This window comes from Cyclopterus lumpus, chromosome 2 (genome assembly GCF_009769545.1).
Source record: "Cyclopterus lumpus isolate fCycLum1 chromosome 2, fCycLum1.pri, whole genome shotgun sequence".
NCBI lineage: Eukaryota > Metazoa > Chordata > Actinopteri > Perciformes > Cyclopteridae > Cyclopterus > Cyclopterus lumpus.
Genome location: NC_046967.1, coordinates 10,819,844 through 10,888,246, shown reverse-complemented (window position 1 = coordinate 10,888,246; position 68,403 = coordinate 10,819,844). Strand labels below are relative to the sequence as shown.

At 44.7% G+C, this 68,403-nt stretch overlaps 6 protein-coding genes and 1 non-coding gene across 13 annotated transcripts in view; 5 read left to right on the top strand and 2 right to left on the bottom strand.

The window, feature by feature from the left end:
- si:ch211-132g1.7 (prostaglandin F2 receptor negative regulator) overlaps window positions 1–16,035 on the top strand; it is a 35,329-nt gene extending 19,294 nt beyond the window's left edge. The window contains exons 9-15 of the mRNA XM_034549843.1: window positions 1–185; window positions 280–467; window positions 3,111–3,230; window positions 12,537–12,723; window positions 12,809–12,927; window positions 13,027–13,077; window positions 13,921–16,035. The exon at window positions 1–185 is cut by the window's left edge and continues 35 nt beyond it. Coding sequence (XP_034405734.1) covers window positions 1–185; window positions 280–467; window positions 3,111–3,230; window positions 12,537–12,723; window positions 12,809–12,927; window positions 13,027–13,077; window positions 13,921–14,033 — 963 coding nt within the window. The 3' untranslated portion in view covers window positions 14,034–16,035. The remainder of the gene's footprint in view (window positions 186–279; window positions 468–3,110; window positions 3,231–12,536; window positions 12,724–12,808; window positions 12,928–13,026; window positions 13,078–13,920) is intronic.
- An 11,054-nt stretch (window positions 16,036–27,089) lies between these two features.
- Window positions 27,090–32,055, top strand: LOC117742500 (sodium/myo-inositol cotransporter-like). 2 transcript variants are annotated; one of them, XR_004611044.1, is made up of 6 exons: window positions 27,090–27,222; window positions 28,884–29,672; window positions 29,764–29,959; window positions 30,076–30,203; window positions 30,285–31,477; window positions 31,644–32,055. XR_004611044.1 is itself a non-coding variant. In XM_034549945.1 (5 exons), exons 2-5 carry the CDS (start codon window positions 29,033–29,035, stop codon window positions 31,409–31,411), a joined length of 2,091 nt encoding a protein of 696 aa, XP_034405836.1. In that variant the 5' UTR covers window positions 27,090–27,222; window positions 28,884–29,032; the 3' UTR covers window positions 31,412–32,055. The 2 variants fall into 2 exon arrangements, 1 of the variants encoding a protein (XP_034405836.1); XM_034549945.1 differs by having other exon boundaries at window positions 30,285–32,055.
- Window positions 32,056–33,137: 1,082 nt separating this feature from the next.
- On the top strand, window positions 33,138–48,426 carry LOC117742470 (ATP-dependent RNA helicase DDX3X-like). Of its 5 annotated transcripts, none has more exons than XM_034549870.1 (20): window positions 33,138–33,482; window positions 34,780–34,831; window positions 35,718–35,777; window positions 36,025–36,228; window positions 36,426–36,528; window positions 36,857–37,015; window positions 37,188–37,287; window positions 37,405–37,540; window positions 37,661–37,758; window positions 38,176–38,274; window positions 38,363–38,523; window positions 38,642–38,786; window positions 38,956–39,100; window positions 39,372–39,422; window positions 40,504–40,685; window positions 40,789–40,906; window positions 40,999–41,152; window positions 41,252–41,376; window positions 41,471–41,537; window positions 47,782–48,426. In XM_034549870.1, the coding sequence occupies exons 1-20, from the start codon at window positions 33,438–33,440 to the stop codon at window positions 47,846–47,848; spliced, it is 2,271 nt and encodes a 756-aa protein (XP_034405761.1). In that variant the 5' UTR covers window positions 33,138–33,437; the 3' UTR covers window positions 47,849–48,426. The 5 variants fall into 5 exon arrangements, with proteins under 5 accessions (XP_034405761.1, XP_034405779.1, XP_034405787.1 ...); XM_034549878.1 differs by having other exon boundaries at window positions 33,142–33,482; window positions 35,721–35,777; window positions 47,782–48,423; XM_034549888.1 differs by lacking the exon at window positions 39,372–39,422.
- On the bottom strand, window positions 48,061–51,941 carry LOC117742731 (dTDP-D-glucose 4,6-dehydratase-like). 2 transcript variants are annotated; one of them, XM_034550341.1, is made up of 12 exons: window positions 51,547–51,934; window positions 51,090–51,156; window positions 50,905–50,973; window positions 50,707–50,797; window positions 50,446–50,594; window positions 50,270–50,368; window positions 50,001–50,060; window positions 49,787–49,830; window positions 49,538–49,703; window positions 49,398–49,453; window positions 49,172–49,269; window positions 48,061–49,083 (listed from the first exon to the last, which is right to left on the bottom strand). In XM_034550341.1, exons 1-12 carry the CDS (start codon window positions 51,627–51,629, stop codon window positions 49,040–49,042), a joined length of 1,026 nt encoding a protein of 341 aa, XP_034406232.1. In that variant the 5' UTR covers window positions 51,630–51,934; the 3' UTR covers window positions 48,061–49,039. The 2 variants fall into 2 exon arrangements, with proteins under 2 accessions (XP_034406232.1, XP_034406221.1); XM_034550330.1 differs by having other exon boundaries at window positions 48,925–49,083; window positions 50,001–50,078; window positions 51,547–51,941.
- Window positions 51,942–52,137: 196 nt separating this feature from the next.
- gpr180 (G protein-coupled receptor 180) lies at window positions 52,138–56,481 on the top strand. Its single transcript, XM_034550121.1, has 10 exons — window positions 52,138–52,420; window positions 52,940–53,083; window positions 53,191–53,285; window positions 53,384–53,489; window positions 53,802–53,982; window positions 54,086–54,135; window positions 54,238–54,395; window positions 54,506–54,703; window positions 54,808–54,885; window positions 55,201–56,481. The coding sequence occupies exons 1-10, from the start codon at window positions 52,282–52,284 to the stop codon at window positions 55,354–55,356; spliced, it is 1,305 nt and encodes a 434-aa protein (XP_034406012.1). The 5' UTR covers window positions 52,138–52,281; the 3' UTR covers window positions 55,357–56,481.
- An 850-nt stretch (window positions 56,482–57,331) lies between these two features.
- trnas-cga lies at window positions 57,332–57,413 on the bottom strand. The gene has a single exon. It is a non-coding gene; the product is annotated as a tRNA-Ser (tRNA).
- Window positions 57,414–58,725: 1,312 nt separating this feature from the next.
- On the top strand, window positions 58,726–62,410 carry LOC117742746 (cyclin-Y-like protein 1). Its single transcript, XM_034550367.1, has 11 exons — window positions 58,726–58,773; window positions 59,327–59,587; window positions 59,691–59,765; window positions 59,866–59,903; window positions 60,010–60,110; window positions 60,294–60,329; window positions 60,785–60,836; window positions 60,944–61,063; window positions 61,151–61,317; window positions 61,400–61,562; window positions 61,648–62,410. Exons 2-11 carry the CDS (start codon window positions 59,428–59,430, stop codon window positions 61,762–61,764), a joined length of 1,029 nt encoding a protein of 342 aa, XP_034406258.1. The 5' UTR covers window positions 58,726–58,773; window positions 59,327–59,427; the 3' UTR covers window positions 61,765–62,410.
- Window positions 62,411–68,403: the final 5,993 nt, after the last annotated feature.

Below are 68,403 nucleotides of genomic sequence, written 5' to 3'. Positions count from 1 at the left end.
GAAGCCTCGGTGGGCGGGGCTACCTTTGAGATGAGCTGCACCGTGGCCACCGGGAACCTCGGGGAGGCGGGCTACTCTGTGCTCGTCCAATCACAGGACAGCCTGGAGGGCGCCGTGAGAACCATCTTGACCCTCAGCCCCGACAACGTCCTGCAGCACGGAGGAGCCACAGACCCCAACAGGAGGTACACGATTATATATTTATACAGCGACGCATTCGGAGCCTTGCAGTGGAGTTTTATTTTGAAAAATGTACTTTTGTCTCTCCGTCCACCCCAGAGACAGTCTGGTTCTGACGAAGTCTGGCCCGGCAGAGTTTCGGTTTCGACTGGCGGGCGTCCAGCTGGCCGACAGAGGTTTCTACTGGTGTGACATCACCGCGTGGACCAAACAGCAGGCGGGGCAAGCGTGGACCAGAGCCACCAGCGCAGAGTCCAACAAAGTCAAGATCGACTTTCAGGAAAATGGTGCGTCAAATGTGTGTGTGTGTAGGTGTGTCCACCTGTCCACACACACGTTATCGAGTTTCAGATCATTTAAGTACTTCTCTTTGACCTTTGCTTGTCCTCCTCCTTCCTCTTTGTGACGCGTAACCCTGCAAGTTTCTTTTCTTCTAAAGACGTTGCACAATAGAAGGCTAAATGTTGGGGAAGTACCTTCTAATACTAGGAAGGTTCGTCAATTATGTGACTTTCATAACAATCTGAGGAAATCCTGAAGTAACTGTCTAAAGAAATATGTTCTGTCCTGCGCATTTGTAGAAGTTATACAGACATCCTCCACCCACACCGTGTTAATGATAACCAACATAAATTATCTAATGTACAAAAATAAAGACACACACACACACCTTAAGCCCTTTGACGCCCACCACAGCCACTGGCCTACTTAACTTTCTTTGATCCGACTGGGAAGTGGGAGACGGGAGGATCGGAAAGGAGAGAAGAGGGAGGCGACAAGGAGGAAGACAAAGTAAAGGAGGTGGTGAAGTGGGCTGAGGAGGAGGAAATGAAGATGTGGCGAGAGGCAACGGGTAGGAAGTGAGGGAAGGAGGAAGAGAGGGAGGAAACGCAAAAGGAGGGTAGGAGCAGAGAGGGATGGGTGAGGAAGAAAAGGAGGAAGAACATAGCGAAAGAGAGGAGGAGGAGAGACACGATGCACAGAGGAGAAAGAAAGAGGGACGATTGAAGGAAGAGCAGGAACTTACCTTTCAAAACAAAAGTTAGTGCTTCACAATAAAAGTCTTTTTTAAAAGCAGAAATCATTAACAAACCCAAATGAACAGTATAAGCTGTACTGGGAGTTCTTACTGGTTCCTCTCTGCTAACACTTTGTTCCGCATGCTTGATTTAAGAGCTGCAGTGTTTTTAACCATCTGAATGAGGTTTGTAGAAGAGAGAAAGAAAGATGGACTATCTTCTATCCTTCTCTGGGGAGGGCAGTAGCCCTTGAGCATTGCTTCCTCTCTCTCTCTCTCTCGCTTGCTGTTTTTTCCTCCCCCGTTCTCTCCGCCATCCTTTCACTCTCTCACCCCCACTGTCTCCCTCTACCTCTCTCGCCCCTCCCTCCCTCTCTCTCTGGGACATCTTCAAAGTGAAGCCCTTTGGCCAATCAGCCATCTGCAGAGAGCTGCACCGCTGCTTTCCTTTTCTTTCTCTCTCTCTGTCTGTGTGTGTGTGTGTGTGTGTGTGTGTGTGTGTGTGTGTGTATAATCTTTAAATTGTTCAAGTGTGTGTGTGTATCCAAGTTGAACGTTTTCAGTTGATCCCACACAGGGCAACAGACACACACACACACACTCTGGCGGCGTTCAAGCTTCAAGCTGAGACGTTTTCAAGAACCCCATATACTTACATCAGGGGGCGGAAGTTGTGTGTGTGTGTGTGTGTGTGTGTGTGTGTGTGTGTCTAACGATCACACACACACACACACACACACACACACACACACACACACACACACAGACTGACTGGCGAGCCTCCCAAGGTTCCAGCTGTATCTTGAATGTCTTTTCTACGACACCATATGTGGAGAAAGTCTCAGCAGCACGTGAACTGTTAAATAATTTAGTGGGATGGATGGCGACATAAATACGGAGTGGCCAGAGGAAAAAAACATGCAAGCTTTTTAACTAGTTATAATTTCATTTTTCAGGGAAATTCTGTATTATTACAAGCTGAATCTGATGTTTATAGTTCATTCCTGTTTATTCTTTAATCTCCAACTTTACCACTGAGAATTGGAGACTCTACAGAAATCACATAACCCGAGGCACTTTACTGTAATTGTTTGGGGCCTTTTTCTCCTTGTTTTTGCTTCGAAATAAGTGGTTTACATAATCCGGTTAAACTTGTTTTTAAAGCAGTCTGTTCGAATCGGCAGCTAAATATTTGAGCCATTGACCAAACATGAAAACCACATGAGTACATTCCTTATTTATCTTCAGAGCGGTTTCTGGAATCGCTTTTCTTACTGATGACTATGCATCAACATTTAGGGTGTTTTTTTTTGTCCTGAAGAAGTGTAGAAAAGGACTTTATGTCTCCATGGATTCAAGACTTTAAGACTCACTTACTCACAGTTGTGACCAAATAACCAGAGCACGCAGCACTGTAACACTTATTAGTAACACCTCATATCTCCTGCGTCAACGTTAAGTCATACGTAATTAAGTCATAGTCTAAGAGGCAATCTATTGGCTAAATTATATTTAAATGTGGCGACTGGGCGATGCAAGTGGAGCGACGACGACAGCCGGCAGTTCTTCCTCGCATCCAAATAAGTCACATGACGTCACTGGACGCAGGAAGTACTGCACACGTGGGTCATTAGAGCGATCAGTTGGGGTCTAAATAGCTTTCTAAATATAATATTTAAGTGTGTTTACAGCTCAAATCTATTTTTATCAATCTCTTTTCATCTTCAACATATCAGACACACTTTAGAGCAGTCTTTACCATCTGGGCACCACCCCCCTCCCCCCCTCCTGGTTCCTCAGGGACCTGAATGCAGAATTACTCTGTGTGTAAATGAGTCCTTTTTTTTTGATCGACGATGAGCTCCTCTGATGTCCGCCGTCTTCATTTGAGCTGATGTGTTTGGTGTTGCAGGCCCGTCCTTCGCCGTCGACCTCCTATCGGACACCTCCATCGTGTATCCGTGGGAGACGGCCAAGATGGACTGTTCGCTCAGCGTCTCTGGATCCTCCCCGAAGACTCGCGCACTCGCAGGTAGACCACACACACACACACACACTCATTTTCTCACGTCTACCCAATGAATCGCTATCAGCTACTGTTTGTTTATTTTTTCCCCCTCCCGAGTATTTTAAGAAACACGCACCCGTACACACTCTTTGTGAGCGTTCTCCACCTGCCAACAGCGCCGCTAATGGGAATGATGGCTCCTGTATTTCAAATGGTTGTGAAGATGAAATAGACACACACACACACACACACACCTCTAAATTCTTTCACTTTCTTTTGTGGGTGTGTCTGGTTACTCGTGCTGCAGATTGTAACAACATGGCTCATGAGCGAAACAACACAATGGTGTTATATCATTTCAGACGGGGCTCCTCTCTATGCACCTGCACATATTATATATGTTATATAAACTATTGTCAACAGGCCTGAAGGTGCAGATGAATGTCGTTTACGCCTCATGTCCCGCACCGCTCTTTCCCTTAAGAAACTAACCATCTGCAGGCCTACCCTCCTTTCCTTTCCTCCCTCACTCTCAACATCCATACATCGCCTGTCCTCCCTCCTCTTCGTCACTCCATACTATTTAACGTATCACATGACGTGATGTGTAATGCCTCCCTCGGCCCATCTGTCACCATCCCTCCCACGCCGCCTCCTCTAGTATGCATCTTTCTTTACGGCCCCATCATGCGTTTTCTATATTGCATCCGTGTGTGTGTTTTGATTGTTTAAAATAATTCTTGCAAAGTAGAAAGCGTCTTCCTCTGGTGCTTCAACATGTGTGTTTGTTTGCACCTGCGTCCTCACAGGAACGTATGTAGAGTAAGCATGTAATGTATGCCCATACATTAACACAAATGTGTATTCGCAGCAGGAATTGGTGGGTTTGTGTTGGCGGAGCGGGCTGTCACAGACAGCTGCACTATGGGAAGAAGTTCCCCCTCGGCATCACAGCTGATGGGGAAGATACGCATGGACGTGTTCGCTATGGGAAGGAGGGAAGGAGGGAGGAGAGGACGGGTGTAGGAAGCATAGAAGTTCTGTGTTTTCTGGAAAAGAAAAACAATGTTTCTTTATGGACAAGTGTCATGCATAGATCTCAGTGTGAACAGGTGTCACTGGGACTACCTTTGAAGAAAGTCTGTTTAAAGTGTCCCCCAGTGAGGTCTGTGCTTTATAACCGGCACACTGTGTTCTTCCCGTTGAATCCTTCAAACTGTTTCTTTTTTTTTATTAAGGTAAATCACTTCCAACTGTAGTGCTGCTCAGGAACACCGACAACAGATGTGCATTTGTCAGGGACTATTTTCAGCTTGTGGATTAATACGCATGGCGAGCGTGGGATCAAAATAAACAACGAATGAACATTGATGTGTTTTTAATAGATGTTGGACTCATTAGACACATTATAAACCTAAAAAAAGAAGACCAGGCTGATGCTCTATAAATGTGCTCCTTTTACATCCTATTCCACATGCCATTGTCTCCCACTAGATATTACTGGCATAGATAGTAGCCTTTGCTCCCAGCACCGACAGTCTCTCCGCCAGGTGACTCTGAGTCAGACGGTAACTGTCACGAGTGTGGGGCGACTCACACGTGTGACGTGACGGGAGCAGTTCGCGGCCGGGTATCGAGTGACGTTTGTCCACAAAGGCGCGGCGCTTAATGTTGGTCATCGGCCAAACTTCCGCTTCCTCGGGTGTTCTCACGCACACTGAAACGATATTTCTGCAAGGCGTGCTTCTGTTTTTGATTCCAGGTCAACAAAGTTGTTCCGTTTGAGTAATATAGCTGTCATAGAGTGTGTGTGTGTGTGTGTGTGTGTGCGTGTGCGTGTGCTTTCTTTTGCAAGCGATTGGTTGATTAGTTACCAGCTCACCTTTTTTGTAACTCATAGTTCTGACTCAAGAAGATGGGAAGGGAACTTCAGGCCTTTACTCAGAAGGTTGAGCAACAACGTGTGTGTGTGTGTGTGTGTGTGTGTGTGTGTGTGTCACACACACATTCCTTAGGGATGGCTGAAAACTGCTCTCCTGTTGTAGCTTGTTTTTCTGATGGGCACGGTGAGACTCACACACGGGAATGTCCCTCATTCTTAATTGGTTCTTTATCGTATTCACGGCGCCATATAAACGCAATCCATTTACCCTTTTATTATTGAAGCTGTTGACTCTCCTTGGGTGGGACCTTACTTGAACCCAGGTGAGAGGAGCTAACCTGTGTGTCACCTACAGTCTTGCCAGGTTGTTCCCCCCCTAGCAGCGAGGCCTGCGGGTTCAACCTCACGGAGCGTAGAGAGAGTTTACAAATACGCTAAATCAAAATTACAATGCCAGAAATCATTAAAAAAATAAAAATAGAAACACAAAAAAAAGATTTTCTTGAAAAGGAAACGTGCGGCTACATCGTCAGAGCATCGTTTGCGTATCGTTGGCCGTGATGAACATTGTAGCTTTTAGAGACTTCTTGTTGTGTATTTAAAGACTTTTAACCTTGTTTTAAGTTGCACTCATCAGCTCCACGCATTGACAACAGCGTGGAGAGAGAGAGAGCTTCGGACACGATCAGTGGCGTCCTATTCACTTCTGTCTGGAGATTTGAATGCGGATAACCGTGTCAAATCCAGGACTGGACCTTCTGTTCTTCCCCCAGTTAGTGATCAGTGCAGTCGTCGTCGTCGTCGTCATTAGAGTCGCAGTTCGTGCCGATTTCCCGATCGGTTTGTCGAATCCTCGACATCGTGTTCGCGTGGCGCTCTCCATCTCGTTGACCCCCGTGTTGTTTTGCCTTGATGTGTTATCTCGTTCCCCGAGGAATGACTGGCATGTCGTCGCAGTTTGCAGAGATGCTGCATACTTCAGTGGTAATGAGATGACATCACCATTAGAGATATTTTTCACTACTTTCTTTTTTTTTTGAAGTTGTGACAGTTCTAGTTGTGCTTTTTTTTGCTCTGAATTCTTTTATTAAAATAACTACTCTGATCCTCCTCGGAGAAAATAAAGCTTTGTACTTCAATAGTTCACACACAGACGCTCCTTTTTAGGCCATGAAAACAAGGCAGCGTCGTCAAGACTCTATCAAGATGATTTAATTTAGATTTAGTGTATACAAAAAAATTGTTTTTAAAGGGATTAATCAAGTAAACTAAACTTTCATGTGTTCAAAAATGACAACGTGTAATCTTAATGTGTTTTTACGCTTTTGAAAACACTATTCTGTGTTGGTATGCTCTTAAATGGTGTGATGTAATGTTTGTTATGTGCTTGGAAAGCATCTCTAAATGGAAGGTGGGTAGGTATAATCTTTGAACACACGTGCACACAGACGGACAAGTGTGCACACGCCGAAAACCTGACATTCAGTTTACTGTCAGAAGTAAAGAAACCGGAAAATATGAACTTCTAGGAAGCTTTTTGTTTTTCTTCTTTAAAGTAAAGAAATTACGCATCCCAAATATTGCGATTAATGTAATAATTGACAACTAACTCCATTAATCATTGCAGCTATATTATTGCAAACCTTGATTAAAGGAATTCAAATGCATGGGAAAAATTACCTTTTCGGCAATAATTAATTTGCTACAAAATCTGAATATTGAAACTTGAAAATATCAGAACATCACAAATATTTAAATGTCTTCCGTGGCTTTAAGTTTCTGACTTTTAATAAACAAAATCAAGCTTTGCCTTTTTTAAAAAGCTGCACCTATCAACTAGTTTTACATGAGCAATGGATCAAATGGCAACGCGTGTCTTCCATTCCCCTTTAGCTTCTTGTAGCTCGCCGTGTCGGCGTTACGGAACATTTAACTCTCTTTTCGTTGCGTCTCGATGTTCTCAAAGTTGTTTCCAGCTGCAGCCGGCAGCTGCGTTCAGTAGAAAGAGCTCTCGCAAGCCGGGTGCACGCTGCCTGCCCAGCTTCAAACCCCACATGGATGACGTTAGCGCCTAGCTGGTGGACACGGTGGAGCATGTAGCAGCTAACGGTTTTGGAGTTGGTTTCATCAGAGATCGTCATTTCTTATGTGGATCTTCTTCAGCGTCGCATCCCAGGAACCTCGCTTAAATGACTTCAAGTGATGGCTGCAATTAACATTCATGCATTTTAATGAGTAGTGCAGGACAAGTTTTAGTAAATGCGGCCACAGGATTTTGGGCACATTTTCCAAACACCTGGCAACCTGAACCATATTTAAAAATAACTCTGTGTAGTAAGTTTAATGACACATCCTTCTCCCCTCTTTTGGCTCCTCTACTCCTCGCATCCTCCTCACCTCCCTTCCTTCCTCTCCACTCGCACCAAATTACCCAGCTGTCTTTGCAGGGCCGACAGGCAGCCGTTAATTAGCCAATCTCACGCTCCGTTAGCCGGCCGGGGAGACAGAACGAGGTAGAGGAAGAAAAGAGAGAGAGAGAGAGAGAGAAAGCCAAACAGATTGTTAAAGTGAGCGAGAGTGGAAAGGAGTGAATAGAGGAGGCAGTAAATGGAGGAAGAGTGGCTCGGGAACAACATGCAAAAGTTTCCTAAAGAGGAGGAGAGCAAGAATGGGAAGTGCTGTTGAACGGAGGATCGGTGAGGGGATGAGAGCAGAAGGACTCAATGATTCTCACTCCATTAACGGTTTCTGGTGAACTAACGCTTTTCTTTTTACATGGTTCCAGTTGGGGCCACCAGTGTCCCCAGTCTATACAGCCGCTTTAATAAAGCTGGTAGTTGAGTGGCAACGTTGTGTGCAGTTAGAAATACAGATGAGGCCTCTCGCTGTAAACTTCCCATTAGCGTTCATGCTATTTATTTATTTATGTTCCATTTTCTCAGTGTTGTCAAAAAAAACTGCTTTCTAGTGTTCAGTGGGCTCCTAGATGATGTCAAGAAATCAAAACTCCCACTTCTTTCAGTCCTTGACTGAAAACATCAAACGGTTTCTCACTCTGGACGTTTTTTTTTTAGAGTATAAAAAGAAAAACTGGAGCAAATGGGTGGCCGATTGAAACATGAAAGAGAGAGGAAAAGGGACGGTAAAACACAAATTGAAAAATGTTGTGAGCTAAAACAGCAGAGCGGCGCCATCATTTTCACTCCATTAGGTTTTCCAGTTAAACAGGAATGGGAGCGAACATGCAGCTTGTAAAAGGAATCCTCCCCAAACGGCAGATTTTACTTTGATTTTTTTACCCGAAGTTTTCACACTCTTCTGTTTTGGGTTTCCCGTAATTAAAAAAAAAAAAAAAAAAAAAAAGAGATGGAAGTTAGCTGTTTTCTAATATGTACATGTTTCACGAAAACCTAGTGCATTATAAATGATGTTGAATGTTTATTTAAAGGCGCTGTAGTTTTTTAATTCGAAATATATCTGTAAAAAGAGACGGAAACGACATTTGAACCAATGCAATCTTTGCTGCACGCCTGCTAATCGCATTTATTCAGAAAGATAAACCTGATATTTAAGGCGTTGACTGAAATGCATCGGCGCAACTCGTGAATTCATTGTCGCGTGTTCAGAGTGTGCACGTTAAACACGGCAAATATCAAATGAAATTTGCACTCGTGTACCGGAGGTCTTATTGAGCATTCAGCGAGTCAGACGGGGACTTTGCCTCCCCAGTTTTTATAGTGTTTAGCATTCCGCTCTCTACCAGGGCTGTCTTGCTTTATGGAGCAGAGAACACACACGGTTTCATTAGTAGTGCTGCTGGTAATTGTCAGTCGTGTGTGTGTGTGTGTGTGTTTCACGCAGTTGTACGTCCTGGACTGTCCTCGGGGGGATTAATCCAGAGAAATCCAATCAGACCATCTTCATTTCCACAGACAGCCATTCTAGTTTTATTAGCCCAGACAGGAGCCAGATATTCTATTCGAGATGTGCTGTAGTTCCTCCGACCACCAGGGTCTTTCCTCCCTCCTGCTTATTGGAGCCGCTTCGAGAACCAGACCAGTAATGAAAGCTCGCGAATTCGTGACGACTCGGCGCATTGCACACAGCTTTTTCCCGTCATTGGACGTCACCAAACGTCTGGCGATGTGATTCTACTCTTCTTCTTCGTTGACAAAACGTACCGGGGAAGAATCCAAAAGACTACCGCGTGTCTAAAAACATCTTTAAAACCCACCTTCACAATGCCGAGGAGGGACGGTCATCAACTGTAAACCCGCATCTCAGTTTCATGGCCAACTTTATCACCTTTTTTTTAATGCAAGCGCTGTAAAGAAGAGGTCAACTGTTGAATGCATTATAAAGAAAGGAAGGTTGGATATCTAAAAAATAAAATGTAACCAACATGACGGAGAGCATGACGCCTGATTTCGGCTGCAGGGCCGACGTGGTCCGGGTTTTTCCGAGACCCCGTCTCTCTCTGCTGGGAGCACTGGGTCCCACAAGGGGGGCTCGTCCCGCACTCACCTGTTAAATACCTCCTTCAGGTGCTTTCTGACAGGAATTGAAGGAACACACATGCACCCTTGTGGCAGTGTACAGTACAGCTTACCGAGGAGTCGGAGAGTTCATAGGGTGGGGGAGTCTCTCTGCCGATACTACGAGCTCTCCGAAGATGTGCTGGCACCGCTGAGGGCCCCTTGCTGTTGATTTATAGCTCCGCGATAAACAAAATAATCCTCCTCAGTCACTAAGTATTTTCAAATTCCCCCCACCCCCCCTTCTCCTCGGTCTCCGTCCTCTCCGCCGTCAAGAACAAAGAAAGTAAAGGATGGAAGCGAGAGGCTTTTTTTAATTATAGCTCCGTTCCTCGAATATGGGCGTCGTCTCTGAAACGAGCAACCAGAGTTCACGCGTCAGTCCTGCAGAATTATGCAAAGCGCGTCTTTTGATCGTTAACGGCGACGCCAGACACTAACCTGGCGTTATCGGAGAGGAGAGGCAGTTTGTAACGATACTGTCACGGTGATCATTACATAAGGGATTAAAAGAGTGTTCATACGTCCTGTCATCTGAAGTAAATATAGTTTAAATGGGTTGCACTCGCAAAAAATGAGTTGCCTGGAAAGCTTCAGAGCCATAGTTTTGTGTGTGTGTGTGTGTAAAAGTCATATCTTCTAGTTATTTCTGACTACGTTTATAATATTGCCTCTGCTTCAAATGGGTCAAATTTAAGAAACTAGTCAACAATGCAGCATTCATAATAAATCCCGCAGCAGACAATACTATCAATAAAAGGGTGTTTTTATTTTCTGAGTCGGCATATTGCGACAGTGTGCATCGGTCGGATTAAGTAAATGTTCTAAAAATGAACATTTCGCTGCTTGTAGAGTGTTTGCATTGAAATGAGTTGAGCAAGAATGTTTATTTTTATATACAGTATATATGTAATAGATTTCAATGTTGACCAGAAACGTCAGGATCTAAATCTTTAATTTTAAAGGTTGGTGAAATCGTCCTCTTGAGGCCTCGAGCCTCTGCAGTAATAAATAATAAAATAAATACACTTCGTAATGAAAGCGTGGCCAGCAGGCAGGAAGATATCCGGCTGCGGAGTCCAAACAAAGTTTTCCATTAATGATCAATATAAAGAGACCACGGGACACTAAAATAAAGCCAAGGCCGGTGTTATTACTGATTTTTAATGATGTAGCACTTGAATATTAAAACCATTAGGGAACAGAGAAATTGAGATGTGATTCATTACTCTGCTGTGGGTGAGTTCACTCCTCTCCCCTCTTCATTATATTCTCCTACCCCCCCCCCCCCTCCATTTTCTCCATCTCTCATTCTTTCCTTATCTCTTTTTTTTTTGCCGTAATTGTTTTTCATCATCGTTTGTCTTTTTTTTTTTTTTCTCCACGTTGTCGTTCTCTTTTATTTTATCTATTTTTTTTTCATCTGTATCCTCTATTTGTCTCGTAAATGTCAGAGGATGACTGCATGGGGTTTTTTAGTGTGTGTGTGTGTGTGTGTGTGTGTGCAGGAGGTACAGTGCTAATAGTCCCTCTCTCCCTGACAGACTAATGACTAGTTTGTGCTTCTCTCTCTCTTTCGCTCTCTCTCTCCGTCTTGCTCTTGAAAATAATTAGCTCGCTCGCCCCCTTTCCAAAGATTACATCTATTATCACAATTTCTCCCTTGTCCCTGTTTTCTTTCTTTTGTCATCACTATCCTCCTCCTATCTGTCACATGTCCATCTTTTCTTTCTTTTTTAAAAAAATCTTCCTCGATGGAGGAGCAGCCGGCGTTGTGTGTGTGTGTGTGTGTGTGTGTGTGTGTGTGTGTTTTAATCGTGGTGATAATGGAGCTGGTTTCTGGTTCCCTTCGTTGTCGTCATGGAGAAATCGTGGCTGCGTTGTACTGAACATCCCACGATAACGCTCTCCTTCAATCGCCGTGTTGTGATAAGTGCAGTAACGCAAGATGTGAAAGCACTGAACAGTCCAACCGATTAAAAAAAATAAATTAAATAAAAAGCGATGTACCAGCGTTACATTAAGGAAGTGATGTCATGCAACATTAAAAGGGGAAATGTGTCTTTTTAATGTTCCCTTTTTTTTCCCCCGTTCTCCTTTCGTGAGGATGTTGAGCTGATTGTGATGTAGTTTTCTAGGTGGTGTTGTTGCCTACTGCTAGAGACACATAGAGACTGGTTCTCTTCTGCCTAATCTCAGGGTCCCTCCCTCCTGCTACCAACAAACGCTGAGCATTATGACAATATGCAAATGTCACTTTAAAGCTTTGGAAATTGGTTTAAAGCAACACGTATGTGGCTGCACATCTTTTGACCGTCTTTTAAACGGCCTTTTATAGAGTGTAACATGTGGATATCAAAGGTCCATCAACTCAGCTGTGATATATATATTTATATATATATTAATTAATATATATATATATATATATATATTTATATATATATTACATTTATATATATTAAATGTATGTATATATATATATATATATATATATATATATATATATATATATATTTAAAAAAAATGTAACATGTGGATATCAAAGGTCCATCAACTCAGCTGTGATATATATATATTTATATATGTATTAATATATATATATATATATATATATATATTACATTTATATATATTAAATGTATGTATATATTAAATTATATATATGTATATTAAATTATATATATATATATATATATATATATTACATTATATATATATTTTAAAAAAATGTATATATATTTTTTTTTAATGTGAACAGACTTGGTGTGAAAGGTGGATGGAGATTTTATTCTCTCTCCCTCCTCTCTCTCTCGCTCTCTCTCTCTCTCTCTCTCCCTCCTCTCTCTCTCTCTCCCTCCTCTCTCTCTCTCTCTCCCTCTCTCTCTCTCTCCCTCCTCTCTCTCTCTCTCTCAGACGACCTGGCGTACGAGGTGCGTTGGTTTTTCACCCGACTGCGCGGCGGATTGACGACGACCCAGGTGGCCAGCGTTGACCGCTTCGGCGTCGTGAGGAAAGACACCCGTAACTCGTCCAGCGACGTCTCGGTGGAGCGCAAAGACACGCACACCTACGTGTTGAACATCCACGGCACTCAGGACAGGTGAGCGGCCTCGTTTTGGTGAACGGCGGCTTGTCGGCGGCGAAACGGGCCGCGGTCTAACTGCGTGTGTCTGTGTGGTCTCCAGCGACAGCGGGGAGTATCACTGCGAAGCCACGCCCTGGTACCTGTCGGCCTCCACGGGAGTCTGGACTCAAGCCGGGGAGCTGACGTCATCTCGAGTCTTCCTTACGGTCCGCTTTGCTGGTGAGACGATGGATTCGCTTTACAGCAGAACTGACATCAGCTGTTCCATAATCTGCTCCTATTAAACAACCCATCTGTCTTCCTCTGTCCCTTCTGCAGTGTGGGAGTCCCTAAAGCTGCCTCTCTTATATGGAGTCGCAGCCTCAATAGGTAACAATCACGTGTTTTTTAATGTTTGTATTTCATGTTGGCACAACTGAATCCGGGTTAGTTTTTTTTTAATGCGGCTTCCAGCCAAGAGCTGCAGCAGAATGTCACAAAAAAATGTGCGTAAGAGAGGCTTCCACTGGCGATGGCTGTCAGCGTGGACTTCTTCCCCGAAAACCGCCGGCTGGTAGATGAGCTGACGGCGCTCGCGCTTATTTGGGACACGTGTCTGACAGCTGGCATTGCCAGTGCACGGTGGAATTAAATAAGACAAGAACCTGAATTTGTCCCGGCTTAAAATAGCCAATGACAATCAATAAAATATGCCTCAACTGGCACGGTGAAAGCGCTTCTTCGTGAGGACGGTCTTGGAGGCGAGTGCAGTTGATGGAGTCGTGCTGGTGCCTGGAAGAGCCTTCGATATCGATATTCTAGCGCTTCTTCCCCCACTTGCAGCTGTAACTATGTCTTGGCCGGCTGGATCGATGAACTGAAATAGTTCTAGCGTGTAACGCTAAATAATGAGATGCCTAATCACACATTTCAGCACGTTTCTCTGTGCTTCTCTTTTGTTGTTTTGATGTTTTATCTCTTAGTAACGTTAAGCCTGGCACACTTCACTTTAATAGTAACTGATAGTTACGAACTCCACGCAGATCAGGGACTTTTTGGAGGCCAGGAACTAAATTTAGACTGCAGTTAAATCGTGGGTAGGGTTCCTGTGGTGGCCTCACGGTAACACCAGTAGAAGTAAAAGCATTGGTTACAGATCAGTATTGGAAGAGGAGCGAGTGGCGTCTCCTGCGTTGCTAACCTTGTCCCGTGTCCCCCCCCCCCCCCCCCTAGGTGTGGGCCTCTTCTCTCTGGTCCTGGGGCTGGTCTGCGCCCATTGCTGCTGCCGCAACACCATTCACACGCCGCGCTCGCGCAACAAGCTGATGGAACTTGAGATGGACTGACAAACACTTTCCCCCGCGCCCGCACACTGCAGCGCTCACAGGAAACACAACAGGCACGCGCCCACAGACCATTTCTGGGACACCCAGTTGTTTCCGTGCGACGGACGTTGGCAGTAAAAAAAAAAATAAGAATTTATAATAAAAAGAAACGCCACATCGCATCGGAAACGGCAGCCTGACTCGTCACTTCATGGTTTCCTCAGCTCTGCAGTGGAGGAGCGGGGGACTTTTACTAGGACTTCAATTTCTATGAAGATTGAAATAATAACAAAGAACATAGAACTACAAGACTCTTTTTTTTTTTTTTTGTTTGGGAGGAACGGGGATGCTTCTTAAGACATCACTGCCACTTTGGAATAAAGGACCACTAAACAGATCTGCTAACATGCGGAGCGCTCCCGCTGGACTACTTTTTGTTTTCTTCCGATGCCGAGGCCCAGGGTGCACCTGTACCTGCACCTCGGCGTGTCCCGGTTAAATCACATTGCGCAAGTCTTTTTGTATTTGCCGAGACTGGCTGAGCCTTATCTCCGTCGTACGGGGCCCCGGAAGTCCGAGGAAAACGAAACTGTATTGCACTTCCACCCCAGAGTATTCCTTCCTTAACTAAATGATTTATTCTCAACTCTAGTTTTCTTTCTTTCTTTTTTTTTAATTGAGAGATTTTAAAATGAGTTTTTAAGCTTTACAATGAGATATGCAGTTTGTGTGTGAGATGTAGTGTACGTGGTGCCAACGTTGTGATCTAACCGAGGTGCGAAGTGACTTTTCTAGATATTCAGAAATGTATCCTGCTGTTGTTTGACCAGTGTCGTGTGTGTCGGTGTGAGTGCCGTGCTACAGTGTGTGAGACCAAGAGTTGCATGAACTAGCCTCACGCTTTTTATGACATTAAAGCCTCCCACATGGACATTACTCCACGTTTTGACAGGAACAAAATCATGCACGTTTTATCAGTTTTAAACGTTTTGGCAAACGGATTTCTCTCCGTCAATCACAGGCCGGTGACGTGGTTAGCCTAGCTTAGCATAAACACTGCAAGTGAGGGGAAACGGCTAGCCCAGCTCTGTCAAAAGTGAATATATTACAGTTTGCATACGGATAAAAACTATTTTAATACATTTTAGCGAGCCTTTTCTCTCTGCTTCCAGTCTTTATGATAAGCTAACCATGTTCTGACCAAACACACGGACATGAGATCGATCTTATTTAACTCTTTTTTTTTTTTGTATATGCCTATTTCCCAAAACCACTCTTTTAAACGTCACATGGCTTCGATGAGTTTAAAGGACGTTTTTTGGTGAATCCTCAAACGTGGCTAACCGGAGCGGGTGTGTTTTTGAGAAGAAGCCGTTCCCGACGTGTTCCAGCTGACATCTTTTTGGGCGTTTTTTCTTTTCCAGCAAACGGACGAATAGTTGTATCACGTTGACGTCTGTGTGAACGCAGCCTCACAAGTTTCAGTCCAAACCCAGCGGGATCCAAACAGACCTGTTTGTGAGCCAGGCTGCGTTTCCTCCTCCTCCTCACTGGGCACCGACGGGCCTTTTTTTTTGTTTTTTTTTAATAGTTTTTAGGTATTTTAAGCAACTATCAGAACTCTATGAGCAATATCAGGCCGTAGTCAGGTCACAGCGCCTGTAGAGCTGCACTCGGGACATCAAACGGGGGTTTTCTGATCCGTGTGTGTGTGTGTGTGCTTTGCCTTGATTGACGGTGCTTCCAACATGTCTCCCTAAAACCCACTCTCCAGGTGTGTGTGTGTGTGTGTGAGGCAGTATTCATCATTAACACACGTTCACAGTACTGGAGCACACAGGTGAATGACAGGGCTCCGTGCCAAACGCTCTCAACAGTAAACGACAACAACAACAACAACGACTGCATCGACGCACGCCGCTGCAAGCGTTCTCTCTCTGAACCTTTTTTTTTTTTGGGGTCATTTTATCGCAACCAGTATGACGAATCATCATGATGATGTTGTTGTTTTTTAATAAATAGATTTGTAAGATGTATGCATTTTGTGTATTTTTTTTATTTTTTAAGTGTTGATGTTGTGGTAGAAAGTGTGTTTCCATCACTGCTGCGTCTTCATCAATGGGTTATTAGCCTATAGTTTATCGTGAGGCAACGTTTCTGTCTCTTTTTTTTGTTTTACACGTTGATTTATTGTCTATAGATATCGAGTCGTGGTCCCGTCTGGCTTCACATGCGGCTGCAGAGATTTTGTATTCCTTCACAGGATCTGATGCGGTCGTGATCAGAGTCCTTTTCTGTGCGACTTGTGACAAATGTGGGCCAATTTGGGTTTTTTCTTCTCCGTCTCTGGGCAAGCCATCAATCAGATTTTTGCCTATGCTTGCAAACATTTGGGGGGGAAAAAACTTCAAAAAACCTCTATCGGAATAAATGTTTTTCTAATTCGACATTGGACCGCAGCTATATCTCTTCCTCTTCTTCCCTCCATGTCTTTAATACTGTGTCACCCATCCCCTTGTTAGTCTTATGGGATTTATTTTCTGTCTGTTTATAGTCATTATCTCTCTGTTTGTCACCTCCTTCTCTCTCGCTCTCTTTCTCTCGCTCCCCGTCGCCACACTCGTCTCTCTTTCACTCTTCATTAGAAATGCAGATGAGTCGAAACCTCAGTCCCTCTCTTGGGTTTTGATTTTTTTTCTTCTTTTTTTCTTCACACCTCTTAAACAACTGTCTCTCTCTCTCTCTCTCTCTCTCTCTCTCTCTCTCTCTCTCTCTCTCTCTCTCTTCCTTCATCCCTCTTTCCCTTCCTCTCATCCCCACATGAGATGGAGATGAGAGAAAGGAAAGATCCAGTGTCTACTGGCTCGGGGTCTGTGGCTTTTCTGACTTGCACTTGTTCTCTCTCTCTCTCTCTCTCTCTCTCTCTCTCCGGGTCCATTTGACCCAGTTTACACACACACACACACACACACCGTGCACGTGTGTGTTCATGCCTGTCATTTGGCCTCGTCAAACCATTGTCTTCCTTAATTGACTCGGTGCTGTGCTTGTGATTAGAAGAAGAAGAAGAAGAAAACGGGATATTTTTCCGCCGTTTTCGGAGATGGCACATTTGGTGACGTTGCCCACCGGCTCCCGACTTGTCTCAGCTCGAGGGTTGCTCCACATAACAATCAATTTCAGACGGAAAAATTTAGCAGCGTGAGGAGGAAAGCAAGCCCCCTCCCATGAGAGTACCAGAGGCGACACGTTTTTCTCGTACTCGGTGTAATCAACGCTCCAAACAGCCAGCACGCCGTCTGTTTCCTGCACGCTGTAGTTCGGTTGCTTTCCTCTCCTGGACTGGATACAAGCAGTTTATTAAACCCATTTGTTCCTGATGTGCCAATGCGCCAAAAAAAAAAAGAAAAGAGGATTTTCATTCCAAAAAAAATAAATAAAAAAACGTTCACTTGTGATTTATTTCATCCAATGTTCATCAATTGTTATATAAATGGTACTCGAGAGATGTACACGGAAGAATTGCACTTCCATAAAGCAGACGGAGTCGTTATTGCAGCAACAAGTGCACGATCCCTCACCGGCTTCCCACAGGGGGAGCATCAAGTCGTCTTTCTACTTTTAAATAATACATATTCATTTGAATTGATTCCAGTATTTCTCGGGAAGATGGTGAACTTCTGAGAAGGAAAAGGCCCGTTTTTCTTCAGGTGTATATTCGCAGCATTTGCCCACCATGATGATGGACTTCTTCAAACCCAGACTCTGCTCCGACGGTTCATCCCCCCCCCACCCCCCCACCCCCTCCACAGGTGCTTCTGCACCTTCCATTCTGGTGCCGACCGGGGGCCTCGGTTTACCCACAATGCACCGCTGTGGCTCCGATAGCATGTGGAGTCTTAGCACGAGATGCTGAAGTGTTTACAGGAGCAGAGTCACCTTTCCCCTAAGCTTCGGATCTGATTGTTGGTTAAAGAATTTGAACCGTGTGTGTCGAGTCTGGCTCTTATCAAACTATTTCCTGAGCAACTAAACGCATAAACAATGGGAGTTCAGCACGCTAGACGGGTCTCATGTTTCTGAGTTCATTTCACCAACACTTCACTTCAGTTCTTGCCGTAGAAGAAAAGAAAGAAGAAGAAAAAAGAAAAGAAAAGGGCCCAAAGCAAACAGTAATCCAAAACCAGGTCCCAAAGTCTTTAGAGCCAGGAAACCGCTCCCTTTACTCGAGTGCTGTAAGCACAACTTTCAGGTACTTTGTGTTTCCATTTTATTCTCATTCCAAATATTGTACTTCTCTGCTTGTTTGGATTAATCCAAAAAGATAAAACCAATGTATTCATTGTGATTTGAGGGGCGAATCGGCAACAGTTTTCAAAGCGATGCACACATTAACGCGTTAACAATTAACAATCATATGATGCTTTTATTGGGAATGTTTTTCTTTAAGTTTCTGAGACGTATCTAAAAAATTCTGGAAGAGACGCCCGAACCCATTAAAGCCAGATTTAGCGTTGAAAAGGGGTCGTGAGGGGGGGGCTACATGCCGGGGAGGGTGAGGTCAAACGAGTCGGACACGATAACAAAAGGTCAGAGCAGGACTTGTACGTGTATCAGAGTTTTTCTACGCTGTGGTTTTAATATTTTCTACTCGGGATGTCTTCCTCCTGAAATCATCGGTCCAATTGTGTGTGTGTGTGTCTGTGTGTGTGTGTGTGGTGTGGGTGAGAGGGGGGGGCATGCAGCGACGACGCGTCAACACCTTCCCCTCGCCATGGAAACTATGTCCACACATGGGTGGGGGATGGAGAGAGAGTGTATATGAGGCCGGGGTGAGGTGGGGGGGCCCCCAGTGTGTGTGATTTATTATTAGGTACAAGATATTTGACCTCACTTCTTCATAAATCTCTCTTGTGCTTTCTCTCTCTCTCTCTCACAGATGCTTCAGAGCAGTTAGATCATTTAGTCTCTTTCATGTCGTGAAGATTTATAAAACATTCACATTAAGAGAGGAACGCCGGGAAGGAAAGAAAAGGTTAGACTGACCTGCACGACCAGATTGTCCTCCGCACGAGAAGGAACGTTTTAGTGCATAAACTAGAAGAGTCTCTGGTCACGTTTGTTGACAGCGATGGAGTTGTAGCCCCCCCCCCCCTCCACCTGGTTTGGACCGTCCCGGAGCGGCGCCGGTGCCACCCGGCAGACGGCCCGGTCCCCTCCTTGTATGGTGCCGTGCTCCAGCTCTTCGGCAGGCACACACACACACACACACACACACACACACGAGTATACACAGATGACTGCTCCCGTCGGTATGACTCCCCATTGCATCGTCATTATGTGTTGAAATGTAAACATTTACCCCCCCCCGACGTACAACTCTCACTGGCAGACTAACACTAATACCACAAGGCCCCATGTTTGATTTAGGCCCCGCAGACTCGATAGTGTCCTTTGAAGACGATGAGGTCGCCACTTCTTACGCTTTCGACACTGACGACGCGTTTGAGTTCGTGTTCTCGGCCATCTCGAGCTTTTTAATGTCCACAACAAACTAGACTTTATTTTTGTGTTCCTCTTCAATGAAGATGAAGTCGTAAGCGTCCTCGTGAAGACTCGACTTTGTACTCGATCACTTTAAAAGACTCGCAGGTCAGACTCCACTTGGATCGTTTTCACGAGAGATTCATCGAGGTCGACCTGCTGCACTCGGGTCAGCCTCATAGCGTGCCATGCTAATGCACGGCTAACCTCCTAAAAGACAACAATGCATCGTTACACATTCTACCAGCAGAGAGCGAGCGCCACCTGCAGCGTGAGAGTGAAGAGACTAAGAAGTATGTGAGAGCGACGCTCTCCGTGGCCCCGCGGCTCACACGCTGCTAACATAAGCGTTCATAATGTGTGTGTCATTATGAACCGTGTGTTACGGCACGTTGCCATGGCTGCAGTTGCAGCAGTGCGAGTGGGTTCTGTGCCGGCTGTGGCACAATGTCTGGGTTCTGTGAGGTTCTGTGAGGTTCTGTGTGACACAATCAGTCAAAAAATATGGCTTGAACAGAGATGTTTTATCTAGAATCTTACAATTGTCTTCTAAATCTGTGGTAAAAAAAAAAAAGGATGCAAGTTTTTTTTTTTTTATATAAATGCGGGCTCTTATTTACCCCCAAACATGAATAAGAGGGCTATTAATTATGTTCTAGCACAAGTCACATCTTTGGCACCGTGAAGGACCGAATGGAGCAAAATCTGAGTTTGGATCATTTGAAAAATCTAATTGAAGCCTGAAAGTTAAAATTCATATCTCGAATGTTAAAAAATTACATTAAAAAAATATATATATAAGTGTATTAAAAAAAAAATCTAATTCTTTTGAATTATTACTTCACTTTTGAATAATTACTTCACAACTTATAGTTGATAGTCTGGAAAACACAAGTTAACACAGACAGATGTTGACATAGATGTACAAAAAGGTTAAAAAAAAAAAAGATCTGAATCTGAAAGAATAATAATCAACATATATATATCAAAGTGCAACATGAAAATATATAATTTATTCAAAAGAATTGGCCAAAATGCATGTTACAATGTACACATTGTTGTAATAACTTCTATACTATCCCGTATATATGTTCCTTTCCTGCAAAGAAAAACAACAAAGCATCACTTTAATACTTCACAACCATTCTTATCCTCCGCTGGATGTTCCTCCGCTCCAGTTGCCCCCCTCGTACATTACACACACGGGGTGTCGGTTCCCATCATTATCATGCTGACCCTTCATTATTCTGTAATGATGCTCTGTGGATGCTCACATCCGGGCGCCTCGAGGCCAACTTACATTAACCTCTCCTCCACGGAGAGTTTGACCCCGCGGTCCTGCGTCTTCTTCTTATTCTCGGCGCCTTTAAATATAACAAGGAAAAAGAGTGGAGGGGGGGGGGGGGGCAATTTAAGGCAACTCCCGAGCTGCAACATTTAGCATTTTGCACGTTTTCAGTGCGTTTATTTACGGGGACCTGATTTTAGTGTTTTTTTTCTTTTGATGTGCTTCACTTGAAGAAAAAAATCTAAATTTAGGATCCACGCACGTGTCTTCAGTTGCCCAATTATCGTTTGCACGTTGCGAAACCCTGTTGTTGTTTTTTGGGTGCAAAATGGAGGCGTGTAGCGGTTTTATCTGCTTAACAAAAAGCTCAAGAACTGTATTTTTTAAAAAGAAATACTGACAAACCACAAATTGGTGAGCATCTCAGAACCTGCATGCTGCTCCTGTCAACCCTTTAAGCACAGACCCAGTATCCTCACAGCATGCGGCGCTCATTTACGATGAAGTTTCAGATCTCTTTTGTGTTTTCTGATCTGATCCTTCAAAGCTCTGAAGCAGTGCAGCTTTTTCTGTCATCCTGCATGCACAAAAATGTGAAATAAGACGCTACCTGACCCGCTAAGGGCATGTCAGGGGAGGACGCAGAGGTTTTAGGATTAATCATCTGGAGATGCTTCATGTTTAAAGGCAAGACATCCAGTTGGAGATATTCTCTCTTTTGGGTCGTCCTCCGCTTCAGAACAAAAGTCAAACTGTGCCGGAGGTTTTGAGACTCCTTCCCCGGCTATACGCTCTCTCCTGGTCCTCCTGGGTCGTCTCCTCCGACTCTGCCCATGGCTACAGCTCGGATGGAGGAGCAGATTCATGGCTTTTATTTTTGGGCTCAATCCAAACAATCTTAAATCCCTGAAACCATGATTTAAAACCATGAAAATTACTTTTAAATGTGTGTGTTTTTTTAAATATGGTTATCATCATCAAGTGTCTGATCCTGTTGATGACTGACCGAGGTGACGCTCACGCCTCCTTCAGAATACCACTCTACATCCAGCTGCCTTCAAGTGCAAAATCGGATCACTCATTCTAACCAGCTGTATTTACAGCAGAAGCCCGGGGGCCATATCTGCTGCGGTCTTTTATTGTCGGCAGATGGAGGTCCGCTACATTTTCACCGAGTGCCTCAATGCCCAGAGGACACGCTCTAAACATTACCGAGATTTCAGAGATGCTCGGAGACCTGGACGCCTCTCCCCGAAACTCCCAGCAGCCGAAAGCGTTTCACTGGATGTGAATCACTCCGACGCCGAACGCTGGTTTTATGTCTCTGTGTAGTGTGAATCACTAAAAGGTATTTCCCCCGGGTGGTGCACTCAAAGGTCTCCCAACCTCCACGTTCCGACACGTTGTGATGGATCTGCACCACATTATCATCAGAAGCCCTCGCGTCCTTCGTTCAGGGCGTGAATTTCACTTTTTTGTCCTCTTTGGCGCCGCCTGTGGCGACACGAGGCAACTGCACATTTAGTTTTTATAGATCTCGGCTAACCAGAGATCGCCGCTTGCGATTGTTGCCACGGGCATCCAGTTTCCACGAGATTGTTACAGAAGCATTACTATTGATACGTTTGGAAAGTGTGAGTCGTCAAACTTTTCACCGGTGGTTTTATTTGTTTAAAGTACTTCACATTCTTGGCTTCCAACTAATGTCTCCGATGCTGATGAATGATGCATCGACATTGAGATGTTCCACATTAGGGCCTCTGTGTTCACAGCGGAGACGATACGTGTATCACGAGGCTGCGGAAGAATCGATGCTGTTCATGAATAATAACTTTAATAGTTTGCAGCAGGGAGCAAGAGTTCATCGTGCTTGATGTTTATATTTAACTTTGCCTCCGGCGTCACGGGCGTCTTATTTCAGCGCGAACACTCATGCGTCTAAAATGGCGATCGCGTTTTCTTCTTCTTCATCATCATCTTCTTCTTCTTCTTCTTTAACGACAAACGGCATCGGGATGCATCGTGACCGCCGACATTTGACCAGCGATTGTCGCACTCCAAAAACAACCGCCTGTATACGTGACATTTGCACGTTTGCTGCAGCTTCCTGGGCCCAACTATTTAAACAAGATGGCGACCGTTCAGTGTGAGAAGTGTTCGATGCGTATGCACTCAAAATATCAAGCGCGTGCACCGGGAATTGAGACACAGCAATAGGCCGTTGATCTATATGGATATAACTGCGGGTGCAGCAGTGAGGTTATATGAGTCCACACACAGTCAGGGACGGGGGGGGCCGAGGTCCGGCGCTCTGCATTCATCAGCTGACTGCCCTTCATCCCTCAGATGTTCTGAATGACTGTCTGAACCAGGACTTACCGGGTAAACCCTCCTTCTTCCTAGCCGTGGGTCTGCCCGTTTCCAGTCTGCCTTCAGCAGCCTTTAAGGGCTCACGGTGAGAACCATGAGCATTTATTTAGAGTCCTGTTGGGGTCAACTTGACGAATAGAATTGCATTACACCGATTTTCATTTAAATAAATGGCCGCAGTTACTGGCTTTGGCCATAGGTGTCACCAGAGAGAGGAATCTGCAGATAATGTAAAAATATTAATTCCATTTTTGCCATTTTATGATTTCTTTGAAACATTCAATTATATCTCTGCCAGAAGAGCGAAAAATATCTCATTAACTGTTTCATGTTAATGTTCCGTTCTCTCTATTAATTTTCCTCCCGGGTGAGATTACCATCCATATATTTGAGCTATTGGTTCATTTTAAAAAAAATAAACTGACTACAACAGAATGTGTTTCCTGTGGAGGATGGAGCCCTGCAGTGTACAAATGTTATTGATTCAGAAATGGAAAGTTTAAAAAAAAAAAGAAAATAATTTGCTCGCACGGTTTTTTTCCAACTAAGAGTTGAGGGAACAATTTTACGGTGGTTCAGATAATCCCAGATCTCTGCACAACGTTGTGATAACTGATGCATGAACAAAAAGTAAAACAAAAGAGTGTCGATGTCCTTGGAGACGGCCGTTAAAGAACCTTCAGTCACAGCTCTGAGATGAGCTAAATATTTACTCTGAATCCGGGTTGTTATGACCATAAACACGATAACCTCTGAGTGTTTCTGTCTTGAGTTCCAGACCGCTGAAGATGAGTGGTTTCCTTGAAAGAACCTCAGTCCTTTGTTGATGGGGCCTGAAACCCGGCGAGCTGGTCCCAGAGCAGTCCTTATTTGGAGGTGTTCGCGTATGTTCTTAAAGAGCAGGGGGCGCCCCTCCCCCGCCCCAAAACAAGAGCACCCGGACATCCAAAAACATCCACGGTGCAACGTGAAAAAAGTTTCTAGGAATGGATTTTGTTTGTCTCTTAATAACTACGAATTTAGAGAAATTCCTCTCTTTAATTCACTCTCCCCCCCCCCCCCCCCCCCACACACACACACACACACACACACACACACACTCACTCTCTCTCACACACACACGTGCAGTCTTCAGACCATGTGCTCCGTCCTGTCAGCGGTGTGTTTGCAGGGGTCACAAAGTCACGTGTGGTTCTCAGGTTTCTCAGCCGCCTTCTCTCTGCGCTTACACACACACACACACACACGTATCGCCATGGCAACAGCTGTGATTTATTGCCCCCTGGCAACATCCGACTGTACATATGGATTACAGTTCCAGTAGTTCTTAACCCACTTTCCTGATCTCGTGCGATCTGCAGATTCACTCGAGCTTTTATTTACGCTCAGACAAAATCAGATGAATAATCAGTACAAAGTAGAGCCTCCGCCTCTCAAAACTCACTCACATCTCTCATTAACCTCGGGGGGAATCATCCCTCCTCTCACACACACACACACACACACACACATGCACGACATACACTTGGTCATCCTCATCCTCATCCTCATCCTCCTCCTCCTCCTTCATCCAAATCTGGCAAAGTGGCACCGGGGCTTCCCCTCACACACTCTGTGCATGTCGGATTAAACGTTTAAAGTGCACCATGTGACCAGAACAAACTGATGAACAAACCAATTCAAACCCGTGCCTTAGGAAGGAGGAACACTTCACTCTGCAACATAAACTCTTCATCCTCTAAATACTGTTTTAAAGCCCACAAGTTCCCTTTGTCTCCATCTGTCAATCAGCCGCATGCCGGCGTGCGTTCGACTGGCGGGCACGCTGAGGGAGGAGATTAAATATAGCCTGTAAAAACTGCCTTTTTATCTGATGTTTGTGGTTCCCCTCAGAAGGGATATATACCCGTTTGTGTGTGTTTTGATTGACAGTGTGGGTTCTTGAAATTTCAAGTATTTCACCACAAAAAACGGTCGATTAATATTTGATGGGTGAAGAAAAGAGCGTCGCGTCTCTCTCGTAGTCTTTGTGAAGAGAGATTTCAAGTATGAAAGGGAAGCAATAAAAAAAAAAGAAGCATTTAAGAGCTACGAGGACCAGAGAGGAAGGATTTACATTCAATCTGGTTGTAGTTTCCATACATACAAATGCTCTGTTGTAACACATGTAACGCGATACGGTCAGTTTAGTGAATGGAAGTTGATAAAAGTGACATTTCACCATGAATGATTAAAACAGGAGCTTTCAGAGAAGTGAGTCAGGTGCTGTTGGTCCAGTGGACGAGTGGCGCCATCCACAGTTTAAGGCTTTAAACAGCACTTATATATTCACAATAATAAGAATATGATATCTGACACCTGAAAGTGTCTTTTGTAAGAATTAGACGTGGATGCTGCAAGTTTTTGAGATCCCATGTCGGATTGTAAACTGTTATCAGAATCAGAATCAGCTTTATTGGCCATGTGTGTGTGTGCACATATACAATTTGACCCCGGTTACACGTACATACATCTTTAAATTACAAATGATAAATATGAAAATACATTAAAGACAACAGGGTAGCAACATGTATGTACCATTTAAAAATACAACAACAGTGACAATGAATTGGGGATGTAGTGCAGAAAGTGGTGATAGTGCACCACTTTCTGCACTACATCCCTAATTCATTGTCACTGTTGTTTTATTCAAGTAATTGGAGACTGAATAAAAAGAGCAAATAAAATAGGTGAATGCAATAATAAATCAAGACAACATGTGTATTCCAATAAATCGCTGTAGTCAAAAGCAAAGCTTAAGTGGTGAGGTTTAAGTTTTAAAATGCAAATAAATGAAAACATTTAGCTTATAAAAATGATGCAGTCCGTCACGAGGAAGTGGGGATTTGTGTTTGACTGAACAAACAAACAAACAAACAAAAACATACACTGACGTAAGAAGAATGAGGCCCCGTAAACATTTGAAATATATCACGAAACGCTGCTTTTCAAAGAGTTTAATGCAAAAACACATCAGACTCGCGGGGAGATTTGGAGAACGTGCTTTGAAGACGACATCGTCAACACGCCTCGACTCATCCTCCAGATCAGAGGACCGAGGCCTCCAGTGTCACCCCATGCTGCTGCAACAGTTCTGTGCAGTGCAGCGAGGACCCACATTGTCTCTGGGTGAAAAGGGATCCGGAGCGAGGTTCGCTGCACGTGTCGTCTGATTAGAAATGCCTTCAGATGAGCTCCTTCGCCGTGTTATAGTTATGAGTGAATATGAGTCGCATTTTTTCCTCTCTGCTTTGTTTTTTTGTCTTCTTTCCAAAGAGCAGCAGGAACAGCGATTACTGCGCATTAGCCCCATCTAGTGGCTGAAAAGAGCAGCAGTGTTCTGTAAATTACAGGACAGTATACATTTTTGTTTTAAAAGGAGCTGTATTTCACATTTTAGAGCATCAAAATTGCAGCAAATAGCAATCGTTTATGTAAAGATATCGTAGTGTGCACGTGTAGCGCCGCCAGCTGTGAGTCACCAGCATGTTGAGAAATGCTCCTCAATCTCAGATCTCACACCTTTAAGTAAATGCTGAAAAAAAAACCAAAGCATGGACAAAAATATGTAATAATCATGTCGCCTGAGCCGAAGAAAGACAGCAACGAGAGACAGAACAAAACATGTCAAAGAAATTGTAATATCGCGTCAAATGTATAAGATCCACAAAGTGAGTTGGTTTTTTTGCGCAATACATAAAAAAAAAACAGCAGATTCCTGAACCTCATCGTCATCTTTATCCTCCTGCACCTAGGTGGGGATGTGGGCGGAGCCTCCCACCAGGTGTTAATAGCATGAGGGCCCTGCAGGTCTTTCTCCAGTCTGGGACTAAAACCAGCCCAAAGTCTCCAGTGCAGAGACCACACTGGGAGACTACACTGGGAGACCACACTGGGAGACTACACTGGGAGACCACACTGGGAGACCACACGGAGGAGACCACACGGAGGAGACCAGCCGCCCGGCAGGTGAGTCTCATGGGACTGTTTTGTGACATGCAGTAATTAATTAATTAACAGTTAGTGTCTCATGCGTTTGTGTAACTCTTGTCACTGTTTTAATAATATAGAAAATAACATTAATATCACTGATAGTACACACATTTAAATAAATATCATAATAAGTTGAACAAATACAGTGGAAAACTATACAGAGCTGACTATATGATTTATAATTCAAAATGAGTGATAACATTGTAAATGCAAACCCATACTTTATATATAAGTATAAGAATATGCATATTATTGGAAATGGTTGATTATATTCTCACTTGCAGTTAAATAACTTCAACATCTTTAACACAGCATCCACATTTGTTTCCATATGTTGTATCATTTTGTATAAAAAACATGGAATATCAAGTTTTGCTTCATACTTTTAGTACCACAAAACAAAAAGTCCCTTTGAAATATAAGAATACTTGATGACTCCATTTAGTCCATTTAGTCAGGACATATTGTGCATTTTCGAGTATAATCTTGTAAAAAGCTGCAGCCTATTACAGAATCTCCCTGCAGGCTTAAAACTTGTTTGACAGCATTGCCCTTATACTACAGCTAGTTATTACCAGGGAGCATCTGTGATGTGATTCTCCACTTCTACAGATGTCAACACACACACACACACACAGACACACACACACACACACACACACACACACACACACACACAACCTTCCATTCTCAACAGTTTCCATTTCACAAGTTTGGTAAACGCCAATATCTTTTAAACGCCACCCTATTGAAATAAAAATGAGGATGTTTCGGCATCCCGGTGAAGATTTTGCGTGTTCGTTTTCCCGATAAATAGCCGGGACAACATTTGAGAATAAGTGGTCTAAACAGGGGCTGCACGGTGGTGTAGTGGCTAGCACTGTCGCCTCACAGCAAGAGGGCCGCGGGTTCGATTCCCGGTCGGAGAGGTCCTTCTGTGTGGAGTTTGCATGTTCTCCCCGTGGCAGCGTGGGTTCTCTCCGGGCTCTCCGGCTTCCTCCCACAGTCCAAAGACATGCTGCAGGTTAATTGATCTCTAAATGTCCCATAGGTGTGAATGTGAGAGTGAATGGTTGTATGTCCCTACATGTGCCCTCGATGGACTGGCGGCCTGTCCAGGGTGTCCCCTGCCTTCGCCCTATGTCAGCTGGGATAGGCTCCAGCGCCCCCTAATGAGGATAAGCGGTATTGAAAATGGATGGATGGATGGATGGTCTAAACAGTGTGAAGTGGGCTCTGATGTCATCGATCCCTCTTTAACGGCACTGACCTTGGCGATCCACGCTGTCAAAAGGACAGCCGATAGCAGAAAGAGTTGAGAGCTCCGCTTCCCTTCTAGACTCAGCACAGATAGCTGTTTTTCATCCTCCGATGAAAAACACAGGAATGAGGAAACAGCAGGCTTTTCATGAAAACATCCGCTGTGCACGTGCACGAGTCAGAGAAGACAATTGATTGGGTGTATTTGCACAGCTGGCAGTGGCAAAATGACATCAAACAGAAGACATGAGCCGACTTGGCGAAGCCTTTGGTTGACGGTTCTACTAACTTAAGGTATTCTACGTGTGCTTTTAGAGACGACAACTTGGTTCGAGGAAAGGAGAATAATTGTGCCTGTGCATTTGTGTTTGTTGCAGGATCCAGATGAGCATTCTTTTGAGGCTCCCTCATTCAAAACCGCCATCTTGCAGGCTGCCAAGTCGCAGCCAGAGTTGAGGGTCGCTACAGAGGAACAAAGAACCCTTTATCTCAGACTCCTGACTGCTTCGTACAAAAGTGCTCCAACATGGCTGCCGCCGCCACCATGGAGTTGGCGGACATCGTCATCGTGGTGATCTACTTCATCCTGGTGCTGGCCATCGGTTTCTTCGCCATGCGGAAAGCCAACGAGGGCACCGTGAAAGGCTACTTCCTCGCCGGCCGCTCCATGAACTGGGCGGCCGTCGGAGCGTCTCTGTTCGTCAGCAACATAGGAAGCGAGCATTTCATCGGACTGGCTGGATCCGGTGCTGCTAGCGGCTTGAGCGTGGCAGCGTGGGAGATAAATGCTCTATTGCTGCTCCAGCTGTTGGGCTGGGTGTTCATCCCCGTGTATATTCGGTGTGGCGTCTACACCATGCCGGAGTACCTGTCCAAACGGTTCGGAGGGAACCGGCTAAAAGTGTATTTTGCGGCGTTGTCCCTCGTCCTGTACATCTTCACCAAGTTGTCTGTAGACCTCTACGCCGGGGCCTTGTTCATTCAGGAATCCTTTGGGTGGAACCTCTATCTCTCCATCATCTGCCTCATCACCATGACGGCTCTGCTGACGGTCACCGGAGGCCTGGTGGCGGTCATCTACACGGACACGGTCCAGGCTTTCCTCATGATCGCCGGAGCGCTCTGCCTCACGGGCATCAGCCTCTACAAAGTGGGAGGATTTGAAGGTCTTTAATGATCTCCTTTTCGTGCAATGAAGTTAAAACCCATAATGCATCAATTCAATACTTTTTTTTTGCTAAACTGTGTTATTTTAAGGGGTGAGGACCAAGTACATGCAGGCTTCGCCGAACATCTCCGCCATCTTGCTGTCTTCACCCAACCTGACGTATTCTGAATCCTGCCACCTCCACCTCCTCCCGAAGCCGGATGCTCTGAAGATGCTCCGAGGCCCGACGGATCCAGACCTGCCTTGGCCCGGATTCCTGCTGGGTCAGACTCCTGCCTCTATTTGGTACTCGTCCAGAGCGTCTTCCTAACTGCTCCTTGTAGTCGTGACATTTAGCACATCCACGCAAGTTCAATGCTACCTAGAGGACTACGTGTTCACGTCCTCCCTTTGTGTTGCAGGTACTGGTGCACAGATCAAGTGATTGTTCAGCGGGTTTTGGCAGCGAAGAACATCGCCCATGCCAAAGGTTCCACTATCATGGCTGGCTTTCTGAAAATCCTCCCCATGTTCATCATCGTCGTCCCAGGTAGCGCCATTCATTGCTTTTTTGAAGTGCCTCACCTTTTGAGGATTTGGGGCTGATTGAATAACTTCACGGTGATTCCAGGGATGATTTCCAGGATCTTATTTGCTGATGAGTTGGCGTGCATCAGCCCCGAGCACTGCCTGGAAGTGTGCGGCTCCGCGAGCGGCTGCACCAACGTGGCTTACCCGCGGCTCGTCATGTCGGTGATGCCCGTCGGCCTCCGCGGCCTGATGATGGCCGTCGTGATCGCAGCTCTGATGAGCGACCTGGACTCCATCTTCAACTCCGCGAGCACCATATTCACGCTGGACATTTACAAGATGCTGCGAAAGCGGGCGTCGTCCAGGGAGCTGGTGATGGTCGGCAGGTTGTTTGTGGTCTTCATGGTGATCGCCAGCATCGCCTGGGTGCCCGTCGTCATCGAGATGCAGGGAGGCCAGATGTTCTACTACATCCAAGAAGTGACGGACTACCTGACTCCACCCATAGCTGCGACCTTCTTGCTCGCCGTGCTGTGGCGTCGCTGCAACGAGACGGGGGCCTTTTGGGGCGGGTTGGTGGGGTTTGTCCTCGGAGCGGCGCGGCTGATTTTGGCGTTGGTTTACCGCGAGCCTCGCTGCGACCAGCCTGACGAGCGGCCGTCGTTCATCAAAAATGTTCATTTCATGTACGTGGCAGCCGTCTTGTTTTGGGTTTCGGCTCTGGTGACCGTGGTTGTGAGCCTCTGCACCCCTCCGCCCAGAAAAGAACAAATCAGGAACACCACGCTGTGGGGGTTGAACAAGAGGAAGAGATTAAAACACGGCAATCAGAAAAATGCCCAAACGAGCGACAATCACAACATCGAAGCCGGTGACGTAGAAACACATCTTCCAATTGCCGACCTTAAAATGGTAGACGAGGGAGAAGGGAGAGGATTGAGGGTTGGGGAGGAGGAGGAGGAAGAGGAAGAGGAAGAGGAAGGCTGCCTTGGAGGAGGAGGAGGAGGAGGAGAAGGAGTGAAGGGTGGGAGGTGTATGAAGGCTCTGGTGTGTCTCTGTGGCTTCCAGGAAATGCCGTCCGAAGCTCAGGTCATCTCAGTCCAGGAACAGGAGAAGATTGTGGACGAGCTTCTCCGTGAACCTCCTCGAACCAGAATCCTCCTGAACACGGCTCTGGTGGTGATCTGCTCTGTCGGCATATTTTTCTTTGTCTATTTCTCCTTATAAGCGCACTTCCAATTCCAAGCAGTGGGACGCGCTTGTCCATAAACTCCAAGCAGGAATGGCCTGTAGGTAAGCTATCATTCAGCATCATGAGAACATTTAAATGGCCTCCAGTTATTCAGAAGCCGGAAACAGCGCTTGGTTTGAAGCATACGAACGACTTTCTGGTGACACTTGCAGATAACATTGCATTTTAAGTTCCACTGAATTTAATAAAGTATTCCTCTTTTTACAGGGGACTATCAGAAGCCACTTCAACAGTACACAGAGGTCCACGAATCTCTGAGTTGAGTGCAAATGTTTGGTGGCGGCACGGCACGTTTATGGTGGTGGTAGTTGTCAGCAACCCATGAGCATATGCGGACATTCAAGCAATATGTGTACTCCACATTAGTGGGGAATATAACAAAAGTGTGAACTATTATTTTGTACTTCACGGCAACATCTGCCGTATCTCTTTTAGACAATGGTGCACATGGACTCTGGACTGGAGCCACGTAACAACTTATTGGATGCATTGCCAAGATTCTCCACAGTATTTTGTACCTTTCGTCAGCAATTGGCAATTTGCATACAGGAAAATTGTTCATTTTATACCTACTTAGCTAAACATTAGCATTGTGACCATTATGCCCCCAGTTTGTAATGCCGGTTTTATTGTATTAAACTTTTACAAAATGCAAAAGTTGGCTTGCCGCGTGACCAGTTTGTCTTTCTCTGTATCGGAATCAAGTCAGCACAAGAAGCTTTAGAAGACGAGGAGTCATTACTTTATTCGAGCTTCACATACCATGTAGAGACAGGCAAACATGCCACCACTCAACTCCTCTCATTTAGGATGACATAAACAAAAGCCTCTGCCACAGCGGAAAGTTACAGACTTGAAGAGGAAAGTTACCGGGTCAACGCTTACCGCACATTTCCTTTTATTTTTTTCTCTCTCTCTTTGGTGTCTTCAAGTTCACGATCGCACACAATGCAAGTTGCTGCGGGGGTTGAGCCGAGTTCAGGAAAGGTCCCTTTTCTTTCTCGATGCATTTAAAAACCGAGAGATCACATCATACTCACAAACTTTTTCTCAAAGCTATTTATAAATAAACAATGTATAAATATCTTAAATATAAAGTATTTTTAATGGGGCAATGTACAGTATATGAATTCCCATATACATTATGTGTCATTTATCATCAATATATATATATTAAAAAAGTAATGACAATACATAGAAAGAAGGCAACTGACATCTACACTTTACAGTAGTGGCGATATCGCGACAAACTATGATTAAAGTCTCGCGTTATCTGGATTAATAACATTTCCGATGCGTCCGTCAAGCTAGAGAGTGTTAGCACGCGGTAGTTCGGAAGTAAGAAAGTAATATATATATATTTTAAAAAAAATTTAATGGACGTGTTACCTGATGTGCAAACCATAACCCCAAGTATAAATATTCAACATATGATTCAGGCTAGATGCACTAGTATTTATAGAGAGTTTTGAACGCATAAAAACAACAAAAATAGCAATGTGGGTGTCACATTTGATTGCGTTTCCATAATTGTGAACATACAGTAAACATAACACAACACCACACAAATATATATCATTTTAATTGAACGAATACAAATTGTATGTCACAGATAAAGCTATGTTTTGCACATATATAACACATTTTTACATTGACTTGTGTTTGTGGACTTTTATTTTGGCGTGACCGGATATGGTTTCCGTTATATTCGGGCTAGCTTGACTCGGGCACGACGGCTTCAGCTCAGCTTCAGCTAAAGAGCAAACCGACATCAGCTGAGTTTGCATTAAGTACCATCCTTGTAGCTAAAATACAGGAATTTATCATAACGTAAAATTCAAGATTAGCAATTTACAAAGTTACTACTCGCTGGTGAACCAATAAAATAGCTGTCAGCTGCCGTAACCACAGAGACAAGACAGAAGGAGAAATAACATCAAACCCGGCTAACAAAGAGGTCCTCTTTTCAACGACAACATTTTTCCTCCATATTCTATAGTTATGAGTCATGTGGCCGTCGAAAATGTCCACGGTCTAGAGCAGCAGGTAAGCCTCTTCCGTTTAATGTCTCTTGTAGCGTCAGCTGGTGAAATGTGTTATAACTCCCGGGGATAAATGTTACCGGCTAGCTTAAAAAGCGCTGCTAACGAGCTGCTACCGTGCTAGCTGGCGCTGGGTGCGCTTCAATTGCTCGCCCTTGCGTCCACGAGCGGCTGCGGAGCGGGGACCGTGCCGTGCGGTGTGGATAACGAACAGTTTCTTCCGCTTTTTTTTTTTTTTTTTTTTTTTTAATCCGTTGGATTGTAGCTGCGTTCGCGACGTCAAAATGTTGTGTATAAAAAGCTGTAACGTGAGACGTGACGGCGGTGACCCCGCCCGGGTGGCTCTGCAGGCTTCCCCGTGTAGCCATATGAAACGCACCCCGTCGACTGTTATCTTCACTGCGTTTTGTCTTGCAGCTTGATTCAATAATAAAATGGAGGTGCAGAGATGGAGCTAGCGGGCCGGACACGCGCACACAATGCGGCGTGTGACAGTTCAGCCCGCCGTGTTTCAGATCACACGCAGTCTGTTGCTTAGTTTGTCTTGACTGCGTCTCGCTTGGAAAAAAAAAACTAATTTCGTCTGCGTCACTAGCAAAGTAGTCTCACGTAAGCTGTGTCTGAGTGGTCAGACAGTCGGATGGCAACAGAAAGGTGTGTGTGTGTGTGTGTTCTCAATGGAGATGTTGGGAAGTCCTGCATATCAAAATGTCTACGAGAGCGTCCACCAATGCACAACATGTAAACACAAAAAACATGTTTTCTTCAGCTAGGATGCAAAAAAAAACAAAACAAGCTGTAATAAAGAAGGTTTTATGGAGAAATCAATCCCTCTTAGCTGAGTTAATTGCTGCAGATTTGCACCATGCCACCCCAAGACTGAAATGCAGTTTCTGGCAATAAAAGCATTATTTTAATAATATACGTTGTTGTTTCTCTGCTCAGAAAAAGTGCCCCGACATCAAATATTTTTCCTCTCATCACTTGCGATCCTTTTGTTGTGAAGTGTTGCGGACCAGCTGTTTGCACTTTGCTGACGTCACCATAATAGCATTTCTGCAGGATGAGGTTCAAATGGTGTTCGAGCTAGTCTGCAGAGTTGCCCCGGTGCTGTGTGAAATCAAAGCTTTCACATTGCTTATTCTGATAGTAAAACAATCAATTGTTTGCTTTCTATTTAAAAGAGGAAGCAGGTTTTTAATCTCACCTGCTGCAGGAAGAATCATTCTCTTGACTACTTTGTTCTGCTGAATGGGAATGAATGAACGTTTTTTTCTGACTCTTTGTGTCTGTTTCTCCAGCTCGCTGTCCTAGACTTGAGTGCGGCAGATGGACAAGGTGGAGGCGCTAACCGTAAGCATCCGCCAGAACTTCACATTATTTTATAAATACTCACAAACCTGAACATTTGACCTCCACTCTTAATAACTATGGTAATAAGGCTGCAGACAAGGAAGTACTCCAGAGAATAAATTGGGAAGGACACAAAATGCAACCAAGGGAATATGTTCTATTTACTTTTTTCTTTTACAACAATGTATATGGTGTAAAACTGACCTGTTCACTGATAATAGCAATTCAGTACAGTTTAAATGTGACATTGACACAAGAAAAACATTTCCATGATTCCTAACTTCAGATGTGCACCACAGATCGATGAATGTTGGAGGTACTTGAAAAGCTATTCATTTAAAATCGAGTCCTTTTTTTAAAGTCTAATTCAATAAAGGATTTTGGACACTGTCTCGCTGTCTGCAGGGCGAAATGTTCCTCCACATTTACGGAACAAAAACGCTTCCAGAAATGGTGTGTCGCGTCAAGTTTAAGCTGTTCTGTGGAGTGTTCTAGTTTACAGTCAGTTTTGATCACCAAAATACATTGTGTGAATCTTTGAGTCCATGTCCTTCCTCCTAACACATTTATTCTGGCTATTTTTTGCATTGTTTACATCTGTGTTAGCTAGCTAGCTAGCTAGCTAGCAGTCGCCTTCCTACGTGCCTTTGCTGGTGCACCGCTACGTTTCTTTGCACAAATGCATTACTGCCGTCATCAGCTGATCACCGTGAGGCAGGATGTGAATCGCGTCGCCCGCATGCTGGTGTGTTGACGTGTGCGTGCACGGAACAAACAAAATGGGGCTCCATAATGCTACCAGGGGTCAAACTCCCTAGGGTATCTTTTTTATTAACTGCATTGGTTTCCACATGAAAACCACAACTGAAACTCTGCTCCTGTCCAGCAGGAAATGCCTTCGCTGCCGCTCGACAGGGTGGCTATACCATAGCGCCCGCAGCCAACTGTAAGTTCCCCTCTGAACTTCAACTAATCATACATTTGCTTTTTATTTAGTTCTCATTACTGCACATGTCGCATTTCTTACTTAAGCACCGCTCATCGGTACGCTTTCTGGTTTATCTCCTCAGTGAAGTGAAGAAAGGGTTATTAAGTAATCTGCATTCACAGCAGTGATGAGTAATGTTCTTGGATACCAAGATTAATTTAATTTTCATTGTTTAGTTAATTGTTGGCCCTTTCTCCCCCTGCAGATGGTTGGGACGGGGGGCGCAACAACTTTGTTAATGGCTACCATGACAACCGCATGGCTGGCGGCAACACGTTTAACCGTGGCCCGCCTCGCATGGAGCGGGGCAGAGGTGGCGTCGGAGGGGGTTACCGAGGCAACAGGGGCGGTGTCTTCAACCCCATCAACCCAGCACAGCCAATGGTTTTTGGTGGCTACGAAAATAAAGGTGGGGTTTGATTTTCCTGCACAAATATTGTAGTTTTTGTTGTTGTGTGCAGAGCAGATCTCACACCATAGAAGCTATGATGTGAGATCTGCTCTCCAAAGACCTGCTGTAGTTGTCCCCACGGCCTGTTTAATGCTGTTGTAATAATACTATATGAATAAAAGTGCCTTCTAATAGTTTTGTGTATTGTCTGTCAGATGCCGGCGGCTGGAACACAGCGAAAGAAACCTACGGCAGTTTTCCGAACAACCGTGGCAAGTCTGCATTCTTCAACGACAGAGGCAATGCTAACAGAGGGAGGTAAGGAGACGAGACAAGCCGAGCAACTTCTGTCCCTGCAAAACGTTAACCTCCAGTGATCCTGTGTGTGTGTGTGTGTTACGCTGTCCTGGTGAAACGCTTTGCTTTTTGATATAAAGAAGCGTGGAGCGTGCCTTTTTATGTACATCATAGTTGACCGAAGGCTGTTTCCTGCCCCTGGCAAGCAGGGGGAGCAAGTACCAATGCCTGCAGTGTGAGGCGACGTGGCCTTTTCAAGAACGCTTAATACTTACTAAGTTTTCTAGAGAAGTGTAGAATTTGGTGAACATCATCGCAGCATCACACCTTGTCTCTGTGTTGTGCTCAGGTTTGAGCATGGTGGATTCGGTGGTGGTGGAGGAGGAGGAGGTGGCGGTGGTGGAGGTGGAGGAGGAGGAGGTGGCGGCGGAAACAGCCGCTGGGTGGAAGAGTCCAGAGAGGAGGGAGACTGGTCTAAACCAACACCACGTAACGAACGCCTTGAAAAGTGAGTCTTTTTACTTTTACTATCAGAAATATGTTCTCAATTAATTAATTCCAGCTTTATGTGAGGACTTCCTTCTTACCCTCTTGCATGTTGTATTTTTTTTTTAAATGTATTATAAATCGATTTGTCTTCAGTTTTTAATCCGTTTTTGTAAATCATCTTTTTCTCCTAGTGAATTGTTCGCCGGCAGCAACACTGGGATTAACTTTGAGAAATACGATGACATTCCCGTTGAGGCCACAGGACAGAACTGCCCTCACCACATCGACAGTGTAAGCTGCTCTTAACTAGGGATACAACAATATTACTTTTTTAAATATATATTAATAGTTGTATGACTTCTTTCCACTGCTCTTTTTTTTCTAAATGTTATATTTTGTGCTCTGAAGTTCCAAGATGTGGACATGGGAGAGATTGTCATGGGTAACATTGCCCTGAGTCGCTACACCAGACCGACCCCTGTCCAGAAATATGCCATTCCTATTGTCAAGTCCAAGCGAGACCTCATGGCATGCGCACAGACGGGTAGGAACAACGCACTGTACACCGTTGCTCTAGAAACTAAACAAAGCAATATATTAATCCTGTGAAATTGTGCCGAATACCCGAGGAGATAGGATGAGGTTGGTTTTTGTGTGTCCGTAGGTTCTGGGAAGACTGCAGCGTTCCTGCTGCCGATTCTCAGCCAGATTTACAATGATGGACCAGGAGAAGCTCTCAACGCGGCCAAAGCATCTGGACAGGTCAAAAATAACAACAAACAATGCACTTTATTTCCTCGAGCTTCTAAAATAAACATAAATTAACGCTGAAAACGAGCAGAACGACTTCGAAGAGCGATCTTTTCATCCGTTTCAGAGATGTTTTCTCAGTTTATTGCCCCTCACTTATTTCACTAAACCGTTAAAGAAAAGCTTTTCTTCAGAGTATGTTGTCTTCAATTAGCTATTATGTGGGGGACAAATAAGTATTTTTACAAAAGCAAGCGGCATAAAAACATTTAGTTTTGTCTTTTTAGATTCACATCGTCGCCTCTCGGAGGGATCTACTGCTCATATTTGAGTTAATCATAGCCAGCTGAACCCATGTTCTCCCCCTTGACTTTAACTGCACAAACAAGCTCATAAATTTGTCATTGAAATGTTGTGTTGTCATTACAGGACAATGGAAAGTATGGGCGCCGTAAGCACTTCCCCATCTCACTGGTGTTGGCTCCAACCAGAGAACTGGCACTGCAGATATACGATGAGGCCAGGAAGGTATACGATCCCATCGGCATGAAATGTGGACAAAAACGTCTTTTTTTTTATCGATGCGTTTCTTCAACCGGTTCGTCTTTGTCTGCAGTTTTCCTACCGCTCCAGAGTGCGTCCCTGTGTGGTGTACGGAGGAGCCGACATCGGCCAGCAGATAAGAGATCTGGAGAGAGGGTGCCACCTGCTGGTCGCCACACCTGGAAGACTGGTGGACATGATGGAGAGGGGAAAGATTGGACTGGACTTCTGCAAGTAAGAGTTGGGGATTCATTTAATGGACCGGTTGGATTTAATTCAGTCGCTGGTCATCTGAGAGGCATTTTCATGTGATCACATTCGAGTTTTAGCTTTATTTTCCTCTTCACTTAAGCTACCTGGTCCTGGACGAGGCCGATCGCATGTTGGACATGGGATTCGAACCACAGATAAGACGCATCGTTGAACAGGACACCATGCCGCACAAGGGCATCCGACAAACCATGATGTTCAGCGCAACCTTTCCTAAAGAGATCCAGGTACATTCGCTGTGCATCAAATAATAAATAAGTACAATTGTAGGTTAAAAACTTTTTAATTTGCTCTCGACAGGGCAAGGGTGTTGATAAAAGGGTAAAGCAATGCAGAGGCAGCTGAGGTGCTGAACATGTATTAATAAGCACCTTTTTTTTAATGCTCTACTTCCAGATCCTAGCCAGGGATTTCCTGGAGGAGTACATCTTCCTGGCGGTGGGCAGAGTGGGTTCCACCTCAGAGAACATCACTCAGAAAGTGGTGTGGGTGGAGGAGAGCGACAAGAGGTCCTTCCTGTTGGACCTGCTCAGTGCCACAGGTGAGACAGTCGCATAACGGTGACGGCTCATTGCCTTCAGATGTGTCCTAACACTGCAGAACCACGACATATTCATCGGTTTAGAGCTACTGCTAACACACATATACACACACAATCCTTTTGCCGCTATCATATTGTCGTCCTCCTATCCCAGCGCAACACATTTTGTGAAGTGAGGGAACATCAGGAACATCAAACATACAGAGTTGGTTTTCTCCTGCTGATTGAGTGCAGTTGACATGTTGGTGGTTTGATGTGGTTTTATCCCAAGTCATCCCCAGCGAGGTACAGGACAATACTGGAGACAACATAGAGAAACCTGGTAAGATCCTCAATGGGAAAACTTGTAATTGTCATTTCATATTTTAAATAATTTTGCTTGCCCCTTTTGATGTTCTTCTCTGTCGATGGAGACTCCTTTTTTTTTTTTTTTTTACCATTTCATGGGTCCAGTTTGCGCAGCCTTTTTTTAAAATCGAACATGCTTGTACTTATTTTATTTTTTCGTGGCGTATGTTGCTGTGGTGTCGTCGTGTCGGACCCAGAGCCTCGATGGAGAGAGTCTGGTTGTGTTGTCGTCTCCACAGCTGACAGCCGGACACAAATGTGGGCCGATGGCCTTCGCTTCACAATCAGGAAGTAATGTTGACGGAGGAAGAGCTGCGACCAAACTCTCTCCATCAGTGGCTCAAGTCACAACAGCACAGTGCTGCTGATACTGTTAGCTATTGTTTCTTGTAATTATTATTATTATTATTTTTTATCCTCACTGCTGCCTGTTGCACTATTCACTTAATAGACAAATGTAATGTGATCTTTTAAGATAAGTTGGGTGCATGTTATCAAGATGTAGCTGATGTGATTTTAATATCACATTTATTATTATTATTAACAGTGATGCAACATATTCTGTACCTGCAGCTCTCTTTCTTTTTTTTAATTGACAGTTAGTTGGTAAATTTCCTCTCAAATGTTACATTTTGTTTGCTAGATGCAGGAATCCAAATGTTATTTATTGTGACTTTTGTGTCAAAAACCTTTTTTTGATACAAAAGGATTGCGTCGCATCGAGTTGTATCAAAATGTCACAAAGCCACTTGAAAGCTGACGTCACTGTTTTTGTTGAGTGTAACAATGAATTGGTTGTTTCTGGCGCCACAATCTTATCGGATAGTGGAACGGGAAGTCTGAAGCCTCCATGTTGCCGTGTTTACATCTGGGGTTCAGACAAAAGATTTTGGTGACTTTCTTCTTCTCTCCGGTATTCAAAATCTGAGGTTTTAAAACAGGAAAAACTCTGCAGCCACTTAATTCTCGTCAAGTTTAAATCGGCGCCACTGTTCTAAATTCAACGATTGTCCACTAGTGCTTAACTCGCGGTGTCTCTTCTTTCGGTTCACCAGGTAAGGACTCGTTGACTCTGGTATTCGTGGAGACCAAGAAGGGCGCCGACGCCTTGGAGGACTTCCTGTATCGGGAGGGCTACGCCTGCACCAGTATCCACGGCGACCGCTCCCAGAGGGACCGAGAGGAGGCCCTGAGCCAGTTCAGATCAGGGAAATGCCCCATTCTGGTGGCCACGGCGGTGAGTGACATAACATCCTGTGAGACGCACCGATCGCATTTCTGAATGAACGCTATTAAACGTGCTGCTCTTTTTTTCTTTTTTCCTCGTTTGTACAATTCAGGTAGCGGCTCGCGGTCTGGACATCTCCAATGTGAAGCATGTGATTAACTTCGACCTGCCCAGCGACATAGAGGAGTATGTCCACCGTATCGGACGTACAGGACGAGTCGGAAACCTGGGTAAGTCGGTGGCATCAGGCCCAAATCAAGTGTGTTACATGATACGGGCTGAGTGTAGAAATTGAGATGTACTACTACTTTTTTACCTGTAGGACTGGCCACATCGTTCTTCAACGATAAAAATGGGAACATCACTAAAGACCTGCTGGACATCCTGGTAGAGGCCAAACAGGAAGTTCCCTCATGGCTTGAGAGCCTGGCCTATGAACACCAGCATAAGAGCAGCAACCGAGGACGCTCCAAGAGGTAAGACGCGCACGCGCCGTCTCCTCTTATTTATTTTTCTTTTAATGCTTTGGTCCCAAATGCAGTGAAAGTTCACCGCGCGTTTGATTTCTCCACCAGGTTCTCCGGTGGTTTTGGAGCGCGTGATTATCGTCAGACGGCCGCCGGCGGCACCGCCGGAGGGTTTGGAGGACGCGGAGGTCGCAACCAGGCAGCACATGGAGGGACCCGCGGGTTCGGAGGAGGTGAGGATGAATTAACTGGAGGGTTCTTGTGACTTTTGGTCCACCGGGTTCTCTTTTTGTTGACTGAGTTTTCTCCCGTTTTCCTCCCACTCAGGTGGTTTCGGTAACTTCTACACCACCGACGCCTACGGAGGAAACTACGCACACTCTCAAGTTGACTGGTGGGGCAACTAGGTTCCTCCTTCCTCCCTTGACTCATCCTTCTCTCGTCTCACTCATCCTCCTTCCTTTCTACACACTGTTGTCTGCACCCCATCCACCTCCTCCCCTTCATTAACCCCAAGAACCCACGTGCATGTTATTAAACTATTTATACTCATTTATATAGCCCTCTTTCCATCCCTAAGCACTCGGATCTTTTAATTCTATTCCTTTTCTCGTTCTCTCCATTTCCTCCTTCGTCTTTTACGTCTCCCCATCTTTTCTTCCTTTTTTTTTTTTTTGATTTCTTAATTTCCAGTAAATGTCACCTCTTACAATAGGCCGCATTATAAAGGGATACTTCAATTTTAGTTGGTTACTTTTCAACACCAGCTAGCATCATCCTTTAACTGTCAGTGAGGACATTTTGAACTATTTCCCCTCCTGTGCTTGCAGAAAAATAACCAAATCGACTTTAACCCCCTAATATTAGATGGACATTTAATATTTACAGTGAGTTAGACTGACAAAAAACGCTGTAGAAGAGCAGGGGGAGATCCTTTTTTTTTTTTTTTTCACTTTAGATTTGAGTTTTGGCTTCATTGTGTTTTTGTCTGCATTCACCCAAAGCCAGCCAGGCGTCCTGTGTACCTTCACATGTCATCTTTGTATGTAACGCATGGCCATGTTGTAAATCGCCGGCCAAATCCTTTTCTAAAATATATATATATCGCGCAGAGATGGGCAAGATGTCAAATCTGAGCAAAAATATGTCTGCATTTAAAATTCCCCAAAAAAACGGGAACCGGCTGAAGTTTCCTTCATTCACGCGATAAAGATGCTTAAAAGCAGCCACAGAAACAGAAAATGTTTTTATTTTATTTTTTAAACGACAATGAAGTCTTGATTTCCCCCCCGAGATCTGAGAAAGATGTCTACCAGAGACATGGGAAGGAGGGACACACAGACACCCAGCCAGTGGGGCGCCAGCAGACGTTGTCGCCCATTAGCAACGATGCTAGCAAACAGCGTTTTCTTTGTTTGAAACAAAACATAATGGAGGATCATTTGTTTCTGTACTGTGCCTTTAAGAATTTGAACTTTGTCTCTTATTTCCGTTGTTTTAATTGCCATAATAGGTACGTGGCTACAAGTATTGGCCTACTGTGACAAAAAAAAAATGTATTTAATGTCATGTATGGGTTTAAACATGTTTTTCTTTATTTATATTTGGAAGGAAACAAACTAGGCTTGAACTAAATCAAACCTTGGCAAAAAAAAAAAAAAAAAACTAAACACAAACCGCGATGAGGAAACTCAAAACAATTCCTTGTCTGTCTATTGGAGTTCAAATTTGTCAGGTCTCCGATGAGCTGTTCCCAAAAGCAATTTACCACTGGAGCCATATTGATGGATTCTTTTGATAAACCCTCATCCAGAGTGACTAAAATGGGTTTAAAAACAAAACGAACTTCTTTGCTTTTACTATGCAGAGAGGACAACAGTGGTTTTTCTGCTTTTGGGAAACCGAGTCCTACTTATTGACCTATATGTCACATCTGCAGCTCTGGTTTGAGCTTGAGTTTCTCAAAGGCATCTTGTCACCAATTGTCGGGTCACGTTAGATTTTAGTTTAACTTTTTACATTGTAAGACGCACACGTGGCAGAAGTCTTCTGTCGCAGTTAACTGTGCTATGAAATGGGAAAAGAGTATCGTGACCGCATCCAGCAGTAATGTGAGCAACGCTGCAATTTTTCTTTTCTTTTTTTGGGGCTTGTAGAAATGATGAAAACCGCCACATAGCTGCTGCTGGAAAAAACAAGTTATTAAATGTAACCTGCGGCTGCTCGGCCGACTCTTAGTGCAACCATGCTTTTGGGAAACGGGCTCCGCTTCCACCACAAACATTGATGCCCCTTGTTTGCCAAAAGCTTCTTTCAAGGGGGGATACACAACAAAAAAAAAGAGTTCAAAAAAAAAAAGTTTCTCGCTCACTCTATCCTGGAGAGTTACATGAAGAGTCTTCTCTAAAATAAGTCATTCCAGTTTATTTGTTAGGTCCTAAAGATCTGTTGAGGTCAGGGATTAAAGAAAAGCTTTCACAGCAGAGACACCTGCACGCCGTCTTTTCTTTAGTACAAATTAAACACTTCTCTCTCGCAACAAATGGAGCTTTCTGCTTAAAATGACGACTGTTCTCGCTCTTCGCCCCGGCAGACGTCTCCACGTGGTTTGTCGGGCGATGCGACGCAGCTGGCGTGAGTTTTAAATAAATGTATTCTTTTAAAAAAAAAAAAAAAAAGACGGGAGTCGTGGAAAAGTGGCGCGGGAGAAGTGATGAAAGGCGTGTGATGTTGGGTATCGAGCGCCCGGCTCTGCTGTGGACGTCTGTCCCTTTATTGAACTTTTTAAAAGGAACGCCACTGTATATTCGAGGTGGTCGAGGTCCAATCCCCCCCCCCCCCTCCCCGCTGTGTTAATTAGCAGCAGGACGAGCCCAGAAAGTGCTCTTGTTGCTACCTGGTGGGGGGGGGGAAGGAAAAAAAAAAAAGTGTTAATTTCCATCAGGGTCTTTAATTTTGTTTTTGTTTTACATGAATAGCTTTTGGTGAAGTGAAAAATGTAGATTCAATGTAAATAGTTAAAAACTCTTCTTTAAAAACAAAAGAGAAGAATCTCCAGTTAGGAAAAAAAAAAAAAAAAGTGTGAATTTTACAAGTGAGACGACACTTGTTGTGTAGAAGAAAGTAAATAAATAAATCACGTTTTGATCACTCGACGTCTGGTCAGCTGAGCTCGGCGGGCAATTTGAACACTGGGGGGGGTCGGCAGAATTATTCTTTTTAGAGGTATTATTTTACGGAAATGTTTACGCTAATCTATAAACCGATAATGGCAATTTATTTACCAATTGTTGCCCCCCTTCTCTCAAATTGCCCACTGGCTTTGACAAATGACAAGGCTGGACCAAGACAATAAAACATATGCAAGTGTTGTTGTTTTTTGGTCAAGGAGTTAAAAATGCCAAGCAAATAGATATACAATTCTACAGCAGGCTTTAGTTATGTTACAACTCTGATTTTTTATTTTTATTTTTCCGTCATCTATGATTATTATTAGTTTTTTAGACTACTTCTTAATCGGAGGTGGTGTTCAGGCCAATCGAGTACAGTTGGGAGGGAGAGAACTAGTTGGCTTTTTACATAATTATTATTTTTTTTTTCAAGAGTTTCAAGCCGAGTAATGCTGGAGGACTGAGGATTCAAGCAGACAGTGCTTTACTATATATCTCGCTAAACCCCTGGTCGCCCCGAAAGGGAGGGGGGCCACTTTGACGGACAGTTAGAAAACGTAAATGCCCCCCCCCCCCCCAAAACAAACCAAAAACAGCCGAGCGGTGACTCCGTGAGGTTCAGCTGTCATGTGTCGTCGCTATTGTTCAACTTGCAGTCAACTTGAGGCTGAACTTTCTGGATTGTTGACCAGAACTGTGTGTTTTGGGGGGGGGGGGGGGGGGGGGGGGGGGGGGGGGGGGGGGGGGGGGGGGGGGGGGGGGGGGGCTGCTGTTCACTAAGCAGGAGCAAGATGGGTGGAAATCAGCAACGGGACGATAAGTTGAAGATAACATTGCATATGACAATCAAATCTGAAGGATTTGCCTAGTTTAAATGTCACTCCACACATCGACTCTTAAAGTTGAACTTGTTTTAACAGTCTTGGGGACGCGTCTTCTTAATCTGCTGTTTCTTAACTGTCCACATTTTAAACCCCCCCCCCCCCACCCCCCCCCCCGCAGGCAGACGAATGCCAAGCTCGCGACCTTCCAGTTGAATATGCGCTCTGATTTTTTGAGTCCACCTTTTTTAAGTATCGAGTGAAGAACACAGTTTTAATGCCCGGCTGAACTGTCGTGTTCCCCGTGCGAGAGGAGATGCTGTCGGCGTCTTGTTACTTGAATCCATGGCTGTTGCCAACCAGGAACTTAGCATGCAGCTAGTGCAGTCTCCGGTGTTTTAGGAATAATGCTAAGTATGCTGTTCTTGCTGCCTAAATTCAGAGGCGTACTTTATTTTTTATTTTTTACGAAGGCCATACAGTGAGAATCAAAACCGCTTTGAATGAATCTGGTTGTTTGTAGACATTGCAGGTGCCTTCTAACAGCCAATAGGGGGGGAGGGGTGGGGGGGGCTTATTTATGATGCGAGACGTGAGCTGATGGTGCAGATGGGAATTTAGAGTCGTGCATAACGGAGACCCCCATATACCCCCCCCCCCCCCCCCCCCCCCCCCCCCCCCCCCTATCCCACCACTTCTGCAAGCGCGTGCAATAGATCAATTACTTTTTTTTGCTGTCACCGAGATTCTCTGTTTTGAGTTTAGTTTTTCGGGGGCCGTTCGGATTGGAGCAGAGAAACCGCCCCCCCCAAAAGTCCGACATGTGCCCGGTGCCTTGACGTGACTGAACCACTGATCAACTACAGACTGAAACGTGTTGGGTTAGGGCTGGGTATTTATTATTTTTTTTACAAGACATTGCGTTCACAAAAGGGGGGGACGACGACGACACAGAATTAAAGCATCGCGTCCCGGTTTAGGAGCCGGCGGTTCAGGCGGAGGTCGGTAAAAGTAGTCTGGCCCACCAGCTCGAGGATGCTCCGTTTATTTACTCATTTAGCACTTTTAAATAAATATATATATATTTTTTTCCGATGCCTTAACAATTTCAAGGGTGATACCCAGCCCTAATGGAGAGGATGGTAGTTTTTGTTACACTGCATACGGCGTTACCGTGGCAACGGAGCGATTTGCGTCGCCGCGGTAACCGGCTTTCCAGCAGGAGGGCTTTGATTGTCAGTGAACAATTAATGGTGCTATGCTCCCATTTGCTGCGGCCTGCAGGCCCCCCCCCCCCCCACCCCCCCTCTGTCGTAGGAATCCCATCGAGTTTTACAGAAAATACTTCGGTTACTTTGTTTGATGTTCAACTAAAGTCTTCTGTAGTACTTGTACTTCAAAACGAGGTGTGAAGGAGTGTTTGAAGTGTAGCGCAGCCAGGTCAAAAAGAGAGGTTTCCACAGTTGGTGTGTGTGTGTGTGTGTGTGTGTGCATGAGAGAGAGAGAGAGAGAGTGTGTGTGTGTGTGTGTGGAAAGGTTCTTCCAGATATGAAACCGTTTCTTTTCTTTTTTTGGGACCAGGTGGAGTTGTAGTTAACAGCAACCGTAGGAATCCGCTGTTTGCACACAAGAGTTCTCGAGTCTACTTTCGCTGCTAGTTTGTGTAATTTATCAAGCATTTTTGAGAAATATTTATTTTTATAAGCCTAATACAAAAGTTGATATTTTACAAAGTGACTTGACCAAAAGACAGTAAACAAAAAAAAAAACACTGGCACTTGAATGTTGAATGTCATTGGTATGAGTGAAAATTTCTATTTTTCTGGGGTAGTGTGAGCTTTTTAATGTTAAAGATGCAACGCGTAGGGATTTCTCCTCTAATATGTCGCCGTAGCAACCCCGTGGTTGCGTGCGACTGCAAAAAAAGGGTTCAAACGTCAGTCGGCGGTGCCAAAAACTGATTCAAATCATGTCAAAAGAAATCCCAGTTCTCTGTTTTTAAGGCCAACACAAAGACCCCCATATCTTTCACCCCGTTCCAGAACAGTCGTACTTAACATATTCTGTCCTTATCCAGAGAAATGTCTTGTTTTTAAAAGTAGCATGCGACTTGTACTTCGGGTTACGAGATGAGAGTGAAGCCCCGACCGTCTGTTACGGTTGATGCGTTCGACATATAAGGAGAAACGTCCTACACGGGTTACCTTTTAAAGTCACATTGGACTCAGTATCCGATCCATAAACCTGTCTGTGCGACGGGTTCCATTGCCAATAATGAAAATCTACCATAAACAGCCATTTTTAATTGGCAGACAAAATTTGAGACAATACCACCATATATGCCAAGGTTTGGATTAAAAAAAATAATAATAATAATTAACAAAACGTTATGATCAAAGACCATTTTGTAAAAAAAAAAACTACAACATGCAGTACAAAAAACAAGTGTCCAGATTCTCTCCAAGTCAGATGTTTTTTTTGTTTTTGTTTGTTTTTTTTGTTTTGTTCATTTTGAGTCTTTACACTTTTCCTTCCCGTTAATACCCTTGTTGTGAATGTCTGGCAAGTGGTGATCTTTAAAAAGTCTTCATAACACAGAATTAACTGTGGTTCTATTGCTATGTTGTTGTGATTTGCATATTTTCAGGCGTCAGTGTGTTACTGCTCATGTGTCGGAGCTTCTGGCCAATCAGAAATGGGGAAAGATGACCTGACGACGCCCCTTCCCAGGTGTCTTTTTACATGAGTTTTTATTGCAACCTGTAGCTGATCCATAGAACATATTACAGGGGCAAATCCTTTGTCCATTAACCATAGCCTCAACGGACCAGAATGCAATGCGGCCCCAGCAAAGCCACAATCGATGCCAGAGACGGATATGGTGCGTAGTTGAATTATCACCTTTTTTTTTTTTCTTTTTTTTTTTGTATGCACGTCAAAACTGTCATTCTGGGAAAAACAAAGTGGGGACTGCAAACAAATGCAATACTTTGCAGCTTTATGTTTACTTTCAATTCAATAAACTTTAGAGGGTTGTAGTTGTATTTAGGAATGATTGCTGTTTAGAGACTGAATTGAAATGAGATAAAGCCCAGTGTTGTTGCCGTTGCTGACTGGCCAGACCCCTCAATGTGAACACACAGCACCTCCAGCCTGGTAGTTAGTATTTGCTTTATGTATTAGTTTAGCAGATGTGCACGAAGAGGAGCACTGCACGGAGAAAAAATAAATAAAAAACTGTGCATCTATTCTGATTTTACCACAAATAAAGGTTTGGATTTGCAAATGTAAACGGTGTGTTGACCCGTCTTTTTAAAGTGTAGGATTTTACATGTTTTAAGAAAAGCAACCGTGTTTTTAGTTATTAAATAATCAAGTTTATTCCAGTTAAATACAGAATTCTATGAAAAACATCTTCTGTAGAATGTGTATAAAACAATCGTTTTTTTTAACAAAATCAAAAGTAAAACGTTCATCTGAGACGTGGAGCTGGACCGCCGGTGTTGAAGTCGCCCGTTTACCGTCTTTCTCATGTCTGAGTAACCTTGTTTCATGTAAATGTAAAATGTAAATGTTCTACACGCCTCCTGAATGTTTTGAGCCGACCTCCAGAATATTTGCTCGGTGCTACGCGCTCAATTTTGAAGTGTGAAGGAAAGGCAACCAAGGACATGAGATACGCCTGTCAACATCCGCTGAATATTATATTATATATATATAGGTGAAACTTTGCTTTGGTTGAAGGGAGGCTCCGCCTTCCTGTCTGTCCACCAATCGGTGAGCTCCAGTTGAGAACTCCTCGGTTTTTCTTTGTTTGAGATTCAACAACTTTGGTTGCAGGAAATAACTTTTGTTGTTGTTTGTCTTTTTCAAGCCCGCTTCTGATTTGCTCGTGGTCCTTTTTTTTATGCGTCCAACCAGAAGTCTGCGTTGTCTCGGTACCATTTGACTAAAGAAGAAAAAAGAAAACAAAATGGAATTAAGTTATTAAGAGGGAACCATCGTGTGTGTGTGTGTGTGTGTGTGTGTGTGTGTACCGGTCCGTCTGATGCCTTCAGCCCAGGACACCTCCGCTCTCCAGCCCAGCTGCTGCAGCTTCTCACAGCTGATGGGGTAGCGCAGGTCGACGTGCGGCCTGCAGAGGTCAAAGGTCAATCAAAAGGAGATGGAATGTGAAGCTGGATGGAAAATACTTGCATGCTGATTACACAATCATCATGTTAATATTAACAATCAGTCTTTTGCCAGCACTGGTTCACTCACCTGTCCGGCACAAATTCCAGCCAATCGTTGACCTCCGAGTCTGGAACATTCTTGACCTACAAAAACAGACAGTTTTTTTTTTTTCTCCGAACGTGCGCTACCGCCCACTGTATGTTTGAATGGGGGAGAGCGGTTCCCACCGTCTTAACGAGTTCCCTGGCCAGCTGCAAGATGGGAATCTCACAGCTTGTTCCCACATTGTAGATTTCTCCCAGAATGCCTTTCTCTAGGACCAGCAGGAAGGCGTCGATGGCGTCATCGACGAACAGGAAATGGCGCGATTGAGGGAGGGTTCCCTGGATGGTGCTTGAAACAGAGATGGACGCGGCTTAGATTTACTGCTGGTTCCTCAGTGAAACCTTTTCAAAATAAAGTTCAAACAAACCTACCATTTCCTGTTCATTTGCAAGAGGGTGAGAAACCTCGGAATGACCTGAAAGACCAAGAGCACGGTTTTGTTTTTTTAAACGTCCACGAGAGGCAGAGAATATCTTTATCCCTGTAAATAAAAGGGATCACCTTCAGTTTTTTTAATTTAAATATTTAGATTTAAAGGTTTATCTTGCATATGGCAAATATAGCAGGAAAGTCTGGGTGCTGTACCTTCTCAGTGAACTGTCTGGGCCCGTAGATGTTGTTACTCCTGGTGATGATGATGGGAAACTGGTAATAAATACAGAGCTGTGAGGAACAACACCGTGATTCATGTTTCTGTTTGTTTAAAGATCAAAATCAGCAAAACTGGCAAATACAGTGTAATTGTGTAACAGCCATCACAAAGTCTGGAAGCTCGAGGTGATGCTGTGAATGCTAGAACTCCTGTTTCAGTTCATTTAGAGGCTGGGTTCCTGTGTGTGTGTGTGTGTGTGTACCTTATATTTGTCCCAGTAGGATCGGACCAGGTACTCTGCAGCTGCTTTCGTGGCCGAATATGGGTTGGAGGGCCTCACTGGACTGCTCTCATCAAACACCTGCAGACATCATAAATATCAAGTCACAAAATAAAACTATAAAGTCCACACATCAATCCATCAGTCGAACCACTGACCCGGTCCAGACCGGCCCCGTACACCTCGTCGGTGCTGACGTAGACGAAGCGCTGCGGCCGGTGTCGGGCCTGATGGGCGGCTCCCAGTAAAACTCTGGTCCCATCGACGTTCACACGCTGGAAAGCAGCCGGAGTCTCAAACGACGACTCTTTGAGCGGAGGAAGCAAATATATATATATATTTTTTTAAAAAAAGGTCAGTTTCTTCGTCAGAAGCTCGTTCACGTGTGAATTGTAGCCTCGGATTGAACGGCTGCTCACCGACGTGCGTTTTGGCCGCCAGGTGAAAGATCACATCGATGTTTTCTGTGTCGAAAATGTGATTCACCAGCTGGGAGTTACACACGTCTCCCTGTGGAAGAAAGGAGGTCGTTTGAACAGCGAAACTACGACTTGTTGTAAAAGTACCAACGGCACTAAAGCAGCTCTAGTTTTACGATACCGACGGAAGCAGCTCACCCTGATAAAAGTGTAGTTGGCTCTGTCTTCAACACTCTCCAGACTCCTGCGGCTGCAGCAGTAGTCCAACTGGAAGAGATCGACAATTTATTATTATTAGTATTACTATTATTATTATCAGACAAAGAGAGACACACTGGCTGGAACGTGAGCGGCTGTGGATCCACTGAAGCTGGAAGACTTACATCATCCAGGTTGATGGTTCTCCAGTCGGGGTGCCTGTCGACCAGCAAACACACGAGATGGGAGCCACTGGAAAGAGAGAGAGAGGTGGAGAGGTCGAGATACAATTTACTCAAAGAGGTACTTGTACTGTGCTGGAGTATTTTTAATTACCTCCTACTTTATACTTCTAATTGGGATGAGTTCTGTTATTTGACAGCGACAGAAGATTAAAAATAAATACTTATCACATACATTGCACACTGCTCATCATAAAAATATGATATTAGGTGATATTGTAATATTCAATACAATGTCTTGTTAAAGAGTAAATAAAAAACACCCAGTAGTATATCAAGTAAACTGCTGCTTACATGTTAATGCACCAATAATACGCATTATTTGAAGCACTTTAATAGTGTGGTCGTCGGATACCTTCATTAACTTTCCTATCAGTTTGATATAATTGCATAAACCCACATGAATCCAGAGCCTCCGGTCACCAGAACGGTCCTGTTGAAGTCCGGCAGCTGTCCATTCATATTAAGGTCTCCTCCAGACATAACGACGACATGTTAATCGTTTTATATTCAGTTATATGCCCGCTAGCTAACAGGAAGCAGAGAAGTTTCACTATTCGCCTCACACTAGATGCGTTGTGTGATTTGCGACAGTCACGGGTCGTTTTACGGCACTGTTGACACGTTGAAAATGAGGCGGGATAGTTTACGCGTCGTGACTTATTTCCGCTCTCTGATTGGTTGTTCTATCTGACGACGACGATGTGCGCTGTTTGATTGGGTGATTCGCACGTCAATCAAACTGTCAACGGTGCCGACCTGGCTGTCAAGTGAGTAACGATGCAACGCTCGAAAAAGAATTTCAAAATAAAAGAACCCGGTTCACATTTTGGTCAAAATTAATATCGGGTCACGTAAAAATCTGACTTAAATATACTGTTAGTATATTATTACAGTCCATGATTTTACATCCGTTTACAGCATGAATTGTATTAATTATTCTAATATTCCACAAAGTGAGACACACACACACACACACACACACACACAAACACCTCCATTTCCGGTCTGCCTTTGAGCAACTTGACGCACACACTCGTTCACTTCTGGCTTCGTGGCTCATTGCATTGATTTAGCTCCGCGTTTATTTTTTATTTTTTTTCTCGACAACGTTGAAGTGCGGAAGGCCGAAACGATGTCGGGCTCGTTCGCCACCCTCGTGGTCGCGGCGCTGCTCGGCTCCGAGGCTTTGGGGAAGAGTGTGACGGGACTTCTCGGGAGCGAAGCGGCGAGGAGGCAGAAGGGCCAGTTCATCACTAAATTCATGTACCAAGGTAACGTTTGGAAGATACCGACGTAAAGATGGGGGGGGGGGGGGGGGCTTGTGCAGGCGGCGTCACGTGATAACGAGGTGTTCAGTGTCGTTGTTGTTGTTGTTGTTGTTGTTTTTATTTACTGGCCACTGGGTGTAATCATCTCTTGTTGTTTGCATTTTTTTTAAGCATGTTCTTAATTTGTGTGACTTTCTTCCTGCAGGACACATTGTGTTTAAAAAATAAAATAATTGAACCTATAAGCCTACAAGTTACAAACCAGCCCAGTTAACCACTGCCCCCCTCCCCACCCTCCAAGAGTGAGGTCAGAGGTCAGCTACAGACATCATTGAGCTGGTGTGTCTGGCTCCAACATGTCTTTAATGAACTAATTAGCTGCCATGTGGCCCCCAGACCTCCAGGGGGCCCTGAAAGCTGCAGGCTTTTTTCTTCTTTTTTTTTTTTAGTTTGTGCTCATTTCGAGCACATTTCTGATTCATCGAAGCGACCGCCGTGTCCCGTTTCCGTCTCTCTCCGCAGGTGACAACGGTCTGTTGGTGTGCCGGCTGGACAACTCCGCTCTGGCTACGGAGAAGGGCTCCAGATTGCTGCTGTATCAGGACATGGACGCGGACCTGGACAACCTCAGCTGCACGGAGAGGCTCGCCAAAGCTCAATTCACCAGTAAGACCCCAGCGTTCGCCGACACAGAGGGGGAGGGGGGGACGTGATGCGATTCCCGGCATACTCGTTGTCACCTCACCTCACCGTGTTTGTCCTCCTGCCTCCAGTTTATCTCAGCGAGGAAGAATACAACCAGTCGATCCCCCGCCAGTCCTATCCTACAACCTGGCAGGCCCTCTACGCCGACCGATACACGTGTCAGGTAACGTCCTCTTATCCCACCTTCACGAACATCAAACCTGAGGTGCATCAAGAGAGCGGCGAGTACATTTTCTTCTTCTTCTTGTCTCTGTTTTCCAGGAAAATGCAGTGATTCCTCATCACGCCGATCTCAGTTTTACTCTCCTGATGTTCAACGCCGACTCGGCTGGAAATCCTCTGGAGCACTTCAGCGCGGAGGAGGCAGGTCAGATATTCGGACATTACACAGGTTTAATTATTAACGCTACAAAAGTAGAGAAATCTGGCTTGAATTGAGAGTTCTATCCGCCTATTTTCTGGCTATATACGGTTATCCACATCCACTGTGTTGTGTGTGTGTGTATGTGTGTGCTGATAAAAAGTGATTAAATATTAAAATAGTTGAAAGTGCATAACGGTTTTACCACACGCTATGTCAAGCCTTTGATACTCGGGAGTGTTTGGAAGATGTAGCGATTGGTCCTAAGTGATCTGCATCATTCATGTGGGACAAAATGCTCTATTCTCTGGCTCCCAGGTCTCCACAGCTTTTACTTCCTCCTGCTGCTGGCCTACTTCATCGCCTGCTGCATCTACTTCCGGCCTCTGCACCAGGCTCTGAGGAAAGGAGGTCCCATGCACACCGTCCTCAAAGTGCTGACCACGGCGCTGGCCTTGCAGGGCTGCTCCGCCCTCTGCAACTACATCCACTTGGCCAGGTGGAGTCAATGCAGTTTTATAGTATACAATTCAAGTAGCAGCGATGATGCATTCAACTAATGTACTAATGTGTGTCCTGTCCCGCCCCATGGTGGTCTGCAGGTATTCCAGAGATGGGACTGGTATTCCTTTGATCGGCAGCCTGGCAGAGTGTACGTTCCTCTCTCTTGAATATGTCTTGTGTGTATTTATTAATGCATGCTTTCGAAGCTTGAGTTTGTTAACGTCTTTTCCACTTCCTGTTCCCCGTGCAGTCTGGGACATGGTGTCCCAGGTGTCCATGCTGTACATGATGCTGAGTCTGTGTGTGGGCTGGACTCTGAGCCGCGGCAGGAAGCCTCAGTCCAGACCTCTGCAGTGGGAGCAGTCTCGGGCCTCTACGGCGGTCGCTGTCGGTGGAGGCGTCGTACAGGTACGCAGGGTCACCCTGACGCGTTATCAAACGCACCTTTTCAGGTTGACGGTGTTTTGTTACAAATGTGGCCAAACCTACCTATTGAGAGGGAAACTGTCACATTTCAGGCAGCGTTGCTGCTGTGGGAGCAGTACTCTGAATCAGAGAGTCAACATCACAGCTACCACGCCCAGCAGAGTCTGCCCGGCCTCCTGCTCATCGCCCTGAAAGTGGGCCTGGCCCTGCTGCTGGCCTCTGTGCTCTACCAGATCGTCTCCACCGAGAGGAGCACCCTGAAGAGAGACTTCTACCTCTGCTTCTCCAAGGTAACGTCCACAGACGCACCAGTACTCTTCCCCCCCCTCTGCAGGTCTTCAGGTGGTCACATGGTCTCCAGGTGGTCACATGGTCTCCCTTGTGTTTTCTGCAGGGATGCTTCCTGTGGTTCCTCTGTCACCCCGTCCTCTTCCTCCTGTCGGCCATCTTCAACGAGCACCAGAGGGAGAAGGTTCGAACGCGCAAACAATCCACAGTTTAAGAGTCACGTGACCAGTTGGTCTGAGCTGGAGGGTTCAGGGAGGGGGATGTGACCTTTGGCACCGCAGTGGAGGTTGACATCATCTGGAGGACAGTTTACCTTCTGCCCTCATTTTGATTTGATAGAATCTTCTCATAATTCCTTAAATTTCTAGTTGAATTACTTGCGCTAACTAATTATTGCATTACAGCACCAGGTGGTGACATTTTTGGGTAGTTATGTCGATTCGATGTGTAAACAAGTTTACCTGAACACTATTTCAGTTTTTCCTCTGTCTGTCTGTAGGTGGTAACTATCGGCGTCACCCTCTGCCAGTCCATCTCCATGGTGATCCTCTACCAGCTCTTCCTGTCCCGTTCCCTCTACTGGGAGGTCTCCTCTCTCTCCTCCGTGTCTCTGCCACTCACCATGTCCCAGACGAACCACAGGGGGCGCTACTGAGCTAGTCCTCGAGGGAGAACGTCGCACCTCCTGCTGTGTCAGAGGGGGGTGAGGCTGGGGGGGGGGGGGGGGGGGGGGGACCTCATGAAGACGGGAGGTCGATGTAACGCTGCAGGGACTCGTCTCCTTTGCTGTTAGTTTCCTGGAAGAATTGCAATGGCCGTTAGTAAGTAAGCATGTTACCAAGGCACGGGGTCACAAAATGACCCGGGAACGATATTTACTGCAACACCTTACCTCTAGTTACCGGAGCCAGCGTTACTGAGCAGGAGGGGAGGCGTCTAATGCAGGGCCACCCGGAGGAGGGACACCTGCACGACGTCATAACAGCTGAAGATCAATTTGAACAGATCTCAGATCTGCAAACGAGGAGAATATTGACTCATGGTGGAGAGTGGGAGGACACGAGTTGTGCTCACCCATCAGACAGGTTTGTTGTGTTCAAGGAAACTCTTGATGCTCAGTTTCACTACGAAGGGAAACATGCACCGCTGCTCGGCCACGGGGTCACATTTAGATTTAGAGTTACTGAACTTCTGCAAAAAGTATTAAGTTTCACTTTTTAAAGTTTATTCCCTCACTCTCGACGTGGATGCCTGCGCTGACTTTTTAAATCGCATATCGCTGTAGCTGGAACCGCATGACCCGTCGTTCTTCCATCTTTCGTTTTCCACTCGCGGCCTGAGCCCAACGCCACGCGTGACCTTTTCAAATGACTCGGCTCTGGCCTGTGATTTGGGGCTCGTTCATCGAAAGACACTTTTTCGTACGCCGGGAAATTAAATCCCACTCGACGAAGTGACGGCTGACACATTTAATCATCGTGTATTTATTATTCTGTCGCGTGAACATCTGGAAAGGGGAATGTTGGTGTCACTAAATCTTCTGTTTCACTCTTGACAATCTTTATTCTAGTTAGAAAACAACAAATTATGTGAAGTTTAAGCATTTACTTATCGGATTGTTGTATACACGTGTCCGGTCATTCCTTTTTTTATTTTTATTTTATGTATTAACACTTGAGTTTCAATGTGTTCCATGTATTTATGTTCTGTGCAACACAACCTGTGGATTAATGAGCTCTGCGCTCATTACAACTGTAATAAAATAAAAAAGTTTAAAGTAGCCTGTAGCTATTCAGCAATGCTTGTGTTGTGAGGGTGAACCCAAAGTTTGGTACGGTCTTGATGCAAAGCAGGGAACACGGCGCAAGGAATCTGATATTTTCAGGTCTAATTGTGTGAAAATAAATCTACGCGGCATCACGGAGCTGCACAAGGAAACATGCACATTGCAGTAAAAGGTAAGGATGTGTGAACTCAATGCAGTTATTGATGTGAGGGTGCTTCTAGAGGATATGAACACCTGTATTTGGCTTTTGGGTATAGTTTCTGGACAGAAACACTCCCTCAATGGGACTCGGATGGGGTAAATAACTATTCTAGCCAAACATATTCCTATTAATTTAAGGTAAATGTGCAAAATCACTAGTTCTGCAGCGTGTGTGGAAATTTAAACCTTTTATTTTAAAGTAATTTATAATGTAATAAATATATTTGAATATCCAGATGTTTCCCCTCAAGTTCAAGTAAATTGGGTACCAACCAGCGTGTCTGATTTGATACATAGAATATATTAAATTCAGTTTATGAACTTACACTTATATCGTATTGAATATTTATTAAATTACCATTTTTAAAGTTTTATTTTTTTTAAATTGATAATTTTAAATATCTATATTTTTTATTTCACGTACCCCTATTTGAGAACCACTGGCCTATATGATACATGGTGGTTACATTTAATCCACTATATCTTTAGGGAATGCTTTAATTAATCTGTAAATCCAATTAACCAAGTGAAATCTGTCTTAACTGAGGTGCATTGTGCATATGCAACGTTTTAAAAACGCATGTTACAAAACACACATTATGCTACGTTGTCAGTCAAAGCAAAAAATAAATAAATAAAAGGTCGTCACGAACAGGATTCGAACCTGTGCGGGGAAACCCCATTGGATTTCGAGTCCAACGCCTTAACCTCTCGGCCACCGTGACTACGCATGCTCAACACGGCAACGACTTTACATATAGTAAAGCACGGTTGTTTTTTTTTACACAATTACCCGTTTTAATCTCTGTAATTATATTTAAACGTGTGCACTATTGGAGAGCAGTTATTTGCTACACTTTGGCAAGTGAGATTAAAAACGTTCAGGGACACGTCCGCATGCAGGAAGGAGGAGCCGGGGATCGAACCGCCGACTCCCCACTCCCAAATTTGAATTAGTCAGAATGACGTCATGGGTATCTTCAATAGTGCAATAAAAGTCAAACTTACTTTGTTCATATATTTGGGTTTATTTACGAATAAGCGACATGTAGTTTGTAAAATGTCCCACGTCGTCGAACATTTTCAACCAATTACGTAACAGCTTGGCTCAACGTGACCAATAGGATGGTCTGGTTTCATAATGGGCGTGCCTAAGGAGGGTTTTTTTTCTTTTTCTCAACGGCTATGTTTTCTTTATAATTGAGGGGGCGGAACCTGCACACTTAAGCCCCCCAGGCCTGTAAAGCTCGCGACACACAGCAGCAATAGTGTTTCCGTTTCATTTGCGTTCCTGTACTCAAAATAAAAGCTCTGGATCTTGGCACAGAGATCGATAATTGCTCAAAGTCTCTCACCCACTGGCGTGAGGTTAAAATACCATTTTAACTATAAAAACAAATAAACTAAGAAAATACAGAATACAGACTCGATCTTCCTCATTGAATTTATTTAAATTTCTCAGAAATTAGATTATTTTAAAGTCTGACATTTACATAATTGTTTTAGTATTAAATAATATTTGTGTCATCTGTGATTATATTCTTTTTTTTTTTTGTTGCACAAATTCAAGCTGAACAGTTGCAGTTGTTTCATTTTATTTTCATAAGGTACATAATTGTTTGCCGCTGCAAATACGCAATTATGATGCATTCTGTGTGCAATACAATATATGATAAAAATATGACCAACTTATTATTACAATTCAAGTCATTTGTATTACAAAGCATGTTTTATATTTGTCGTAATGTGCATATGTTTATCCATTTACATTGCACGACACATCCTACTGTGTCGGTTATAACGCTATAAAAAGTCAGTTCATACAGGTTACACACTAACAAAAAAAAAGAGTAAAACTAATAATAAGACATAAATCATCATATTTAACCTGCTGTAACAATCAAACATTAATACATATTGTGCACTTTTATTTTCAGTTTACAAAAACCACAAGTAATCTCACTCTACAGTCAGACACAGCGATGAGGGCTTTTAGTTTGAAAATCCGACGCCGGAAGTTACCTCTGAACTCAACTTCTTCGGTGGATTTTGACGTCCAAGACGTGTCTCCCGGTAAATGCGACGGTATGGAAGCTAACGTTAAGCTATCTGTTTAAATATCCCGACGCTCGCCGCCTTCCTTAAAACAAAAAATCACCCCCGCAGACGTGTTTCCAGTCGGGGGGGGGGGGCGGGGGGGGCGGGGGAACCTTCGGAGGCGTCCAACCGCGAGCGGAAGCGTCGCGAGCCGAGAATGGATTGAGGTGCGGAAGGTAGCGTCGGGCTAGCCATGGAGGGAGCCAGAGGAGCCGGTGACTTCGTATCGTTCGCCTCCGTTTCCGTGGGGATGAGTTAACGTTTTATATAAACAGCCACCGACAAAACAAAAAAAAAGAAGTATTCAGCACCGACCGCTTTGTTGTTCGTGTTTAAAGAAGCGCACGAGCGCGATGCCGCTGCGCACACGCCCTGAATATGTCAGCTGCACATACCGCAGACACCCGGTTGGCTGTCATTGCATAGAGCCCCTCTCCCGTTTCTAGGCCCTCGTGCACTGATCTAAACATGATAAAGGTTTAAAGTGTTTAAAAAACAAATCAAATCCAGATTTGCTTTGATTTATTTATTTATTTTAAAGCTGCAGCCAGTGTTGTCAGTGAGACTATAGGAGGGGGGGGATCTCCTCCTGGGTTTTATGGGAAACGGGGCCGGCTGCGACAGGACTGCTGTAGGTCAACGATGGGAGGATCGGTGTCTTGCTGCATCTCCCCCGGAGAGAGTCCCAAGATCCACAGGAGGGAGGTGGAGCTGGAGGATTGCCCCATCACCACCGCGGAGGACGTGAGCGAGGACACCGGGACCTACCTGCAGCACATCAGCGACAGGGAGCTCCCAGACGGTGGGTGGTGGTTGGTTTAAATTAGTTGGAATTACCCCTTTTTCATAGCTCCATGATGTGGAGACTCCATCTATAATGCAGTTATCTTTCATACATGTTACAGAGCTGGCCCAGGAGTCCAACCCATCGGACCACCCCAGAGCCAGCACCCTGTTCCTCAACAAGTCGCAGACAGACGGTCCGTAGTCTCTCTCTCTCTCTCTCTCTCTCTTTCTCTCTCTATTACAGATGTCATGGTTTAATTTCTAAACTCATTAACTTTTATTTCCCCATTTCAGTGCGCGAGAAAAGGAAAAGCAACTACATGAATCACACGGTGAGTGACGCACGCACGACTGGATCCATAACCGCCAATAGTTTAACAAAAATATATATATATATATATTTATTCTCTCCATTGTCGTCGCTCTCCCTCTACCCAGATGTCCCCGGGTATTCTGACGAAAAAGTACAGCTCCTGCTCTACGATATTCCTCGACGACAGCACGGTCAGCCAGCCCAACCTGAAGAGCACCATCAAATGGTGAGTGGTCACGTGATGAGGGGAAGGGTCGAGGCGTCTTGTTTACATTTTGCCACATACTCCGTCACAACGGAAACAAAGAGGAAAGCACGCTGACGCGACATAAGAGCCGCTGTTTGGGTGCAGAACGAGTGAAATGACACCCGGTGGTTGACTGTTTGTGTCGGTTTCTCTCTGTTCCAGCGTCACGTTGGCCATCTACTATCACATAAAGAACAGGTAGGAGACGTCTGAAGCCTCTCGTGGTTCTGTTTTTCCTTGAGTTCAGTCGGATTAGTTAGTTAGTAGGATTAGTTATGATATAGAAATATTTCTGCACTCCTCAGGGTGTCTTTCTTAAACCTCTGTTGGTATCTTAACTCTTCAACCAGCCATGAAACCTTTTATATGCATCACTGCCTCTTTTTTTTTTAAATGATGTAAAAAGTAGCGGTATTTACTTACTCGGTTAATTAGTAATTTAAGTTATTCATGGCAGCAGTTGGATGAATGTGGTCCTTGGCACGTCTTTTACGAGGCCCCCCGAGCGATCGCACGTGATGCCGCGCGTTGTCAGTGGAGACCTGGAGGTGCTCGGAGGTGGAGAACCACGAGGCAAACCGGTGGCTGTTTCGTGAGAAGCACTCGCGTGGTTTGCACGTTTTGAAGCCACCTTTTGTGTTCTCCCCCCGCAGAGATTCAAACCGCTCGGTGGAAATATTCGATGAGAAGAAGCACCCTCTGTCGGTGAGTTTGAGTGATTTTAGCCGTGTTTACTGTTCGCTCTGTGTGCGCCGACCCCACCAACGCAGGTGACCCCCCCCCCCCCCCCCCCCCCCCCCTCTGCCCAACAGAGAGACAAGGTTCCAGACGACTACGCAGTGGTCGACCCCGAACACAAACTCATCTACCGCTTCATACGGACGCTCTTCAGCAGCGCGCAGCTCACGGCCGAGTGCGCCATCGTCACGCTGGTGAGTTCACAGGGACCCTCTCATCCCTATCGCTGCTGTGTGTGTGTGTGTGTGTGTGTGTGAACCGACGTTTGTGTCCTCCGTCAGGTTTACCTGGAGAGGCTGCTGACGTATGCGGAGATGGACATCTGTCCTTGCAACTGGAAGCGAATTGTTCTGGGTGCCATCCTGCTGGCCTCCAAGGTGTGGGACGACCAGGCCGTGTGGAACGTCGACTACTGCCAGATCCTCAAAGAAATGACCGTGGAGGACATGTGAGTTCCGATCGATGAGTTCCCCCCCCCCCCCTCCCCTCCCGGGTGTGTTTGTCGCTCACCTGTTTTGTCTTCCTTCCAGGAATGAGATGGAGCGTCACTTCCTGGAGCTGCTCCAGTTCAACATCAACGTCCCGGGAAGCGTCTACGCCAAGTATTACTTCGACCTGCGCTCGCTGGCTGACGACAACAACCTCAGCTTCCCTCTGGAGCCGCTGAGCAACAAGCGCGCCCAGAAGCTGGAGGTGAGTGCGGCGCATTCACACACAACATGGCCCCTGCTCCTTGTTCTGTTCGGCTGACGGTGTTCGTCGTGTTTTTTGTCCGCAGGCCATCTCCAGGCTGTGCGAGGACAAGTACAAGGACCTGTGTAAACCGGCCGTGAGGAGGTCTCTCAGCGTAGACAACATGGCCGGCATCAAGAACTCCCAGGCGGTGCTGTCTTAGGTCTGCGGCGTGCGAGGTGGCGTGCGAGCTGGCGTGCGGGGGCGGCGAAGCCACAGGCCCGAGACGCCACGTCGAGGAAGTCAAGACGGCATCCAACGAGAGAGGCGTCTCCAAAGTAGTTTTAAAAATAAAAAATGAAATAAAATCAGCGGCGAAAAAAAAAAAAAAAAAAGTTTTCTTACAAAATAATGTAAAAATGAGGTGCAACAAAAGAGCCGACGCTTACCAAAACAATAGCTCTAAGGTATAATGAGTCCAGTCTCTCTGTGTCGATTACAAAGAACTTCAGCTAAATGCCTTTTTAACGCATGATGATGATACGGGGAAACATTTTGCAGACTAACTTCATTTTTTGTTTGTTTTTAATGAGTAACTGAAAGAAATGGGCTTGAATATGCTTCCTGAAGTCACGCGAAATGAGGTCTTCCTTCTTCTTTTTTCTTTCTCTGACCCTCTCTCCCACCCCCTCCCCCCCCCTCACCTTTTTATTCACACGGACGGACCGTCTCGAGCTACCCTGTGGTGTAGTTCTGCACATGGACAAAGAGTAGACTTTGTTTTGCTTACTATGTAGGCCCCTATAGCTGTGAAATGTACAAGACTTTATTTAATTCAAATAAATTTCAGTCGCTGTTTAAAAGTGGAAGCTGCTTCCGTTGGAGCTGTCGTGGTGTTTTTATTAAAGCAGTACTGCTCAAAGAGAAATTATAATAATCCTTTGGAACGGAATAAATATGAATTGATATTTCATATCGGGTGGATTCAGGTACGAAGAGAGACCAAAACTATTGGTAAATGTGGAAGATGTACTAATCTTACCGTACCAGAATATATATATATATATATATATATATATATATATATATCTTGGCCAGGTCTCCTGGTTAAATAAAGGTTTAATTTAATACAAATATCTCTTGGTAAGCAGACATCTTGAGTATATAATAAATCCCCCCCACACCATATTCAGCAGCAGTTGATATAATAGAATAAGTATCATAATTAAAGCAAAAAATATATATATCTTCTATGTGATATAGGTTTAGATGCCCCCCCTCCCTGAAATCATGGAACTTGATTTCTGACAGCTCGTTAGTGTTGTCATGAGTTTGAATAAAACATTTAATTGCGTACACTACAAAGCAACTATAAATGCACCTTTACGGGCCAACCGCGCGGTGGGGCCTCTACTCTTTGAACACTCCTCCTCCTCTACCTGCTTATGTTTCTCCTTCTGTGTTGTTATTGGTTATGCAGACACCAATAACTACGAACGTGCCACCTGTCGGTGACCTTTTGCAGCAGCATTTAGTGCAGCTGGCCTCACCAGCCACGCTATAATATTAGACATTAAAAGGTTGTTAAGGACATTCTCATTCAACTTTCTGTAGCAATTGCCATTGTGTTGGTTGTGAACAATGGTTCATTAAGTTGGGAGGTGCCCCAACAAACTGTATTTTGTATATATTGTTATATTTATTGATATATGATTTGCAATATATCACTTAAATATATATTTTTTAGCTCCTCTTGGGTTTTGAGGTTAAATAGTTCCTGATGTACAGGTTATGGGAAAAGAGTGCAGATTTCTTGTGTTTGTCAATGGTACTTATTACTGTATTTTGTATATGTTGTTATATTTATTGATTGATTTCTGTCATTTTCAGCCTCCACCTCTGATTTGTAATAAATTCGAACACTATCTTGCTTCACTGTCACCTCAATAATGCTCCAAAGACAAGTTCTTTCTCATTTTTTCTCCAGAAAAACATCACCAAATAGTAGTGCTTTATTTACCTTATTTCGATCATTATTAATAAAAAATTAATAGAATTATCTGTCCCTGCACCCGTCATAGACCAGTGTTCTGGCAGTTGTTGGCCCAAAATAATTAGAAATATTCCTCTTTTTCTGATCTCGAACACTTTGTCATTTAGTGTCATTTATTTCCCTTTTTAGTGTCATTTATTTCCCTTTTTAGTGTCATTTATTTCCCTTTTTAGTGTCATTTATTTCCCTCGTCACAGCTGAGCAAGAACCGAGGGGCTCGCTCCTGCATTTGCAGCATTGCAGTACCCATCGGTGACCGCACGGAGGCAGTGCTGCAGTATGTGAGATGAGCCCCGTGTGTTAATGCGACATCCTCACAGGCTGCAGGATGGAGATGGACCCAAGTTTTTTGGGAAAGACACAATTGTCCCCACCAATATTTTGTTAATTAGACAAAAATAATTGTGCACAAAATATTTTGCAAACTCATTCGTATTATTATCAGAAGAGTGAAAAAGACATTTCCACGTTTTCCTCAAGCCCTCGAGACACGATGCTGTCATTTAATTGGCTGAAGTGGAAACTTAACTTGCAGAAAGAGAGCTGGTCGGAGTCACGGTAAGTTAATAAAAGCCTCATATTAGTATTTAATATTTGGTCTCGGCGTTGATATGTTGACCCTGTTGTGCTTTGTAGTTAGGAAAATGACACCAAAAAAGAAAAGAGATATCCGAAGTTTGTTCCCCAGGGTCGTTGTTAGCTTGTTAGCTTGTTAGCTAGTAGCAGGCTAACACAGTGCACACCTGCATCCTTTTGAGATGCGTTCAGGAAACTCGGAAATCAGGTTGAGGTGTATTATCATGGCTGAGAGGGTAAACATTGTCTACCTGTTTTAAGTGAATTGTTATTATATTAAACATGCACGTGCAGACTAGGCTAAGTTCTCTTTGCTCTTCAGTTTGAGTGACAGTGACGTCATGAAGTGAGTGTAGCAGAGTCCTGGACATGAGGACTGAACCATACCATCCTGACCTTTAACCCATCAGAGTCCAGCAACTTCAGCACAAGAAGTTACGGCTTCAGGTAAAGTGGTACAGTCCGTTTCTACATTGTAGCCCTACATTGAAAAAGGTACTTTGTTTTGAGTGTAGTGCATCTCACTATGAGAAGGTCTTCCTTCTGTGTGTGTGTGTGTGTGTGTGTGTGTGTCTGTGTGTGTGTGTGTGTCCCGCCCTCAGTGTGCACCTGAATGGCGTAAAGCTCATATCAGTGCAGGTACATGAAAACTGTCATAAGGAGAAATTGATAGTGTGTGTGTGTGCATGTCTGTGTGTGTGTGTGTGTGAATCCTGTTGGGATCACAGAGTCAGTGCAGCTTCATTAATCTCTCGGCATCGTGGGACTTGTCTGAACTCTAAAAAGAGGGCTGGAGAGAACAAGCGCACCCCCCCTCTCTCGGGGAGTCACTCCATTTCACTCAGGTCACTCCTCATATCACACACTCTTCAACTGTACGACGTCAAACCCTCCAGTATAGGCCCCCTGAAACAACACAGGCCTGACACTGCAGAATGTGTGTGTGTGTGTGTGTGTGTGTGTGTGTGTGTGTGTGCGTGCATATCTGCGTCCGTCCATCATGCATAAGGAGTGATAGAAGGTGAGCAGTGCATATTGGACTGCGAGGCCTCACCGGCAGTATGTGGGTCATACTGAATACGCAGTATAGCAACAAAAAAAAAAAAAGGCAAAACTGTGCCACCGCGACCGTACCATAAATATTTATTTCACCTCAATAATGCAGAGGAAAGCACGTATACTGATTAACATTACAAAGCATACAGCTGTGCACATCTCTCACGTCGGCATAATACTCACACTCACAATACTAGACACAGAACAATATTTGCCCTTTTAATACAAACTAGATGTGTCTTATCCCCCCCCCCCCCTCCCCCTCCCGTGCGGAAGATGAAATGGGAAAAAATAAAACGTCACTTATAATTAAATGAGTCTGGGAGGACGCAACACGTTTTTTGGCTTCCGTGCCGCTCTGATCCAACAAAAAGATTCTCACTCGGCGCACGACGACAGCTTTGTTTGATGCGTGTGGTTCCAGTGTTAAATGCTTTTTTAAGTTAGTTTCAGATGATGCATCAGATGAAAAGTGGGCCTTTTGTTGTTGTTGTTGTCGCGCATCACCCAGAGAGGAGTCGGCAGTGGAAGCCACGGTTGGCTTTCCACTGGTGTTTCTTAAAAGTTGGGCCTAAGGAGCTCAATGTTTGAGCTAAAGGTGTCGCACCCGAGCTGTGAATAAAGACGTGGCTATCAAGTCGATAGATGTCCCCCGAGCTCCTCACGCTTCGCGGCACGGCTTCCATCTTCCACTTCGCCCGCCCCGCTGTTGCTATACTGCGGAGCTGGCAGAAAACAAACCCCACCAGGCGGTCGCCTGCCGCTGGTTCATCTCTCCTCTAATGAGCGCGGCGGCGGCGGATTTTAAACCTCGTTTCGTTTGCACCGCTGGCTCCTGGCAACGGGGACGAACACCAGGACGGCCAGTCTGTCGGGGTGAAACCAGACACGGGGCAGGTTAGCCGACTTCAAAGAGGGTCAGATGGACTTTGAGCTTTAATGGGAGGAGGTTTGTTACATACAAAAACTGCTAATCCATGTGCTTGTCTTCAGTTGCTCAGCAAAGGAGGAAAATGTGCTGAACCAGGATGATATTTGTTGTTGTTGTCCTGCAAGCTGAAGAAGGCATTCAGATGAGATTTTTTATGGTGCAGAGCGTTCGATATGCAGCGTCCTCCGAGAAGTGCGACGTGAGCCTTTAGAGAAATGTAGTTCTTTATTCTAGGTTAATGCACTCTGTTCATATGGTCTTTAGAAATGAGGATTGTTTCCTCTTTCTCGTTCCCGTCTCCTATAAAGTGGCGCTGGACGTGTTTTTAATGTTCGATCAGCGGATGCCTCGGAGTGATGATGACGGGCTGAGTGGAACAACAGCGTGTTTAATGGGCTACAGGCCCGGCTGCTGTGCAGCACTGGTACACAGCAGCAGAAACGGGAGGTGGGGAGTGTGTGTGTGTGTGTGTGTGTGTGTGTGTGTGTGTGTGTGTGTGTGTGTGTGTGTGTGTGTGTGTGTGTGTGTGTGTGTGTGTGTGTGTGTGTGTGTGTGTGTGTGTGTGTGTGTGTGTGTGTGTGTGTGTGTGTGTGTGTGTGTGTGTGTGTGTGTGTGTGTGTGTGTGTGTGTGTGTGTGTGTGTGTGTGTGTGTGTGTGTGTGTGTGTGTGTGTGTGTGTGTGCGTGGAGGCTAAAGGGGCAGCTCAGCGTTTACTCATCAGTGTATCCTTCCTGCAGAGCTGCGTTCATGCATGTGAAAAGGTTGTATGTTCTGGTTTAGAGGAAGTCCACGTCGACCCGCTTCGTGTCTTCAAGGCTCTAACAAAAGACTGTCGTGATGCATTATGGGAACTGTAGGATCTGCATTTTCCTTTTTATTTTTTATTTTTGCAAACCAAAGAAAAAAATGAATTTCCTTTTTTGCACGCAAAAAAAAAGTGCACAATGAAGTATTTTTTATTCTACTTCCTGCAGGTGTAATGTTTCCACCGCCTCGGTTTAAAAGCACGTTATAAACCGAAGCTGAATAAAAGTCGTTAGCTTGGTGCCGGTGGTTCAAATCCATCTAATATTTGTTGAGGTATTACAATCTGGACCAAAGTGGTGGAACAACCGGCCAACAACCGCCCTCGGCCTGAATGGATTACTATGGATTCTCTTTTTGTGGTTAATCTATTTTATTTTCATTTAAAGCACTAGTTTCTGGTTTCTAACCCCTCTCCCCCCCCCAATACTAACTGCGGGACCACTCAAAGCCACAATGGATCTTTTCGTTGACCTTCATGATCATGCAACTGTACAACAGCCGCGTTCCTCAGCCAAGAGAGTGATACTAATAAAGCTAATGGAGCAAAAGAGAGTGCGCAGAATGATGGGGGAGGAGCCCGGCGGTGCATGGGTTCCCTGTTCCATCACTGCATGTATGCGACTTCCCATCAGCTCTCCTTCTCCTCTCTCTCTCTCTCTCTCTTTCATGTCGGCGTAATCCTCTTTCGTACGACTCGTTCGTACTCTCTGCTTTTTAAATCGGGATAATTAGGCTTAGACTTAGACTCGCCGTCCGACAGAAGACGGTGGAACACCTAAATAATGCTCCTATTGTTGGAGGGTGATCACAGAAGAACTATTTAAAGGTTTTCTTTTTCATGACAGTGGTGAAGGTTGAACATAAGACAATGAGGTGTGTGTGTGTGTGTGTGTGGGGGGGGGGGGGGGGGGGGAAGGAGACGAGGGTGCTGCATCACTTCTACCTTCTCACTGGCATAGAGAGATGACCTTGAGTCATCAGAACTGGAGGTCAAACGTTTTAGTGTCTGTCTTTTCAACAACAAAAAATATATATTTTGTGGGGGGGATTCTTTAAAAAAAGAAAGATTTTTCTTAATCGTGCGACCGACATTTGGTTAAAATCTGTAGCCCGTGACGTGGTCACCGTCGCTGCATGGAGGTGAAATGAAGTTCATTACTTTATTACCGTATGATTTGATAACCGAGTATATTTATCGAATGTAGCGCACAGTTTCGCCCCGCAAAAATCAAATAAATATGTCAAAAACCACTCCGAAATGGAAATGTGAACGCAGCCAACCACTCCGACTCCTTCCCCCCGACCCCCCCCCCCAAATCAAAAATCCCAAAAATGATCTCTTCCCAGTTCCACTTGTTTTTCGAAACATAAATAAAAACCCAGCGCTCAATGGGGAGGACTTAAGATAGACGTTTCTTCTTCTTTTCTTTTTTTTTTTTT

What these genes read in the sequence shown, in the direction of transcription:
- LOC117742731 (XM_034550330.1), bottom strand. Translation starts at nt 51,629, where the DNA reads ATGTCTGGAGGAGACCTTAATATGAATGGACAGCTGCCGGACTTCAAC. An exon ending in CCAGGGAACTCGTTAAGACG is followed by an intron (nt 49,454 to 49,537) that starts GTGGGAACCGCT and finishes CTGTTTTTGTAG; the next exon opens with GTCAAGAATGTTCCAGACTC. An exon ending in TGAAGGCATCAGACGGACCG is followed by an intron (nt 49,084 to 49,171) that starts GTACACACACAC and finishes TTTCTTCTTTAG; the next exon opens with TCAAATGGTACCGAGACAAC.
- LOC117742500 (XM_034549945.1), top strand. Translation starts at nt 29,033, where the DNA reads ATGGCTGCCGCCGCCACCATGGAGTTGGCGGACATCGTCATCGTGGTG. An exon ending in CAAAGTGGGAGGATTTGAAG is followed by an intron (nt 29,673 to 29,763) that starts GTCTTTAATGAT and finishes TGTTATTTTAAG; the next exon opens with GGGTGAGGACCAAGTACATG. An exon ending in CAGACTCCTGCCTCTATTTG is followed by an intron (nt 29,960 to 30,075) that starts GTACTCGTCCAG and finishes TTTGTGTTGCAG; the next exon opens with GTACTGGTGCACAGATCAAG.
- LOC117742470 (XM_034549870.1), top strand. Translation starts at nt 33,438, where the DNA reads ATGAGTCATGTGGCCGTCGAAAATGTCCACGGTCTAGAGCAGCAG. An exon ending in ACAAGGTGGAGGCGCTAACC is followed by an intron (nt 34,832 to 35,717) that starts GTAAGCATCCGC and finishes GCTCCTGTCCAG; the next exon opens with CAGGAAATGCCTTCGCTGCC. An exon ending in GACCCGCGGGTTCGGAGGAG is followed by an intron (nt 41,377 to 41,470) that starts GTGAGGATGAAT and finishes CCTCCCACTCAG; the next exon opens with GTGGTTTCGGTAACTTCTAC.
- LOC117742746 (XM_034550367.1), top strand. Translation starts at nt 59,428, where the DNA reads ATGGGAGGATCGGTGTCTTGCTGCATCTCCCCCGGAGAGAGTCCCAAG. An exon ending in CAACAAGTCGCAGACAGACG is followed by an intron (nt 59,766 to 59,865) that starts GTCCGTAGTCTC and finishes TCCCCATTTCAG; the next exon opens with TGCGCGAGAAAAGGAAAAGC. An exon ending in AGAAGAAGCACCCTCTGTCG is followed by an intron (nt 60,837 to 60,943) that starts GTGAGTTTGAGT and finishes TCTGCCCAACAG; the next exon opens with AGAGACAAGGTTCCAGACGA.
- gpr180 (XM_034550121.1), top strand. Translation starts at nt 52,282, where the DNA reads ATGTCGGGCTCGTTCGCCACCCTCGTGGTCGCGGCGCTGCTCGGCTCC. An exon ending in CACTAAATTCATGTACCAAG is followed by an intron (nt 52,421 to 52,939) that starts GTAACGTTTGGA and finishes CTCTCTCCGCAG; the next exon opens with GTGACAACGGTCTGTTGGTG. An exon ending in TCTACCTCTGCTTCTCCAAG is followed by an intron (nt 54,704 to 54,807) that starts GTAACGTCCACA and finishes TGTTTTCTGCAG; the next exon opens with GGATGCTTCCTGTGGTTCCT.